The following is a 72,089-nucleotide window of genomic DNA, read 5'->3' as shown; positions in this document are numbered from 1 at the left end:
TTCTCCTTCTTTTTAAAGCTGCAAGAATAATATGTTAGTTGTGCTTCATATTTTTTGAACCAGATTTTTCCTTTGTTAATATCTCTATCTGGAAATTTTGAATCAGTCTCCTTTGGCCAAGGTGTATAGTTAATATTGTAAAGGATGGACGAGGGTGGGTAAAAGAAGGATATTGAGTTCATGGTGCAGAGATAATGAATTACTCAGATAGTAAAATGTGAAATTATATCCTAAATCATACCATTCATAAAAGTAATTATTAAAGGGTAATATTAAAATCTATAGCATAATATATATACAAGGAAACAGTTTAAGCATAAAAGCCTCTCGTATATCTTAAATAACAGACTGACAAACCTATAGGTGATGAATCAGGAACAAAAACCCTATAAACACTAATCATTTTTTTAAAAAGGTAAAAGGGAAGAATGAAAGTAGACAAATGTTTATTTTTATCCTCTTTGAAACATCTCTGTATAACTGGGCTCATTATGAATCATTTCTATTCATTCATTCGCAGTAAGCAATAAGTATATGTATGTTACCCTAAGGTCTGTATCACAGATGGATTTCTCAAGCCAAGTGCAAACTTCTTCCTAGTTTTGACTACATGCTTTGTGGAGTATGGCTGGACATATTGGTGGGTATGGGATCATATACCTACATGAACAAAACATTTCAGGCAATTCCAGCAGTTTCACAGGCCCTGAGCACTTCTGTGGGCCTTCTTACCAAGATTAGGAAACCTTGTATTGAATTTTTTAGATGTTCATACATTTCACTGTTCATGGGTCTTATATAATGTCTATATAATAGGAACTACTACTTTTAAAATTTACTTATAAATTTTAAAAAATTCTCACACTATAGGCAGAAATTACAGTCCTTTGCCAACCACCCTGCAACAGCCTGGTTATCTCTTGATTTTGAGCTTAACAGAGGATCCTTTGACCCTCTATAATAGTTCTTTAGGGTAACTTATTTACAAATTAATTCCCAATCCTAGGTAGATAGCTCCTCTGTACTGTCCCAACCAGGGTTATCTGAATTGTTTTTGCAAGTTTGGGCAAAATGTTACATTTTACAGTTCATTGAACATTCTTGTTTACATACATATATGTGAGATGTATATATCTGATATATATATATCAGATATACATATATGTATGTCATATACATATATACATATACATATATATGTGTCAACATAGCAAAACTCTGCTATACTTTCCAAATTTACCTTTATCTCATATGATGCCAATGGAATTAAGTTACTCCTGATGGCTTTTATAAGACATTTCCCCATTCTCTTCATAGCAATCTCTCTGTCTGTGTCTCCATCTTCAAACTTATAATAATACCAGGCATCTTTAATGGGAAGAGTCTCTTTCTTCCACGTGTGTAGTCTTGACTGTGTCCTACATCCCATTGCATTGGTCTCATCGGAAATGAGACCTCCATACTTCCAGAGCATTTCTCCCCTCTGCAGGAGACATCAGAGGCCAGGCTCAACATGAACTCTGCACACGCAAAATGGGCAATCAGATGACTGCAGTGGCAGAGGCAGTTCATCTCACTTACCATGGTTGTTAGTAAGAGTTGCTGCTTTATTACTAGGGGCAGAATCTGAGGCACATCTTGAGGCTGGGTTTGATGCTAGGTCTGAATATTCACTCTGGGTAAGATGTCAGGGAGGAAGGAACTTTTTGTTCTGCTAAAACCCATGGTTTAGTTAGCACCTCTTGTTCACAGACAGAACCAATATCAGAGATGATTTCTCAGAGTAAACCTTTTTTTTTAAACAATAATTCTGATTGGGTTGCTTGTTAAGGTAATACTTGGTACAAACACGGGAATACAGTGTTAACTGACCACAGAGCTTAGCTGAAATCCATCCAGAAGAGTGTGAAGTGGCCCCTGCCAAGAACGCTGAGTCACAGATTCACAGCTAACACCTAGGGAGACACAAACACAGATGTCACCTCCCCTCTTCCCTTTCCTCCTGCTTCTCGCTCACACCCACAGCTGAGGAGGATGGTGAGATTTCTCACAGATGCTGTGTGGGTAGAAGGGGATTAGGTTGTTTGTTGGAATCTTTTGCTTTGTTTTGTTTTGTATGTGTGTATTTGTTTTCTTCAATGTACCTCAGAATTTCTTCAGAAATGACATTTATCTCCAATCTCCATTTGTTTATTATTCCTTAAAATTATTTGAAAGGAAGGGGTTAGCGTGCCTAAGTTGATACTGGTCACATTGACATAATGATTTTAGATAATGAGGAGAGAGACATAAACATAATAAGATGAAAAATGGGAGAAAAGAGAAGTAAAAAGAAGCAAAAGTTTTTTGTTTTTTTTTTAATTTTAAAGAATTAGCAAAAACAGAAGTCAGCAGAGGATGAGCTGTCCTTTTGCGGCCTAAGTCATGTTAGCATTTTCCTGGCGCCATTGGAGTGAGATTTATTATTATTTTTATTATCAATTAATAAGTAGCATACTGCTTCTTGATTTCTCAGTCTGAATCATGCTTAAAAATCCCAGGATTCTGATTGCTTCATGAGCTCTTCCCATCCCCGTTCCCACCACAGCCAGACAAGGAGAAAGTGTGTTTGCCCCTTCTTGCTGGACATCAGTTATAAGCTTGTGCTTTGAAAATCTGATTAGCCACTATGGTGAGTGGGTGTTACAGGTTGAATTGTGTCCCCTCTCCAGATTAATATATCCAAACTCCAACTCAGAATGTGCCCTCATGTGGACATAGGGTCTCTTCCTATACTGCTGCTGATAACGTCAACTGGTATAAACACCCTAAAAGTATTTGGCGTATCTATTAAACTGAACAAAAGCATATCTTTTGACCCAGCAATTCCACTCCCAGGTGAAAATACACAGAAAAGCATGTATATGTTCAAGAAAAAAATACATAATAATTTTTATGAAAGCACTATTTTAATAGTCAAGCAACTATAAAAAAGACAAATATTCATCAATACAAGAATAAGCAAATAAATTTTAGTATGTCCAAACAACATGCAATGAATCAGCAGTGAGAATGAGTGAACTACACGGATGGGTCTCACAAGCTCACGTTGAATGAAAGAAGCCACTGTATAATTGTATGCAGTGTAATTTCATTTATAAAAAGCTGAAAGCATGTTAGTCATCAGGATGGTGATTCTTTGTGATGGGGGTGTGGAGGACCGGATAATAATGTTCCACCTCTTGCTCTAGACTGATTGCATGGTTATGCCCAATTTATAAAATTCTATTGAGCTATAGATTTTTGTGTTCACTTTTCTGTATGTATACTATTTTTAATACAGAAATTGTAAGATTATACAAATATGAAATAGTAATGCAGGCAAGAAAATATTAATCAAAACCAAAACTGACTATAGCTCTTTCTGCCTCCTAAAAAGAGGAGCAAAATGCATTTTCATACTAGTTCCTTCTCTGCAAGAAGAAAAACACAGAATACAGAGCCTTTGCCGCTGATAGACCCTTGCCTCACAAAGTACATTCATGAGCATTATATGTACAAATGTAGAGCTCAGAGTTTACGAAGGAATAGAAAGATAAATGCTGTGTAAAAAAAAGTGAGCAAATTTAAGTTATGTGAGAGATCCCAAATGTTGGAAACTCTAATGTGTGTAATTATTTATAATTATTTGTTCACAGTCCTGTCCTTGGTTTGCTTCCTTGCCACACTGACTTTGTTCTTGGCGATGTGGATATGAGGAGACATCGCATCTGTCATATCCAGGTAGAAAGTTTCAATGCATTATATGGCTTGGCTGGGGACCTGTGTACTTACCTTCCATCAGGAGTATCACATGTCCCAGGGAGTAGCTGTTTCTTCAACCTGGGTTCCAAAAATGGAAAGATGTGTATAACCTAGCAAGCTGACCAAGCCCTGCCAAGCCCTCAGAGCCCCAGCTGGCCACCATTAGGTAGTGTGAGCAAGAAAGAAGCTTTTTGGAAGCCACTAAGAAAAAATTTTTTGGGGGGGTGGATGTTGTTATGCAGTAAAAGGAAGTCACAGAGCAGTACCAGCAGCAGAGGAATGTCTCTTCTCATTTCTGATCTTAAGTAACACAGATTCTAAAGTAAACCAAGGAAAATAGCTATGAATAAAAGTCTCTCTTCTATAAAGCACACAGGTGAAAATGGGGGCATTGAGGCTTTTGCAGAGAAACATTTGCAGCAGAAATAGTAAGAAATGCACTGTTGGTGGGAATGTAAAGTGATACAGCCACTATGGAGAACAGTATGGAGGTTCCTTGCAAAACGAAAAAAGTTACCATATGACCCAGCAATCCCACTGCTGGGCATATACCCAGAGAACACCATCATTCAAAGAGACACATGCACTCCAGTGTTCATTGCAGCACTGTTTACAATAGCCAGGACATGGACGCAACCTAAATGTCCATCAACAGATGAATGGATAAAAAAGGTGTGGTACATATATACAATGGTATATTACTCACCTGTAAAAAGCAATGAAACTGGGACATTTGTAGAGACATGGATGGACCTAGAGACTGTCATGCAGAGTGAAGTGAGTCAGAAAGAGAAAAACAAATGTTGTATATTAACACATATATGTGGACTATAGAAAAAGGGTACAAATCAACTGGTTTGCAAGGCGGAAATAGAGACACGGGTGTAGAGAACAAACATATGGACACCAAGTGGGGAAAGCGGGGAGGGTTGAGGGAATGAAATGGGAGATTGGGATACCAAATTGTACGCTCTAAATATATGCAGTTTATTGTATGTTAACTGTATCTCAATAAAAGTTCTTTAAAAAAAAAAAAACAGAAATAGCAAGACAAAAAAGGAGAAGTCAGTAAGAATCAATATCTATTTACAGAAGACCTTCTTTTTTTAAAAAATCAATCATAATACCTTTTGGGAAGGAAATGGTTTTCAGTGCCTGTAATGTTTTGACCTCGACCATAACTCCTAGTAAACAGTCTACCACTCTAATTGGGTTTAGTTACCAGGAACTTACTTTAAAATGTTTTTAGTAGTCTGTACTTGGGCATCCAGATTGCTTATTATAAATAAACTTGGAATTTATAGAGTTGTGGGCCATATTTGGATGGAGAATAAAAAGCACTAGTACAGATTTTTCTCTGTGTGTGACTTAGGGAGAATTCATACTGAGAAACCCTAAACTCAGACAGGTTCTCCTAGGAACAATGTTATACTGTTAGTGCTATCTGCTCCTGCAAAACCAACTCTTGACCCAGGGAAAGAGACATCTTGTAAAAGCTATGTCTGGTGGTCTGAGGTCCCTCTAGAGAAGAATGTTGTTCAGGCTGCTTTCTTGCTTTATGCTTTTTATGGTTGGCAGAGTTTGCTGTTGGATAAGGTATTTAAATCACATGAGTCTGTCTTGTCAGTTTCACCCTCATAGTGATGTACCGATTATAATGAGAAATTACTAGGTTTTTATCTTGTGCCACGCACCAGGCTGAGTCTTTGATGGGCTCTTTGAAGAGTAGGGAGACAGGTGTTATGATCTAAAGGTTTGTGTGTCCCCCAGACTCATCTGCTGAAATCCTAACTACCAGTGTGTTAGAATGAGCAAGTGGGGCTTTTGGGAGGTGCTTAGGTCAAGAGGGCAGAGACCTCACAAGTGGGATTAGTGCCTTTGTAAAAGAGATTGCAGAGAGCTCCCTTACTCCTTCTACTGGGTGAGGACACAGTAAAAAATACGCAGTTGGCAGCCTGGAAGAGTGCCCTCACCAGAACTCTGTGACACTGGCACACTGATCTTGGACTTATATTCTCCAGAACTGTGAGATGAATTTCTGTTGTTTATAACCATTTAGTCTATTGTACTTTGTTGTAGCAGCCCACACTCAGACAACACGGCAACAGGTGACTTCAACCTTGTGCTGTGACAGAAATCAGCACAGGGTACCAAGGAAAAAAGGGATTCACTTAATCCTGAATCTTTTTACATTTTTGAAAATCATTAGTTCCTCTTGTGGAGTCTTGTAATTAATGAAAATCTTGATTAATTAACATTTATTTAATTGTATTTCTTTTTTTAGTTTGTATAGTCACACAAGGAGAGAATTGTGGCTATTCTCTTTGAATATTGCTGAATTCTCTAGTATATCCATCCATTTCACTTAGGTACTGAATAAAATATTTTATAAAGAAAAGAAGAATGTGATAAATATAGAAGTTCTTTAAATATTCGGTTTATAAGAATGTGAATAATTTTCTTCAAAATTTAATGCCTTTGGCACAAAGCAGACAGAAATAATATTTATTTTTATACATCTTTTATGTATGCTACAACATCCTGCAATATTTCTTCCACATAATTCTACCTTCTGTCCTTCTGCAAGGCTTGTTTAAAATATGTAATTATTCCAGGCATGAGCACTCTTACTATATGACAGACTATATAACTTCTGAGAAAAAAGGTATTAAATATGAGTAGAGATATTATTTTTCCCGTTAGAGAGTGATTCTCTGCATTTATCTAATATTGTGAATATGCCATTCTCAAAAGTCCAGCAGTACAATTTAATATGTTAAAAGAGCAGAGATAGACACAGACTCATAAACATCCAGCACTGAAAAATTTAGTAATGTGTTTAAATACATTTCTGGTAAGTCCTTTTTGGACTCTGAATGTAACTTTCCTGCAGTGTTGGCAACTGAGGTTCCCATTTAGGGAGGACATGAAGAGCAAGGTCTTCTACTTCTGGAAGAAGTCTAAATGGAATCCTGTTTGTCTGGCACCTGTGTGGTAAAAGTAGAGTCCTTTGAGTGGCTTGCAGTTGTGTACTTGTGTACATATCTAGTAATGTGTACACTTTAAATTCAAATCAACAGTACACAGGTAAACTTGTGAGAAAATACATGGGCACTCTGCAAGTCTCTTAGAATTTACAAGAGAACGCTAAAGTATTTCACAAGTAGCAAATTCAAGTGTTATTGTAAAAACATTTCTTAGAAGTAAGATTTTTTTATCTTATGCCTCAATTTCTCAATCAGTTAAATATAACCATAATAACTCTGTCTTAACACACCCTTCTGGTGCCATTAGAAAGAAAAGTTTCCCGAAAAATAAAGCTTTGTTATCATCATTGAAGTGATAATTATTAAATTATAGACATCTTTATTATCTTTGCTGTCTCAATTTCATCCACACCTCCTCTCCCCCCAAAAAAAAGAAAAAGAAGAGAAAAATGAAAATACCTTCACAGGAATAATATTCATTTTGAATAATGGCAGATCTGCTCCAGACATGGGTGGCTGTTTCTTTGCTTTTAATATTCCTGTTTACAGTTTAAGTTCTCTACTTTTGCTGATTACATGAAACATGTAAATTTATGTTGATTTTTCCTTTCATATTAAATGGAAATTTGCCAGTTATTATCCTAACTCAGGTAAAATTCTTATTTCTATTCTCTTTTTTTTAATTAGCCAAGTCTATATTAGTTACAAATCTGCCCTCCTCTTTTCCCTCTCAATAAACTTCTGCCGGTAGGGTTAATTTGGGGCTTTTAAAAAATCGAATTCAACCAAAAACTGTAGTTTGTTACCTGGACATCATGACTTCTTGAGAAATGTAGTTTCATTGACTTCAATAACCTAGAGAGACAAATCAAAGTTTAGCAAAATATTTCCTGGAAGATACCCTACTGTTTTAACAACCAAAAAAAGAATCTTACTTTTTTCTTTCTTATACCACCTATTTTGAAGTATTACACAACCATTTTCAGAGTACAATTTAAGGCAGAAAAAAAACAAATTTTAGAGCTATTTGGGGGACAAATGTGCTGATATGGTGCCCATAAGCAGATTATTATTTTTCACCTTTTACATGGCTACAGAATTTAAAGAGTAACCATATAAAGCATCAGTATATGTCATTGAAAATATTACATTTCAGGTCTTGAGTATAAATATGACATGATACATAGAGAAAGAAGTATGTTAGAGTAGAAATTTCCTAAGATTTAAAGCCATTTGGATGATTTTTTTCTCTTACTTTGCCAACTTTACTCATAATAGCAAAATAATAGAATTTCACTTTGTGAAAAGGTAGAACCATAATAGAAGTCAAAATTGCTAAGTCAGTTTTCAGCTGCCAGTCTAATTCAGTTAATTTCTCTCTTACAGAGAGAAAAATAGTAACTTTCCATAACCATTTCATTTTACTCTCTTTCAGATGCACAGTTTCAATCAGCATACAAAGCATCACTTAAATTACTGTCATTGCATCTGATTTTTAAATTTTATTTTTTAACAACAGGACCTTAAACTTATATAGAACTTTACAGATTTAAATTCAATTTGGTATCTAGTTATTTCATTTGAACTATGCAACATCCCTGTGATTAACTTGGTTGCAACATTGTTAATCACATTTCGAAAATGAGAGTTCTTTAAATACGGATTTTGTTGGATCCTGTAACACGTGACCCAGAACTGAACTGAATGGAAGTGTCTGAGGTCTGAACTTGAGCTGAACAGAGATCGGACCAATGCTGACACCATATGGCTAGCTGTGTAGGCAGAACAAGGGAATGAGAAAATGAAGTGATGGGTAGCAGGTCATCAGCCATGGGGATCCAGGGTATAACGTCACAGCAAATAATCTAGCACAGATAAGGAAGATACCTGTAGAGAAATAGGCAAGTAACTCCCATCCCATCCAGAGATGTATAAGGACAATGACACAGCCATGGAACCGGGACTTTTCACCCAGATTACTCCATCCCTGGAGATAAAACACACAAGAGGAGCTGTGATGCTATAAAAACAGATAACTCAGTCGTGATGATTGGGTTCCTGCCCTGGGATAGAAGGTCTCTCATTGGATTTGCTACAACAGGTTTTTATATGGCTTACCTGCCTCCAGGCATCTGTCCTTCAATTCCAACCTCCTTGTGGCAGAAAGAGGAATCATCTTAGTTATTGAAGACCTTTAAGAGCTGGATTCTGCCTGAGTTTCTCATTATCTGCCATAGCCCAGTATATTCTAGCACTATTTCATGTTTTCAGGTCTTTTTGTTATTCATTCTATCTACTTGGAAAACCTTTTGCCTCCTTTTCTGCATGACGATATCTCTGTCTTCTAAAATCTTCTTTTTTTTATTTACCCAACAAAGATATATTGAACTCCCACTATATGCACTGTGTTAGAATCTGAGGATACAGAGATAAATAAACAAGGCCTTTGAATTCTAGAAATTCATGGCAAGATGGTAGGTGAGGTGCTTGTAGTAAATAGATCACCACTAGAATTCAATGAAATGATTGGTATTGTTAAAGGATTATTTTTTAAAGAAACTATAATCATAACTCATATAAATATAAAATGAACATGTGCCAACGATTGAATGATTGTATTTAAGTTATTAATTCATGAGGCAACCAGCAAAGATGTTAAGATGTTATTACTGATTCAAAGGAGAATTCAAAAAATATGTGTATATATTGAAATGAATTTGCAAAAAGATGAAAATAGGCCTATCCACAGGGCAATATTCAATTGCATTCCACCAGATGCAATTAATTTGCATTTCTATGGACAAGAATATTTGCATTATTATCAGTTTTCTGCATGTTCTGGAGTTGGAAAATAGCTCAAAGATAATGAAAGGGGGAAATAACCTTGATAGGTGAGCCAGACAGGACACACAATAGTGAAAATGCCCATTTCAAAGTTTTCCACAAAATTTCCTGACAAAGTTGAGGCATATGAGAGGGTGATGGTCACAGAGATTATGTATATAAATTTGCCTAGAGTTAGAAAAATTAAGAGGGAAGCTTCAGAGAATATTTGATGCCTTGATTGTTGTTGTGAATGGAATTTTTCCAGGTTAATGTGAGACCGAGGAATATAAACTCTGGTTGTAAGAATGAGAAAGAGATATAAACAAAGGCTTAAGGTAGTAAAACTAGTGGGTCTCAACCATGTTTCCTTGTGAGCACTAAGGGAATAAAGTTCATGGCCTCCCTCAGTCTTCTCAGGATTCTACACAGAATTTTTTTTTTTTTTTAATTTTTTTTTGGGGGGTACACCAGGTTCAATCATCTGTTTTTATACACATATCCCCGTATTCCCTCCCTTCCTTAACTCCCCCCACCTCGCGTCCCCCCCACCCTCCCCGCCCCAGTCCTCTAAGGCATCTTCCATCCTGGAGTTGGACTCCCTTTGTTATATAACAACTTCCCACTGACTATTTTACAGTTGGTAGTATATATATATCTGTGCTACTCTCTCGCTTCGTCTCAGTTTCCCCTTCACCCCCCCCGCCCCCTCCCATACCTCGAGTTCTCCAGTCCATTCTCTGTATCTGCATCCTTGTTCTTGTCACTGAGTTCATCAGTACCATTTTTAGATTCCGTATATGTGAAGAATATTGATGAAAGAATGCCTCTGGAATGGTTGAGACGAGAGTAGTCAATGTCCCTTGCTTCTTAGATGGGTGGTTCTTAATGTGTGGTCACACAACCACAGAATCAGCATCATCCAGGCATCTATGTCTGTCCCTTTGCTGTTTCCTTTAGTCTCTGAGAACAGATACAGAATCTTCTCCCAGTCCTCAGGTCAAGCCGTGGTAGGTCTAGTGTGACAAGTGTTTACTGAATGTCTAAGCAAATGACCTCCGTGAGGCAGAAACCTGACACCAGAACAGGATCAAGGCTCGTGTTGGGCCAGCAGAAAAGCTGAAATGAATATTGGATTGGAATCCCTCAGGTCCTCCAAGTCAGAAGAACAGTTCACTTCTCAGTAAGAGAAGTTTACACTTAAATGGATGGGAGTTGGGATGCTGGATCCTGCCTCCACCTGGAAAGCAGAGCCTAAAATTAGGATTTGCATGAAGCTAATTTATATGGGAAAGTGATATGAAGGAACAGGATGGGAGACAAAGGAGAATGAAAGAGGGAAGGGAAAACTCTTGAATTGGTCTTGTCTCTTCAGTGTGCAATTCGAGTTCGACTCTGCCAGCACCCCTGAGGAACCCACGGAACACATTCCAAATTGTCCACCATAGGGATGAAGAAGGAAGTACTTACCCATTTGCTCTCATTTGCATTGGTCAAGATTTGCCTCATGGGATGTAAACTCACGCAAAATTCCAAGCTGTGTTTGGAAAAAGTGGGTACCTTCCAACATCTCAGAGAAAACTGTGGACAAAAAGCCAGAAGTACTGGAAGCACCTGAGCCAAGGGGCTGTCAGGTAACACCTTCAGGTAGCTGGTTGCAGCAGTAATGGCTGGAATAAAAGGAGGGGCACACGGGTGCTTAATATATAGGCATTTTATTCCCAACTGAAACCTTCGAAAGTTAAGATCATCCCACTTCCTCTACCTCCAGGAAACATTTGGCCCATCTCAGAAAGATTTTGACGTAACAGGAGACCCCACTTACACCTTCAAGAGTTGGGGGGGACTTCCCTGGTGGTCCAGTGGTTGAGGACTCTGTGCTCCCAATGCAGGAGGCCCAGGTCTGATCCAGGTCTTTATTGCAGCGTGAGGGATCTTTTAGTTGTGGCATATGGGATCTAGATCCCTGGTCAGGGATTAAAAACAATAGCAGTATAAAAATAGTAACAATTAAACTAGCATTATTATTATTTATTGTGTGTCAGTCGCTGTGATAAATATTTCATAATCCTCAAAACTGCACTGTAGGGCTTCCCTGGTGGTGCAGTGGTTAAGAATCCGCCTGCCAATGTAGGGGACATGGGTTTGAGCCCTGGCTAGGGAAGATCCCACATTCTGTGGAGCAGCTAAGCCCATGTGCCACAACTACTGAGCCTGCACTCTAAAGCCCGTGAGCCACAACTACTGAGCCCATGTGCCACTACTTGTGAAGCCCATGTGCCTAGAGCCTGTGCTCCACAGCAAGAGAAGCCACCACAATGAGAAGCCCGTGCACCATGACAAAGAGTAGCCCCCGCTCACCACAACTAGAGAAAGCCCACGCACAGCAATGAAGACCCAACACAGCCAAAAATAAAATAAATAAAATACATAAATGTATAAAAAAAAAACCTGCACTGTAACTAGGTGCTGTCAAACCTGTTTTACAGATGAGGAAACTGACACGATGAGGTTAATAAGTTACACATACATACACATGTGCACACGCGTGCGCGCACACACACACACACACACACAGAGGAAGTGGCCAAGCAGATATTCAAACAAAGCTATCACGCTCTAAAGCAAAGTGGGTTTTTTTTGTTTGTTTTTTTTTACAGCAATTGCTTTTCTTTTCTTCTTTTTTCCTTAACACTCTCCGTTTGGGTGATAAATGATTTACATAAACTAAGGCAGCAGGAGGAGGCAGGATGGCCATGACTCCCTGCTGTAAAGGGATTCACAGCCGGTCTCTCAGCATCGGCTTTTTATAGAAACCAAGCTTGGGATGACAAGGGAAAGGAGGCTGTGGTAAACATGGTTGATGTGTAGGGTCTGTACTTGGAGGGGAAGTGGTAGAGGATATCTGAATCTGCCCGGTTCCACCAGATCACGCGGCACACAGCCAGCACCACTTGAAGCAGGCCCCCCACACGTTGCTCCTTTACAGCTTGCCCATCCTGGCCTCCCTGAGCATCCTCACTTTCCTCTGGTGATCTTATGTCTGACTTTATTTCTTATCTCCCCATTTTTGGCCTCGCCTCACCTTTCACACCATAATTTTTTAATCTTTCTTCTTTTATTTTCTTGTTATGCTTCAGATTCCCCTTCCAGCTGCAGCCCTTAACAGGGGTAAATGCCCCGCCAGTTCTAACACAGCATCTGGGACCATCAGTCTCAGCTTAGCTCCATATTAGGAAAGAAGGATGTCTTACTGGGTTGGATAAGATCCAGATTTGATGGGGAAAATAGATTCTGATATCACTCCTTTCTTCTTGGGATACAGTCTGGTACCTAAGAACATTTTAATTGAAATTATAACACCAGACTGTTGACCAGTCAGTGGATGAAACCCATCCTAATGTTCTTAAATTTTTTACCTGTGCATCGAAGGAAGGCGTTTCTCTTTCTCATTCTCAAGAAGGATCACTCAGGTGTGTAGTTCTGGCCTGGAAATGTGGCTCTACTTGTGGCTCTACAGGTGATGAAGTGGTGGTGAAGATAGTCACGTGGACTGTCAAACGGAGAGTCACAATATTTCACACCACCCATGATCTCTGAGAAGAGGAAACAGGCTGTGAAAGAGATTTAGACACTGGTTTCCTCTAAGCCTTCAACATTTTGCTAGAGTGGCAGCCATGAGCAACAGATGTTAAAGGTCTCATTTTTCTGCCCTTCCTGTTACCTTCTGTGTATTCAGGCTTGAGCAGATGAATAACTGTATTTGGGATGATGAGAGCCAGCTTTCCCGGTGGTAGTGAAGGGAGATGCAGATAAAGAATGAGGACACATTGGAGTAGCTCCCGTGATGGGCTTGATTGGGATTGACATAATCAGCATGAACAAAAGGTTTAGAATTGGCATAGATATTTACTAGCTCTTTTGCTGAGTGGATCTAGAAGTAATGTTACACTATTAGCAAAGGGTATACCCCCAGTCCCAGGGCTCCTTTGGATAAAAGGCTAATTCCAGGGATGGGGCAAGGAGAGTAAAAGATGAGCCTGAAGTAGATTGTTGAGCCAGTGCATGGTTTAAAAAATTCATGGAAACATTAAAAAGGCATAGGGATCTAGAGTGAAGGGCTTCCACTAGCTCAGTCTGGAATAATTTGAATATCAAAATAAATAAAGATAGTAATGGATTATAACCCATTGAATAGGATAATAATCCATGATCTTGGTAGGTAGGTAGATAGATAGATAGATAGATAGATAGATAGATAGATAGATAGATAGATGATAGATGAGAAAGAGCAGTTCTTTTCAGTAGACTGCTAACTAATAAAAACGGTTGAAATAGTGGAGTTAGAAAATCATAAATGCATGGCAAATCTAGTCAGTGAACATTTAATGACAAAGTGTTTACATACTGTCATAGACAAAGTAATTCCCCACGAATTAATGACAAGAGGGAATAGAGTAACTTTGCAGTGGAGAAACTTGGCAAATGTGATTTTAGCTAAAAGCAAAATCACTGTTAATACGACCAATATCGGGATAAACCTACATTATGTGTCTTTTTATATGATACACTGAGAAGTGAGAATATCACTTCTGGGATATTCCTGCCAAAAAGGCATAGCCTGAATGCAGTCATAAGGGAACACCAAACTCATGCTTCGGGGCAGTCAAAGGCATCAAGGTCTAGAAGGACAAAGGAAGGCTGAGGAACTGTTCCATATTAAGGAAGATGAAAGAGACCTGAGTCCTCAATAAAATGTGTGATCCTGAATTGGGTCCTGATCCAGGGGGGAAAAAAAAGGCTGTAAAGGATGTTGGTACACTTGATAAAATTTGATTATAGATTTTGGATTAGATACAAGTATTGCTTCAACAGTAGATTTCCTGATTTTGACCTTTGTACTGTATAAGAAAATATAGTAGATCTAAGTTATGTAAGAGAATGCCCTTAAGATTAGGGAGTATACACTGAAATATTTAGGAGAAAAGAGGGGCCATCTTTACAACTCGATCTCAAATGTTTCAGAAAACTGAGGAGAGAGGGAAAGCTGTGTAAAGGGTGTACACAATTTCCTTATACTACCTTGCAATTTTTCTGTGAGTCTGAAATTGTATTACAAACAAACAAGTAAAATATTTCTACCACTTGAAAGGAAAGAAGAAAAAAATAAATGGTTTTGAAATGGGAAGAACTTGGTAATGTAAAAGCAGACAAAGTAGAAACTAACATTTTTTTTATTACTAAAATAACCCTTTGCAGCGTAGCTATGACCAAAAGGGTTATTTACACTTCTACTAGAGGTAGGGAGCATATCTGGAACTTCAAAACTCAATCTTCGAATTTATATCTTCACAGGAAAACTGGAAGTCCTTTAAAAGCAGCAGTATTTTTCAGGCTTGTGAGAATTCTTAGCGCTCAGTATTTCCACTGAGATAAGCACTAGATGAAACCCAAGTCGTCTGTGGCAGCAATAATTGGGGGAGCCTATTCTTTGTGTTGTGTTAATGGGTGCGCTTATTTAGCATAGCTGCTGGGCAGGAGTCAGTCCTGAAGTAGGTCAGAGAAAGAGGCCGTGTGATGGGAAGAACGGTCAGCAGGCCCCCTCCGCAAATACAGCTTTGCTGCCAGAATTCTTCTCTTCATTTCTTAGTCTTTAACATTTTGTAATAATTTGCTTTCTTTTCTTGTTAGGTGAAAGGGGCTAAGATTATTAAGCCCGCCTCTTTTAGGCGTTGCTTCATTTAATCCCCCCCAAGAATGCTGGGAGCTAATTTTTAGCATCCTCTTTTACAGATAAAGAAAGCGAGGTTCCAAGTGACTTTCCAGTAATCACACGGCAGCCTTCCTACATCAGAAGCCCTGCTCTTTCCACCGCATGGCCCTGCCTCAGCCTCAGGAGCACCTGCTTTGTTAGGAGGAGGTAGTTGTAGGGTGGTGAGAAGGCGTTGGTCATGTGTGCACTGGAAGGGCTAGAAGTGGTAATTGGAGAGAAGCAAAGATAGAAATAAAAGTTCCATTCTGTTTTTGTTTCATCAGCCATCTCACTTTTCTTGCCACCCACTTTAAATTTCTTAATCATTCAGTTGCTTATTCCTTTTGTTTTTATGCTTCGAAGTACCATCATGGATCTGAGAAGTGGAATGAAAATCTTTGTTCCTAGTAAATATACATTTGGAAACTACCCAGCTGGGAAGTAATCCCATGAAAGCAGTTATAAGAGCAGCCCACAACAAATGGGCTGGAGTGGGTGTTGGTTCCGAGCTCTCTGGGTGTGATTTTGAATGTAAGAAACAGGGAAAGTCTCTTTACACACGCCACACCCGTAATACCACCATACATACGCGCGCGCGCACACACACACACAGACACACACACACACACACACGAAAATAACATATAGAAGCCGACGGAACACAAACTGTAGAGTTTGATAGAAATAAATACAACTCTTGGCTTCTTTTCATAATGATTGTGACCCTGGAGAAATGATACCCACTTCAAAAATTTCAGACGATAATCAAGAAGTGAGAAATTGAGATGTTACTATGTCCTCAGAAGTATAGCACCTCAGGCGTCTCTTTTGTCAAATGGAAATGAAATACCATTCTTGCTATGTCAAGAATTGTTGTGATATTCAGATCAAACAATGACTATTAAAGTGCTTGGGATACTATTAAATCCTATTCAAATATCAAGGGTTGTTTTCTAAGCAATGTTTTATCTGGTGTCAATGAGCCACTTGATGCTGAGCAAAGGGTCAGTCTCTATAAGACATAAAATAATTTGTAGTGGCTCTCTAGAATATAATAATTCTCCCATTAGACTAATCCCCACAGGTAAGAACTATGTCTGGCATATCATGTGCATTCAACAAATAGTAAATATGTCTGGACACGTAAGTGAAACTGGAGCCCAAGAGATTTTACCGTACTCTGTTGGTTCCTCAAAGTCATCTTTAAAAATCCAGCCCCGAACACAGTCCTGACACAACATAACTGTGATTCTTGATTTTATGTGTCATTTTGGCTACATTATGGTGCTCAGATATTTGGCCAAACATTATTCTGGATGTTTCTATGAAAAATTTGGGGGGTAAGATTAACGTTAACAATAGCCATTAAGTAAAGTAGATTTCCCTCCGTAATGTGGGTGGGCCTCGTCCAATAGATTGAAGGTCTTCACTTACAAACAGAGCTTGACCTCATGCAAGGAATTCTGCCAGCAGACTGTCTTTGGACCCAAACGGCAACTCTTCCCTGGGCCTCCAGCCTGCTGCTCTACCCTGCAGATTTTGGACTTACCAATCACATAAGCCAATTCCTTAAAATAAATCTCTCTGTAAATACACATCCTATTGATGCTGTTTCTCTGGAGAGCGAGCCTTGACAAACACAACCATCAATATCAATAGATGTCAAGTTTTTTAATCTCAAAATGAATTATTCTTTAACCATCAAAATATTTCACTCTAAAAGAATCTTTGTTTTCCAAATAAAAATGACTTCAGAAATGTTTCTGTATACAGCTATCTATTTCTTCCCAAATATTTATTGACTCTCTATTTAATTGTTTACTAGTGAAAAGAAAGGAAGAAAAACTCTGCAAAGAGCAAATGGGGGCCACACCCAAATTTAGCAATGGTGAGAGTCTAAAATACTGACAGATTACAAGTTCAAAAGTTACAAAAAATCGATAGAACATTGTAGAACTATCCCTATATTGTAAAGACTATTGCTTGTTGAATAGAGTAACCATAAGGAAACATTTTCTCTGTTAAAAATGGACTTAGAAAAATCAGTTGAAGTTGAATTCATTTAATTCTACATCTAATGTAGAAAAATGGTGGTGAAATTCTGAAAGGACCGTGAAATTGCTGTACCTTCTAATTGTCTGTGAATAAAATAGGTGAGGAGAAGGAGAAAAATTCAGTTTAACACCATGAGTAATTTTCACCTTTCCTTCCTTGAAAAACATATGTGAAATGTTGTGTGTTGTCATGGAAACAGTAAAATAAGAAATCTGTTTGTGAATGCTTAAAGTTAGATGCAAGAGTGTCAAACACAGGCTGCTTGTATCGTCTCTTACAGAGGAGAAAAAGACTGATAATGATTGGGTATGTAACCATCTTTCTGTTTATTCTAAATCTTCCCTTAGTTTGTGTTTTGTGTGTGTGATACTTCCCAAAGTTATTTCCTTTTATTTTCCTTCCTAGCACTTACAGGGGAACCTTGCCCAGACTTTATTTGTAATGCCACTGGGTTAAAATCTAAAGTCTAGATTTTAAAGCTAAATGTCATTTAAAAGAATTTAATGCAAAGCAAGGGCCTGTCAAAATTCATGCACCCATTCTCACAACACAACATACTTGAAGTAAAGTTGTGATGTAAAGACCCACCCCTGAGTTTGAATCCTGATTCTTCCATTTCCTTACTGTGTGACCTTGAGCAACATACTAAACTCCTCACTTTTCTATTTTCTGATCTGTAAAATGAAATTGACTCACTTTTTTTTTTTAGAATTATCAACTAGATATTAAATAGCATAAACTCCAAAGCACAAATGTTAGTCATTATTTCCTCCTTCTAGTTATTCATATTATTGGATAGGACCCGAGCTTGGATAACAGAAACTGACCTGTAATCTTCAAGTCAATTCTGTTGCTTTTGAGGTTATGGTTGTGTGCATTCTCACAATTCTTGGCCATGAACAATGATTCCCATCAGTAGCCCAGAATCCTTTCTCTGACCTTCAGGGATCTCTATGTCTTACCCAGATACTGCTACCCAGTCTTGAATTGCATGCTACCAATCAGCGTAGAGCCACTGAGCATGAGTACCCCTGTTCCATGGGTGGAATGTAGAATCGAGGAACAGAGTGTTCGGTTGAAGATCTCACTGTTGGTGAGGAGCAAAGCCCAGTTTCCCAACTTCTTAATTCAGAGCTCCAGACTTTCATCTCAAAATACTGACCCCAGGAGAGCGAGGATGTATTTCCCCTTCCATACACTATGCTAATTTCTGTTCCTCTGTCTTTGCCTTGGAGAGAGCAGTGTTCTTCAAACTTGGACATCAATGTGAATATGTAAAATTATTCTATGGATTATAGGAGCAGGAATAATCTGAAGGAATAAATTTCTGGCTCTTCACCATCCATATCTTCTTTTTCCTAAAACTGATCTTCCTGAGAACCTACCTTTCTTCCACTTTATAAGAGAAATTTTTACCCTTCATTCCTCCCACTATGTACTGTGGTGCCTTATCCCAGAGTGAAAAACATTCTCTAAGCAAAGTGGAAGCCTCCCGTAGTTATTATTAATCAAGTCACCCCAAACCTTTTCCTTGTCTTAAGCATGTTTATGGCAATAGAGAAAAACGGTGTTTAAAAGGCATAGTAGCTAATGCCAGGATGTTCGTCAGGGAGAAGGATGAGACATTCTCTAGCCCATTTCCAGCTCTAACAGCCTTCCTCCTTTCTCTCTTGGGTCTCTGTTGAAAGCTCCCTTGGATCATACTCTCTCCTGCTTCTGTTATAGCATCCCAGCAGTCACTTCCATAATACACACCCCAGGCTTAACTTTTCTTTCACATCTTTTGGCAGCAGATCCTTGGAGTAAATGTCCCAGGGTCAGACTCTCCATCTCCAGCACAAACAATGTGTGGTCTTTTCCACTTTCTCTACCCCACAATCTTGGAATCCTGATCACCTTTGCATTTTGGCTATAGCCAGAACTCAAACTAGGAGTGGCTGGAAGGGAAAAAAACAAATGTGTCTGCAGGAGTCAGTGGGGGAAAGACTTGGCCATTCTGGTCTTTGGGGAGTCAAGATGAACTGTTATTGGACTTTTGAATCTTGAGGAGAAAAACTTAGAGGTCATTGTTCCCACAGGCAGCCATTTAACTCTTGAGGGTTCTTTTTCTTTGAAGACTAACTCACGGTCAACATCTGGAAGACAGCTTCAGTCTCTACACCACCAGCAGTACTATCTGTTGACGTCCAGCTATGTTCTACTTCAGTCTTTACCCCTAACAACTCTGGGGGGGAAAGGCACCATACAGAAAACCTGCAACTTAAGCAAACTTATAAGCAAAAACTGTCCTAACAATAAACTTTCTGAAGTGAAAACAGATGTCCAGGATAGGAAAGGACTCAGAAGTTCCAGGCCAAGAGGTTCTCTGGTTCAAGATGGTGAAGCAGGAGGCTCCTGAACTCACCTCCTCCTGTGACACTGGGTTTACAGCTACATATGGAACAGTTCCTCTGAAAGAAAATATAAAAAGCAGCTGAGTGACCTTTACATGTCAGGTGACTAAGAAGAACCCACACTGAAATGGGTCAGAGAGGCTGAGACACAGTCTCACCATAAACCCTATCCCTGGTGCAGCACCCGGTAATTGGGAGGGAACTCACAACTCAGAGCTTCTCCCTGAGGAGAGAAGGGTTTGAACCCCATATCTGGCACCTTTTAAGACCTGTACCTGAAAGACATGACCCCAAAACATCTCACTTTGAAAGTCAGTGGGGCTTGCATCCACAAGACTTATAAGGCTATAGCAAATTGAGAAACAGTTTTTTTTTTAATTGAAGTATAGTTGATTTTCAATGCTGTGGTAATTTCTTCTATATAGCAAAGTGATTTGAATATATATATATAGTTCATATTTCTTTCCATTATGCTTTGTAACAAGATATTGGATATAGTTCCCTGTGCTATACAGTAGGACCTTGTTGTTTATCCATTCTATATATAATAGCTTACATCTGCTAACCCCAACCTCCCACTGCATCCCTCCTCTAACCCCCTTCCCCTTGACAACCACAAGTCTGTTCTCTGTCTGTGAGTCTGTTTTTGTTTCATAGATAGGTTGATTTGTATTGTATTTTAGATTCCGCAAATAAGTGATATCATATGATAGTTGTCTTTCTCTGTCTGATTTAATTCACTTAGTATGGTAATCTCTAGGTCCATCCATGTTGCTGCACATGGCATTACTTCATTCTTTTTTATGACTGAATAATATTCCATTGTATATGTGTACCACATCATCTTTATCCATTCACCTGTCAATGGACATTTAGATTGCTTCCATGTCTCAGCAATTTTAAATAGTGCTGCAGTGAACATTGGGGTGCATGTATCTTTTCAAATTGTGGTTTTCTCCAGGTATATGCCCAGGAGTGGGATTGTTGGATCATATGGTAGCTCTGTTTTTAGTTTTTCTGAGGAACCTCCATACTGTTTTCCATAGTGATTGCGCCAGTTTACATTCCCAACAGTGTAAGGGGATTCCCTCTTCTCCACATCCTCTCTAGCATTTATTAGTTATAGACTTTTTGATGATGGCCATCATCACACCTGATGGGTGTGAGGTGGTACCTCGTTATAGTTTTGATTTGCATTTCTCTGATAATTAGCGATGTTGAGCATATATTCGTGTACCTATTGGCCATCTATATGTCTTCTTTGGAGAAATATTTGTTTAAGTAATCTGCGCATTTTTTGATTGGGTTGTTTGGTTTTTGTTGTTGTTGAGTTGTATGAGTTGTTTGTATATTTTGGAAATTAAGCCCTTGTCGGTCCCATCATTTGCAAATATTTTCTCCCATTTCATAGGTTGTCTTTTCATTTTGTTTATGGTTCCCTTTGCTGTGCAAAAGCTTGTAAGTTTGATTAGGTCCCATTTGTAATAAATGGTTCTTGAAGGGCTCATGCAGATTTACCTGCCTACACCCAGGGCCCTGCACAGAGGTAACCAATTGAAATGTGCCAGTTTTGTGTAAAAGAGGCTTATTTGTTTAGCTTAGAAGCTTCAGCCTGGGGGCAGGCATCTAATTTAACACACATCAGGAACTGACTGAAACACTCTCCAAAGACCACAGAGGCCATCAGGCGCCATCTGCCTAAAGGGGCTCATGCCCAGGTGGTGCCCCTGTTTTTGCTGGTGCCACTCAGTGTACATCCCTTGACCACCAGCTCCAGTGAGATCTAGTCTAAGTCTTAGACTTAGTCCAAGTTTAGTCGCAGTCTAAGTCTAGGTCTAGGCTAGTCTGAAATCTAGTCTAGGATGAGACAAGCATTAGGCCCTTCATGCAAGCATTTAATAGTTACAGCCTATGCGTGAGTAATGAGTAACAGGTAGTTAACTGAATATAAAATCTTTGTAGTTTATGTATGTGTGCGAAGTAAACTCTATGTTTTCATCACTAAAGGAGGCCCCATCATTCTTAACGTGTCTTATTATTGCCTTCCATAAGTGCTCATGTTGAAATTATTATTGTATTTGGCAATCTTGGCTATAGGGTTCCTAACTAGACACTAACGTCAAGAGACTGGTGCTCAGAGTGAGCAAACAAGGAATGAAATACATCTTTTAAAATTATGTTTTGGTGAATTCCGGATAACATCACTGAAAACTTGAGACTCTTTTTTCCCACTTTACTTGATTATCATTGATCATTCAGGTTATAAAGCTGCATTTCATTTCAGTAGCGTTGCCTCACTGAAGCGCCTGAGCACCAGTGTTGGCTCCAGTGATGCTCTGTATTCACTTCAGACCTGGCAGGAGATTCCCTTTATGATGTCTCCCAGTATTTACTGGCCATTTACCTCTTTTTATTTATTTATTTATTTATTTTTTATTTTTTTGGGGGTACACCAGGTTCAATCATCTGTTTTTATACACATATCCCCGTATTCCCTCCCTTCCTTGACGCCCCCCCCCTCGAGTCCCCCCACCCTCCCTGCCCCAGTCCTCTAAGGCATCTTCCATCCTCGAGTTGGACTCCCTTTGTTATACAACAACTTCCCACTGACTGTTTTACAGTTGGTAGTATATATATGTCTGTGCTACTCTCTCGCTTCTTCTCAGTTTCCCCTTCACCCCCCGCCCCCTCCCATACCTCGAGTTCTCCAGTCCATTCTCTGTATCTGCTTCCTTGTTCTTGTCACTGAGTTCATCAGTACCATTTTTAGATTCCGTATATGTGAGTTAGCATACAATATTTGTCCTTCTCTTTCTGACTTACTTCACTATGTATGACAGATTGTAGTTCTATCCACCTCATTACATATAGCTCCATCTCATCCCTTTTGATCCATTTACCTCTTTACCTTCCTGTCTTTCCTGTGCCCAGATAGCATTCTGTATCATCACGTGATACCTGTTTCCTTTATCTCATGCTTATCCATGTTGAAATTTCACTTTCTGACCTTGGAGCTGATATCACAATTAGCTAGGGTTGTTTTAGCCTTAAAACTTTTTTTTTTTTTAATTTGGAAATAAAAGAATAATTCCCAGGTTGAATATTACTTGATAGATCCTAAATCCGTGAAGTCTGTTTTGATGTTCAGCCTTACTAAGATATATTTCCCCAACCATAAAGCTATTGAGCTATTTTTCAGTATCATTTTAAATGTTGCCAGCATCTTTTACTCTACTCCAGGGAAGAGGAATATTAGAATGCATACGCATGAAGGACAATCAATATAACATCAAGGATAAATCATTGAGATCAGACTTATTCCTGTTCTTTTGAGGATAATAGGTATACGTGAACACACAGCATCTCAAAGACGCTAAAAGATCCTAACAGAAAGAATGTAGTTATGGAAGTTTGGTTTTACTAACATCATGATTTGCTTTCTCTTTAAATTTTCATTAAACTAGCACAGCTAGATGTTCTTTTTTTTTTTTTAGGAGCAAAGAAAAGCTTTATTCTTTGATCAGAGGTTGGAGAGGTGCAAACATGCCTAGTAGAGTCACGCTTTCACCGACAAGCTAAGAGCGGGGCTGCTCTAGAGGGATCTGTCAGTGGGAGGGAGTGGAGGTCTTCTGGGCAGCTAGATGTTCTTAATGGTTTTTGGTACCATAGATCTTGTTTTTAGTTTATTTATGCCTATTGTCCCCTTTCTCAGAATAAATTTTTTAAATACATAAAACGAAATACATAGGGTTACCAAGGAAAGAACTGCTGAAGTAGTAATATATTCAATAGTTGCCATTTATTGATATGTTAAATAAGACCTAATTGAAGATCTAATAACATGCTTACAAATGGTGTTGGAGCATAAATAATACTGTGAATATCTTTCACAACTGCAGTAAGATGTGGAGACATCTGTTGTTTCTATTGGTGACAAGGTCAGAGGTACTGTAATACTACTGTGGTTTGTTGCTTATCTTCATAAACAAAAGAAATGGAAAATTTTAGTCAGAAGTTAGAAAATAAAAATGTAGCTTTTACGCATCTAAATTCAAAGACCTCCTAAATTCTGTTTCATGCATGGAGTTCCTTTGCCCTGTATGTTTTACCAGAAATGTTGCTATACATTGATCTAGAGATTTGGATTTTAGCTGTTCGGTTCAGCATCATTGAGGGCCCCCTGCTCACCTAAAATTAAGTCAGGGGCTCAGACTTGCAAGGTAAACAGTGTGGTACTATCTGAAATAAGCTTATAGTCCAGTATAGTAAGAAAATATCACAAATTACTGCAATGAAACATTAGGGATACTATAAGGAAAAAATATATATCCAGTACAGAGAAAGCACAAAGGTCGAATGGACCAAGTCCCATAAGCAGAGGCCTGTCTCCAGGCAGATTTATGGGTGATGGGTAGGGAAGAACCCTCCAAGCAGAAGGGCATTTTCTGACCCAGTATACTGAGGTATAAAACAGTTCCAAACTAGTTGCTTATTTAATATGGCTTGAGATCTAGCGTAAGGATCTCTTGCCAAAATAATATTGTATTCACTGCCTATGGAGATGCTTAAAACATAACCAGCTCCATTATAGAAACTATTCCAAAAGAATTCTTTAAGTATCTGTCTGTGCCACACAGATACTTCCACATTTTTGTGTATTTGTCAAATGAATAAATGAATGAATGAATACGGTATATTTGAACTCTGTAGTGGCTCGGTTAATACCTAACCGTTCTCACAAGAACCACCAGGTGGCAGATATTTAGTCTAAGAATGGCTGTTAACTATGAGGAAAACTCAGATGATGAAATGCGTAATAGCTTTTGTTTTCTTGATCTACTGTCTGAGTTCATTAAAGTCAAAGGGATTTTTTTGAGTAAAGGAACTGGGGGATATTTTTAGGCCCTTTTGGCCTAGAAAAAATAACTGTTTGTTAAATTGGTTTATAAAATTGAATTGGAAAGAGACAGTAACAAATAATCTTCTCTCAGCAAAGAAGAAGAAGAATAAAAAGAGAATTTTCCAGTTCAAGTCATCCCTCTACGGGGTTTTCTACTCCTCACTCTCCACAATCAGTAAAAGAATGATTACAACCATGAAAGTCATTATATTTTATATATTATTGGAAGAAACAAAGTACATAGGATCACACAGCACAGTAGTGCCTTTCTGCTTTTGCAGAAGGTACGTAGAAGGTAAACCTCATGACATTGCCATAAAACAAGTCGCACAGTCATATGTAGCAGAAAGGAGGTATCTGAAATCACAGTGTCCCAACCGCGTATTAGAATCCACAAGCCCTCAATACACTTGGTTACATTTAATTCTGGGTGTGATGCCTTAAATGGGACATTGACAAAGAGACAGAGAGGTCACCCAAAGGAGATTACCCAGAATAAAAACCAGGTCATACAGGGAGCAGCTTGGGGAAGTGAAGGTGCTCGGCTGAGACACGTGACGTAGGCGCCATTAGGGGCTCGCGTGGGAAGTCAGACAAGCTACTTCTGCTCAGCATTAGGATGGTTGGGTTGCAGAGAGTTGGAATTCGGCTTTTAAAAGGGAAGGAGTTTTTTCATAATTGGGGCAGACCACGTAGGGAATCTCTGAGGTTTCCTCAGTGGACTATTCTAGCAGAGGCTCAAGTGTAATCAAGTGTATGAAAACCCAGAAAATCTACCTCCAGAGACCACACTCTCAGACATAGGAAGACACATGAAAATATACTGCACAGTACCTGGGTCATAGTACATGTTCAACAAATAGTACTTTCCTGTCTGTACCTTTCCTTTTAATTACTACTTTGTGATGTAACCTCATTTTTGCCTGAAAAATAAATCTCAGTCTGTTTATCCATGTAACTGTTTATACCTGCTTATAATAAAGATTATAGTACTTAATATTCACATATTACCTTTCAGTCCATCAGACACACTCCTACGTATATATCACATTTATTTAATATGGTGGAGGGGCGAAGTCACGATGGCGGCATGGGAAGAGGCGGAGATCTCGCCTCCCCACAAATAGATGGGTTGCCAGAGGCCGGCGGGGGACCTGAGGCCCAAGGAAACCGCAGGAACCCCAGAGCAACTGGGTAGGACCTGGGGGAAGTCAGGGGGGCAGGGAAGGGGAAGCCAGAGGGGCCCGGTGCCCCTGGGGGGTGGCTGGCTGAGGGGGAGTCTCCCCCCTGGAGGGACCATTGGAGGCTGGGGAGATCGGGAAACCACAACTGGGTTTCTCCCGCCCAGGAGGCCAGGAGGCCTGCTGAGCTCCCCAGCGGGGTCCTCCACCCTTCAAGGCCCCCTCCGGGCTGCCTGGGTCCTGGGGGTGTGGGTGGGAAGGAGGGAGGAGGTGGAGAGGCGGACAGGTGGGGGTGGGGGCTTTGAGATGGGGGTGGGGGGGACGGGGAGGTGAGAGGGCGATTCGCCTACCCTCTTGGCCAGGGAGGCTGATTGGGCTCCGGGGCCTGGTCCTTCACTCTCTGGGCCCCCCTCCGGCACGAGGGTCCTGGGGGCGTGGAGGGGAGGGAGAGAGGCAGACAGTGGGGGTGGGAAGGGATCTCTCCAGGTCAGAAGAATAGGGGAGATGCCGCCGGGTATTTCTTCCAGGCGGGTCCTCCACCTTCCAAGGTCCCTCCAGGTCGTTGGTCCTAGAAGTACAGGAGGGAAGAAGTCGGGGGAAAAGAAGAGAGGCGGAAGGGGGGAGGGACCCTCTGGGATCAGGGGAGGAGCAGAAGGCATTTCTGCTGCCCACTGGCCCTGGAAGCCTGCTGGGCTCCCAGGCCTGGTCTCCAGCTCTCCAGGGTCCCCTCCCAGACGCGTTGGTCCCGGGGACGTTGGAGCGTGGCAGGGGAAGAGGAAGAGAGGCAGACCGGTGGTGGGACCTTCCAGGAGCAGAGGACCAGGGGAGGTGTGGAGGACCTTTCCCCTGCCCACTTGATCCCAGCGGGCCTGCTGGGATCCCGAGTCCGGTCCCTTGGTCTCTCCGGCTGAGTGGGTCACACAGGCGTGGGAGGGAGGGAAGAGAGGAGAAGAGGAAGAGAGGCAGACAGTGGTGGGGGGACCTTGCAGGACCAGAGGATCAGGGGAGATGCTGCAGGAAATCTCCCTACCCACTTGGCACCATGAGGCCTGTTGCGCCCCAATGCCTGGTTTTCAGTCCTCCAGGGGCCCCTCTAGGACTCACTGATCCTGGGGGTGTAGAAGGAAAGCAGGGGAGAAGAGGAGAGGCAGGCAGGGGAGAGGGCCTTCTGGGATTGGAGGATCAAGGGAGGCAGAGAAGGTATTTCCCCTGCACACTAGCTCTGGGAAGCCTGCTAGGCTCAGGGACCTGGTCTTTCACACTCCGGGGCCCCCTCCAGCCGCTTGGGACCTAGGAGAGTGGGGGGCGGGGGAGAGGAAGAGAGGCAGACAGGGACCCTATGAGACTGGGAGATTTGGGGAAGTGCTGCAGGTGTTACCCTAACCCATTTGGCCCTGGGAAGGCTTTTGGGAGTCAGAGTCTGGTCTCCTGCCTTCCAGTGTCCCCTGCAGCTGTGAGGGTCCTAGGGGAATAGGAGGGAGGGAGTGAGGAAGAAGAGAACCCAAGGGGGAGGGACCTCTGAGATTGGAGGAGTAGGGGAGGTGCCTAGCATTTCTACCACCAACTCAGGCCCAAGGAGTCTGCTGGGTACCTCAACCTGGTCCTTTGTCCCCAGGACCAGAGGCATTCCTGGGCCCCTCTGCCTCATTGGGCCTAAGCCCCATTCCCCACCACCCCCAGGGCCTTTTCTAAGCATAGGCCCTGCCCACTGCCTAACTTCCCCCCACCTCTTGTCTAAGCCCCACCCCCATAGCCAAGGCCTTTTCTGGCTTTTTTTTGTTTTCTCTTTTTCTTTTTCTTTTTTTTTTTCTTCCCACCTCCTCACTTAGGCTATTGCAGTTGTTTTACCTTCCAGTTGTTGCTCCATCTTTTTTTTAAATTTTTTCTAACACATTTGTTAATTTCCTATTCTTATTGTATTTTTTATCTTGCTATTGTTCTGCTGTTCTCCTGCCTTTTTTTTCCTTCGTTTTCCTGCTCCACATGGCTTGTGGGATCTTGATTCACAAGCCGAGGGTCAGGACTGAGCTCCTGCGGTGGGAACTCTGAGTCCAAAACATTGGACTAACAGGGAAACCGAGTTCACAGGGAATATTCATCAGAGCGAGGTCTCTCAGAGGTTCTCAGCTCAACACCAAGACCCAGCTATACTCAACAGCCTACAAACTCCAGTGCTTGAAACCTCAGGCCAAACACCCAGTGGGACAGGAACACAATCCTGCCCGTCCAAAGTGAGGGGAAGATGAGACGACAAAAAAATATGTCACGGATGAAGGAACACGATAAAAATACACAAGACCAAATAAATGAAGAGGAAATAGGAATATTGCCTGAAAAAGAATTCAGAGTAATGATAGTAAAGATGATCCAAAATCTTTTTTTTTTTTTAATTTATTTATTTATTTATTTTATTGGCTGTGTTGGGTCTTCTTTGCTGTGTGCGGGCTTTCTTTTTAGTTGCGGGGAGTGAGGGCTACTCTTCGTTGTGGTGCACGGGCTACTCATTGCCGTGGCTTCTCTTGTTACGGAGCACAGGCTCTAGGCATGTGAGCTTCAGTAGTTGCAGCATATGAGCTCAATAGTTGTGGCTCACGGGCTCTAAAGCACAGGCTCAATAGTTGTGGCACACAGGCTTAGTTGCTCTGTGGCATGTGGGATCTTCCTGGAGCAGGGCTCGAACCCATGTCCCCTGCATTAGCAGGCGGATTCTCAACCACTGCACCACCTAGGAAGCCCCAAGATGATCCAAAATCTTGACAACAAAATAGAGAAAATACAAGAAACAGTTCATAAGGACTGAGACGAGCTAAAGAGCAAACAAACAGTAATAGATAACAAAATAACCACAACTAAAAATACTCTAGATGGTATAAACAGCAGAATAACTGAGGCAGAAGAACGAATAAGTGAGTTGGAAGATAGAATGGGGGAAATAACTGCCACAGAGCAGGACAAAGAAAAAGGAATAAAAAGAATGGAAGACAGTCTCAGAGACCTTGGTGACAACATTAAGCACACCAACATTCGAATCATAGGCATCCCAGAAGAAGAAGAAAAAAAGAAAGGGTCTGAGAAAATATTTCAAGAGGTTATAGTGAAAAACTTCCCCAACATGGAAAAGGAAATATTTAATATGGTCACTAGAGCATAATTCTTGACACATAATAAATACTCGTCATGATTTTGTGAGTCATCAATAATTATCCCCATTTTATACAAACTGAGTCTCAGTGTGTAAGTCCCCACAGTTTATAAGTTGCAGAAACAGGAGTTAAATTTATAATTTATCTTTTTATCCCATATTCCTTTTCACAGTGCTGCATTAACATATGTAAGAAAGTGATAACTATTCACAAATACAAAAAACTCCACCGGCATATATTTGTGTGCCTGTATATGTGTGTATGAGAGAGAGAGAGAGAAAGATCCAGGAAAATCCAAACATATTGGGAAGCAGTCCCAATTTAACATAGATTACATTGATCTGCCAGAGATAATATATATGCATCCCTTGGGTTTGGACCAAGAAAGTTCCTGATGAGTTTTGCTACTCATCAGAGAAGACCAATTTAGTTTAATAGAATAGAGTTCTGTTGCTCCTGCCAAATATATTCACATTACATATAAGTTTACTTAACTGATGATTCACAACATGCCTGTGTGTGTGTGTGTGTGTGTACATACACATTTCCTGTACATACATGTGCACATTCAGATGTTTCCCAATTAGTAAGTGATTGAAAATGGTGACCTGTGTCCACACTGGCTAGGGCTATCGTGATGCATAACAAAAACTCTACAGATAATATACAGGAGCAGCACTAAAGTCACATAGTAGGCTAAGGTTAATTAATGCTGTTCTTGGAATTGTCAGGCATTCAGCAAGAACAGCATTAAATTGGGGTCACTGAGAGGTCCCCCTGCACTCACCACGCTGAGTAGCCCATTACATTGTTCATAATAACCTGTGCCAGCCTGTAATGGCTTGTATATTTATAGGCTATCCAGTGACATTTACAGATCCAAGTTTTAATTCAAGCACAGCCTTTCCTCTGTTTGATGAAGTTACTTGAAGCTTTTGTTATGAGCAAGACATTATGCAGAGGGCTTTACATGTATTATTTCATTTAATACTCAAAATATTTAATTATAAACTCCATTTTATAGGTTTGCAGATTGAGTCCCAGAGAGGATAAAAAACTGGCACTGGACCAGCTTTTGAACCCAGATACTCTGACTCCTGAATCATCTAACCTTGCACACTTGGACTAAGCACCACGGAGACATAATAATAAGTACCGTTAGGGGAGGCCCGTGCCCTGGAGGCCTGGGTCTGGCAGACCAGCCCTACGTGAAGGGAGACGGTTGCACACATAGGATGGCACTGGGGAAGCACTTCAGGGGGAGAGCAGCTCCGTTAAACCCAGAGGAACGTTGGGGGTCGGGGTTCGTTTCTGAACCATTGTGATTACAGGGAGGGGGTTATAGAAAGATGTCAGGAAACACAGACTGGAACAAGATCGGGCCCCCGAGCTGGGGGCAGACTCCCAGAAGAGAACACCTGAGGTACATGACAGCCTGATCCTCCCCTGGTTGTGAGGGCTCTCCTGCCCCTGGCACGCAGCACTTCAGCTACTCAAAGGTAAATAAACAGCAAAGGTTCTAATGTAGCACGTAAAATTTCAGGAAAATCTTCAGTGAAAGCATAAGTTTCCACGACCAATGAAGAAACTGTGTTCACCGTTCCGTCCTCTCTCCCTGCCTCCCCTCTCCTCCCCCTCCCTCCCTCCCTCTCCCCACGCCCCTCCCCCCCCCACACAACACTCCCCAACCCATATATTCATGTGATGCTGTCATATGAGATGGGGTAACCCCTCATCCAGCATACGTGAGATGGATGCTCACGGCAGTGAGGTAGCTTGCGGAGGGCGTGCCACAGTGACACAAGGCCGAAACGAAGATGTTGATTCAGCCAGGGAAGCTCTGAGGTCGCATATAAAAGAAGTTGACTGCCACCTGTGCTTTGTAAAGAATATACTGGAGCATGCTCAGACCTTGGAGGTGACCTTGCAGTCTGTTTTTGTTGCTTGTGTACTTTAACAGGCCTATTGAGAATTCCAGGCATGGTCAATGCCAACCTGCCATCTTCTGAGGAAAGATGCTCCCTAGGGGCCATCGAGCCACGCTCTGTTGGCAAAAAAAAAAAAAAAAAAGGTTAATATACCTCTACTTGTTTCATTTTACTTTTAAGTTAATTGCTTTGTCTGAGGCTTAAAAGGAGTGGTGGCAGCTACATATGAAAGGCACATGAGAGAGGACAGTGATTTTAAAGGTCATTGGGGCAAACTCTTGTAGCAAGACTCCATACCCAGTGGTGCTCAGGAACTCCAATCAGATAAGTACTTTGGGAAAATACCAATTAAGGGTGAGCAAAAATACAGCAGAGCGCTCAGCTCAAGGTAGCACAGTGCCAAGTACAATTTTCTCCACATACACCTAGCTGGGGACCTGGGACCCAGGAGAACTCCATCACTGTTTTTTTCTGACTGACATTCATTCATTGTATATGACCAAGTCACTCCTTTGTGTCAGTTACTTATTCAGAAGCTAAAGATTTCATAGAATAAATCAGACAGGACCCTTGACCTTGTGGCTCTTACATTCTAGTGGAGAGAAAGACAATATACATTGAATAAGAAATACTTTCATTTTAGATGGTGGTAGATTCCATTAGGAAAAATACGAGCAGGTACTACTTGGCCTGGAGGAGGAGCCGCTTTAGATGTTGTGATTGGTGGAAATCTCCTAGAGAAATTACAGCCCAAATTATATGTGGGCTCAGTAAACAATGTGAAATACTTGACCACGTAAAGATCCTGGAAGGTGGGAACATACCTAAGTATGCTAACATGTTCCAGAAACAGCAAGAGGCTCAGTGTGGAGAGAGTGTATCAAGAAGGGAGCATGGCGAAAGACAGAAAATTCATGGAGCCAGATCACGGAGGGCCTTCTAGATCCTGGCAAGGAGTTTTGGGTCAACTTCTGAGCATGCTATAGACCATCTGGAAGAATTCAAGCAGATGAGTGATACCCTGTTTCTCCTGTGGAAACTTTACCCTGGGGCCATGTAGAGGATGGATAGTGAGGGGCAGAAAATCCAGTGGAGAGGTTGTTCTTGGAAAGGCCAGGTGATCACCAGGCAACAGGAAATTGAGGTCACTGGGAGTTTCTGATGTAGTCAGCCTTCTGAATGACCAATTATAATAATAATTTTTTTTCTAAATCCCAGATATGTAAGGACTTATGTGTATCTTCAGAGTATACTAAGGTTTACTGGGGCTAATCCTAAATCAAACATTGTTCTTGTTTTTTCTGTTATTGTTGTTGTTAGGCCTTTGCCCTAATTTTCCTTTTGTTGACAAACAGGTTTTCCAGTGTTAGAAAACCAAAAGATGAGCGTTTAACTCTCAGCTCAACCACCATTCACCAGGGAACCTCGAGCATTATCTCTGAGCCACTTTGGGTCTTAGTCTCTTTATCCAAGAATGAATGGGGTCAGCATAGGTTCTTCTGGCTCTGAAATTATATCATTGTTCAGATCATAGAAGTAATTACAGTGTGGCCTCAATTAGCTTTGTCATTTATTATTCAAAAAGAAAAAGTAATTGACCGTGAGCCCAGTGACCTAAATATTGGTTATGCATTCGTGCTGGCTTCAAATAGTAGTTTCATTTCCTGTATTGCACTTATCACTCTCTGAAAGCATCTAGCGTATTAGTTTTTGACTCCTCCATTTTAATGTGTGTTTCATGAGAGCAAGGATCTTGTCCATTTTTTTAAGCCAGCCTCTACAAGAGTGCTTAGAATACTTGTTGAATGGCCGAATGGATGAATGATTTGCTACCTTGGTGGGAATTTCTGTGTACTAGTAGGTGTAGCAATTCAGCAGACTGATATACAACCAAGTTTTATTTATGAGTTGTAGACAAGTACTTTTCACAATTTTTAAAGTTATAGAATCCTTTGTTTAATTAAAATCTTATGTAAAAACAAAATATGAAAAGCGTATGAAAACCTGGCTCTGGTTAAAGGAGGGACAGAAAGCCCAGAGTTTTGCCCAAATGCCTTCGTCTCTCAATTCCTTCATAAGCAACCACCAAGGTACCTCCATATACAGTTTGAAAATTTCAGAAGGCCTTGACTACCAAGATCTTTCCAATTTCATAGAAGCTGGAGTTTATTAAACTTCTGTTGCTTGTTAGCCCAGGCCTATGCCTACCACCCCCTTCAACAGCTGAGTCTAAGCCCATCATCTCCAGGGAAGGGAACTTGTACCCACTCATATTTGAATACCTCTCCTAGAAAATACTGCTTTTATCTAACCAAAAGCTATCTCCCTGGGCTGCAGTCAACCCTCAGGCATCCAGACAATCAGTTGGTTCTCTTTTCTCCAGGACAGAATTTTAACAGTTGGAAGGAAACTGTCTCTAATTCTGCGCCCCATCCAGGTTGAACAGTCTCCAGTTCTTTTTGTTTTAATATTGATGCACTGTACTCATGGTCTCCCAAACTTGAATAATCAAAACTTTTCATCTATCGTTAGCCACAGTTTTATAGCCACAGTTTTACAATGTGCTTTGAACAAATTGGTGCCCAGACTAAGACACAGATATTCTGGTAGAGTTCTCCATTCAGTAGACAAGACCATCTTCTCCCTTTTTTTCTGTTTACAACAATTTTATTAATACAAAATGGTATCCATTGACTTTGGGGCATGTGTGTCATACTGGGATTTGCCCACAAGCTGTCTTCATGCTGGTTACCACTACCTACTCTGGATTCCTTTCTCTCCAGCTTTAACTACAGTGTCCAGGAAATTCCTCCACATTCTGTTGCCTCCGACACAACACAGAATTTTAAGACATTTACTGTAGTCATTGCTGTGCAGGAAAGGAAATATACATACAACAAACATTAGGGAAGTAACAAAGATTCCAACGATCTCAAAAGGTCCTTGGAGAAGCTGTTGCTGGACTGGGTTGAAGTATGATGCCCCATCCTTCTCAGAGTATCTCCTAATCTCCTTGTGTACCCAGGTGCTCTGACAGTGTGTCTTTCAGAAGAGCATGGGCTTTGGAGGGACATGAACAGGGATGTAAGTAATGGCTCTGTCACAAAATCAGCTAGAGATGCTGGCGAACAGCATCACCACCAGGGTCATCATTTCCTCACTTATAAGACGAAAATACCGTGTCATATGGCGGTTGTGGAGAATGGCCTCTGTAATGATTTAGTATAAATTAAGCAGAGGTGTGTCTTTGTCTTTAAATTTTTTCTGGGTATTACCTATATCACTCTAGTCCAGGGATAAAAAATTCTTTCATGGGACTGTACAGCAAAGAAGCCAAGATGTGGGGAGTGGTAACACGGAAGTTAAATGGACAGAGAGGCTCAGTCTGTGAAGCCTTGATTCATGGCAAAGCCTTCCTTGAATAAACATCTCAGGTAGGTCTTATAACCCAGGTAGACTTTTCCTCCTAAGGTTGCTATGCGAAGAGTCCTTGTTGCTCCAGATCCTGTCAAGACAACACCAAATTGTTATGGAAATTAGACCAAAGACTTGGATGTTTTGAAATGTTTTTTTCCCACATTTACTCAAGTTCTGCATGGAAAAAAAAAAAAAAAGGAGGGCAGTAGCCAGCAGCCAAAACCCATCTTGACTTCTTCTCCCAAGCTGCTAAAATACCCAAACTCTCTGTTCCTTTATGTAAATGACTATAATCCAAGATCCACCCCTTCCAATTCTGTCTCTTCCTAGGAATTGGGGGGGGTTGTCCTAATGTTACATGGCTGATAGATGTTGGAAAAGAGATTCAAGTGTACAATTTGAAAGCAGGAGGAGTTACCGTGAAAAGGTGGTAGCATATGTACCTGGATGGAGATTCATGTAAACATTTGAAAAGGAAAGGAGTTATAGAAGAACTAAGGGAAGTGGAACCTTAAAAACTGTTTTGTTTGATTGAGATCTGTAACTTCCAGAAGAGGTGACATATATTCCTGTTGATGACGGAAAGCTGATTTCATCGTCACTTGTCGTAATCCTCCCTTTTCCTCATGTGCTACGCTCTCTTTTCCCATCTGGCAAACTCTGATTCATAGGCCCACAGTGAGCTCAATTGCCATATTGTCTGTGAATCCATGGGAGGTATTCAGTGTCTTCTCTGAGCTCCTACATAGTGGATCCATACATCAATTATGTTGCTTCTTCCGTAGTATTTAGAATCTATAATGTCTGTCTCTCTGATCACTAGGCTATTAGGTCATCAAAGGCAAGAACCACGTCCCATACATCTTGATTCCTCCAAATTCTGCCACTGCCTTGGCACATAGTAGATGTTCAGTAAGTGTGACTTTTTTTGGTGTGGGAGGCAGATAAAGGATCGAAAAAGTAAATGTGTTCTATCTGAATTCCTTCACATTTCTAATTCTCCAGAGTTGGTTTGTAACTTTTATCTTCCTCAAGGTGTTCAACTAACTTAGGTAGTTTTTTCTGAACCTCAAGAATTTTTTTTTTTCTATTCACTCTAACGCCAGAGCCTTCCATATATCTTTCCAGATGTTATCATTTACCTGCTCGTTGGAATTATATTATTTCTTTACAGGCATCCACATTCCAGGTATACCTAATGTCACTTAAACCCATCTATAATAAATCAGTGGCAAATGTCTGCAGTAAATTTCTGAAGCCTATGTAATGGTTTTCTCTTCCAGGAATTCTCTTATGCATTTTCCTATATATTCCTTTGTGTGGTCTTTTTTGATCACCAAGAGGACACTCCATAAGCATATTTTTCTTGGCCTAGACTTATCAAACCAATTTAGCAGCATTCCCTTGTGCCAGTCTATAAGAAGGTCAAGTTAAGGGGCTCTGTCTACACCCCATTTTCATGTCCACTTTGCTCAGTTTAGAGCACGGTGATTTGCACCTGGTGGACCTTCAAGATACAGAATTTGCATAATTGAACCAGCAAATTCTATTTGTCTCTTGACATAGTTGTCCAGCTTCATGTAAATCTTCTAAAATAGAGTCTCCACTCCTACCCCTGACTCAAATTTTCCAGTGTGATAGTTTGTAATTTTGAAACAGGCCACTTAAAACTCTAACCTGAATTTGTTCTATAAATCCTTTTACACAATTTTGACTCATCTGTAATTAATCATAATAATAGAACTGTTAAATTCCATTTATTTCTAATACCATAAATCTTTCTTCCTAGATAATTTGTGGTGTGTGGTGATAAGCAAAATAGCATAATGAGCACAGTCCAGAGACCTAGAGCATGACCTTGGATTGAATTCTGTTAGTCCTCCTTATCTTGTTATCAGGGACTCCAACAGATTAGAAAGGCTGTTGCTCACACTCAAGTCTTGTCTTTATGGCTCTTTTCCTGAGAGCCTATTGCAGTGGGGAGTGTCTGCTAATATGCCTTCTAGTTTTCCCTGCTTTTTTTGACTGACAGGCTTAAGTGCAATTAAGTAAAATGATAGTTGAGTTAATTTAAATATACACAACATTTCACAAAATGTTTTTATATATATTTAGTACATCTGATAATCCCATGTGAAAGCCCATTACATAATCAGTGCAAGCTGCTGGGTCTTCTAGAGGCTAGACCTAGAAGGAGTACACTGTCACTTTCAGTGCATTCTCTTGGTCAGAGCTAAGGCCAGCTTCATGGACCTATGGCCTGTGCATTGTACAGGGTTCCATGCTTAGAAGAATAATTCTGTGCTTGGGTTAATGTTCTGCTATTGCCATGTTGAAATTTTTAATAATTTTTTAACAAGAGGCCCCACATTTTAATTTTGCACTGTATACTTAAAGAACATGGTATTTTGGATAAGAGAATTTATTGTTGTGAAATATTGCCCAAATACTACAGGATGTAGCATCCCTGGTGCTACAAACTAAATGCCAGTATTCTCCCAAGTTATGATGACAACGAAACTGCTCCCATACTTTTCCAGATGCTCCTGAGAGAGCAGCAACTCCCACTCCTTCCCCCACCACAAACCCACGGATTGAATCAGACCGTCTTCCACGCTGTGCTTATGCTATCCTGTGTATATTTCCATCACAGCTTTTTCAAAGCATTATCTATGCATCGATATGCCTTCCACACTGGAATGTAATTTCTTACATATATTTGACTAGATGGCATCACAATGTTATAAAATCATTTTTATCATTATAGTATTAGTAAACAACCTTACTTATTTAGCACTGTGCTTGTTTTCTCACGTGTAGAATAGAAATGAGTTGCTTTATTCTGAGACTTGAATAGTATAATGTCTTTAAAGCTGTTAACACACTGCCTGATATTATACAATTATTCACTGCATAATGATGGAGGAGGTTGAAATCATGGAAGTCTAATCCAAGAATGGTGTCAGTGTTGGAGTCCCAGGGTAGTCTGAGACTGCACGCAGAAGGAGACACGTCACAGCTGAAGCACATTCAGGTTTATACCTGGATAGTGTTCAGTGCCAGTCAGAGGATATACGATGGAAGGAAAATCAGAGAATTGAGTTTGCAAGCTGGCAGCCTGGAGTGAGGGCAGTTGCTGTGATTGGGAGAGGATTGGCTTTCCCCCTTGTACTGTGTATTCTTTGTACTCCCAGGGAAAATAAGCACTCCTCTTCCCACCCTGAGTGCCTCCTGGGGGGCACTAAGCGTTAAATGAAAAGGGAAGAAGTGTCTTTGAGTCTGTATAGACCTAGAGACTCAAACTATTTTGCTTGACTTAAGTCCCTACTCATGCTTCTTAATGGAAGGGCTAAAAGAGCCAGATGTCACCTTGACATGACAAGGAAAAGAACTCAGGGTAGAATGCTGAGATAAAACCTTGGGCTCTGATTTCTTTTAAGGTCAGTGACACAAAGACAAGGGACAGAATGAGAGGAGCCATCCCATCTTTCTCCCGGCTGCAAGAATACTCACACGCTAACAATAGCGGCAGCCCCCTATTACCGCTCTGTGTTCAAATAGCCATTTAACAATCACAGTAAATGTTGCTTCCTCAGCTTCCTGTGTGTCAGCCAGGGGACCACTTAGTGTCACAGGGAAGTCCAGCTATGGCATTTTCTTCAAAGCGATGGACAGTACTCTCTCTCATGCCTCATCCACCCATGTGGGAATCTGTGTGTGCATGTGTGTGTTTGTGGTTGCAGTAGTCATTAGAGCATAAAAAAAGATACAGATGTTCATTCATACTGTTTAATAGCTGCATCAGTGTTCCATGTATTTAATGGCTGACAACCACTAAGGGGGAGAGTAAGGAATTGAACACAGGTCTGTTGAAGTCAATGTCTGTGTTGATCTGTATGTATGTTAAAAATCTTCAATGTGCTTAATAGTACTTTTTATCACCTTTTGAGGGGATTCTGATTGAGTTTATAAATGGGCCAGTGTCAGAGCTGAGCATTAAAGACTTTTTTACCTACTGAATCCGGTCCAGATTTCTTAGCTTTCTTCCACTAACATCCTGACTGCTCTGTGGCTCCTTTCCCGCCTGTATTTTAAGCACCCTTCATGTTCTCCCAGGTGGGTTAATCTGTTCCCCACGAGCATCCCATATTTTCCATCCTGTGAAATAGTACAGCAGAGCACTTGAGAACACAGACTCTGAAGCTTGCCTGCTCACATTCAAATCCCAGCTCCTTTATATACGAGTTTTGTGACCTCGGGAAAGTACAGTCGCTTAACCTCTCTGTGCCCTAGTTATGTCAGTTATATCCATAAAATTAGGTAATAAAAGTATTTCACTCATAGAGTAATTTTGAGGGTAAAAGTTAATATGTGTAGAAGGTTTAGAACAGTATCTGGCAGTTGAGTGCCATACAAGTGTTTGCTATTATTATTATTTTATCAGCTGCTGTGATGGCTTCTCCATTTTTACCTACCCAAATCTTCTTATCATGCGTATGCAAAGTGCCTCTCCTTTGGTACGCTATCTAGCAGATGGGATATGATCTTTCCTGCCTTCAAACCTCCATAATATTTAGACTTTTAATTAGCATAGGATTATTTTGCAAATTACAAGGAGTAAATGGGCACTTCTGTTGGAATTGTTTGGGAAAGCATTTTCTTTTTAACATACATTTGAAAAGTTTCTATGGCTGTGTATTACATTCTACTTGAGTATAGTAGGAAGCCTTGCTACTCAAAGTGTGGTGCATGAACCAGCAGCAACTATGTCACCTGAGGCTAGTCAGAAATGCAGGAGCACAGGCCCCTCCCCAGACCTACTTCACCAGGACTGCATTTTACAAGGTCCTCACACACTGAAGCACTGGTGTAAAGCTTTAGAACTTGGGCAAGATAAATTAGATTCAGCTATGTGGTTTGGAGACAAGCAAGATCTATGTAATCATGAAAGCTCCATGATATTAAGAAACTTCTTTTAATATGTAACAAAGCTGAAACATGAACCCAGGTCCCTGAATCCAAAATCTTAACCATTATTCTATGTAATCTTGACTAAATCCATTGCTTTGCCTTTTGTAACAGTATGATGTTTACAATGTTGATGTCAATATGGGGGCTCAAGTCCCAGCTTCACCATATACTAGTGTGAATAGAGGAAACTCGTATTTTCAGGAGTTTCCACTGGCTTAAGGATGCATGAAGAGTTCATTTGATTGCTTTGGGTCAGTGACCATTGTATCTCTGGTTTACAAGGAAAAGGCAATAGAGAGGAAGCTGGGAAAGGATGTAGGTCATGTCACCGCGCCCTCCTTTTACTCTGTTCAAAGGTATAAGTGCATTTACCATTAAGGATTGGACAACTATTTATTTTGAAGTACACCAAGGAATGAATTTCTATTAGGGTATTTTACTTGAGGAAAAATATATTTTAATTTACTGTTTACTAAAACTTACTAATTTTAATTTCTTGCATCTTGTTAAAGTCTTAGTTTTTCTTCTGATTTTTAAAAATGCTGTTGAACTCCACAGGCTTAAATAATGTTTGTTCTTTACATCATGTTTCATGCTATTTTTGTTGTGCTTTTGAAGTTGGCTTTGCTAGGAGGAAGAACAAAGAGATTACTCAACGTTTCCTAATTTGAATGCTCAGAATGAACTCTCTAGCACTCCGGTACACAGGAACATGAAAGTAAGCTGGCAGAGAAACATGCTTCACTCCCACTTTGAGGGCAGTGGCTTAGTGAAACTGCTGGTGCTAATGCAGAGTATGGCCTTGGTTTAGGGGACAGCAGAGAGAGGGCTTGGGGAAAAATCTTCAGGGTAGGATCAGAGTAAGATAAAACAAAAAATCACATTTCATTTTAAAGCTGGATGTGACCATGAAAATCAGGTAGACGCACCTTCTCACTTCTCCATTGAGGGAAAGGAGGCCAAGAGAGTTTACCAAGGTGTTGGGGCTAAAGTGACTCAGCAGTTCCTGCACAGCTAGCACAAAAGTGAATTTGAGCAACATCTGATCCCTCTGGGATCATACGAGAATCTGGGAGAGTTACTCAGTTTTCCTGGGTATCTTCCATGTAAAAAAGGAGACTTCTGTTGTATAGAAAAAAATATCTTCAAGCCCTCTATGAAGTCCTCCAAATGGGATAAAGACTGTCTTATCTTTATTCCATCAGTCATTGCTGATATTCAGTTGGTAAAAGGGTCTGGGGTCTCTTGAAACCAATAAACATGCTGCCACAGAGATGAACTCAGACATGGGAATCTCCTTGATGCTGGAGCCTACGGACCCAGGGTCAAGCCTTTGATGTGCACCACACTTTCTTCTGGGTGCAGCCTGGAATGGGGCCCCAGGACTGTACTACGCTCAGGCCCCAAACCCTGTCCTCCCAGACTGGAGGGGGATACCCCATCTTTCATGACTCATGTCTCTTTCCCTTTACATTATCCTATCCCATGCCTAGGACAGACTGCTCTGGGAGTTTAGATTTTCACAGATAGGTGGGAAGGTTAACATTCATCAGTGTCTCTGTTGTACTCTGAAAAAAAAATCCATGATGTAGGAAAATTAAGGATCTGTCAACTTCCCTGTAACAGAAGAGGGAAAATGCAGGGAACACAGCACACAGAGCTCTACATTGGCTCTAATGGCTCTCTACAGCAGAGAAGATAAAACCCAATCAAAATGTCAAGAAATGATTATACCCCATGGGCTAATATTATTTCCCATTTAAACTTCATGTTGAATATCTAAAATGTGATCAATTCTAAGTTTATTCAGGCCAGCTCCACAGGCTTCTCCAGGAGATGTGTGGTGGAAAAGTTTGAGAAGCACTGAAGTAGGCCAATGTCCTCCTTTTGAAGGTGAAGGAAATGAGGCCCAGCCCTACTCTCTGCAGTTAGGAGTATCATCAATGCAGATCCAGGTTGCAGTTGAGTGGATGAAGGCCTCAGAGTTTGCGCTGAGGTTGGGGAAACCACACCACTTTCTTCAGTTTAAGAAGGAGGTCTGGGACTTCCCTGGTGGTCCAGTGGTAAAGAATCTGCCTTCCAGTGCAGGGGACGTGGATTCGATCCCTGGTCAGGGAACTAAGATCCCACATGCCGTGGGGCAACTAAGCCCGTGCACCACAACTACCAAGCTCGCGTGCCTCAACTAGAGAGCCTACGTGCCCTGATGCCTGTGCACCACAACTAGAGAAGATAAAACCCACATGCCACAAGTAGAGAGAAGCCCATGCACTGCAACGAAGAGCCCTTGTGCTGCAACAAAAAGATCCCACATGCCTCAACGAAGATCCCGTGTGCCGCAACTAAGACCCGACACAGCCAAAAAGATAAATAAATAAGTAATAAATAAATCTTTTTAAAAAATTAAAAAAGAAAAATAAAAAGGAGGTGCCTGGAGCCCAATGCACACCTGAACATAAGGCCCTCCCCTACCCCTCCCAGGGCCCTTCTGCTCTAGGCTTAGTCCTTGTAGTCACTTCACCTGTCCCACCAATCACAACAGCCCAAGAGACCAGGCCTGAGAAGGATGCTGTAGTTAGAACTAATTACTTACCTTTCCCTCAGCCACCAGGACAAATCCTTTCATTCTTAAACATCCATCACTATCTCAGCCACCCAGGTCATCCATTAACACTGTGACATTTCCTCACAGGGCTCTGTACATACATAGCCCAACAAATTGCTACTCTTTACCAAGCTCCCAAACCTTTCTATCCTACTTTCTGGAAAACTCCATCTGACAGCTACAAAATTCCTTATTTCCTCAACCCCTTCTTTTATATTTTATATTGTTGTTTTTCAGGTCCTTTATTGCCTCATTGGTGAATATTTTCTCCCATTCTGAGGGTTGTCTTCCTATCTTATTTATGATTTCTTTTGCTGTGCAAAAGCTTTTAAGTTTCATTTAGGTCCCATTTGTTTATTTTTGTTTTTATTTCCATTACTCTAGTAGGTGGGTCAAAAAGGATCTTGCGGGCTTCCTAGGTGGCACAGTGGTTAAGAATCTGCCTGCCAATGCAGAGGTCACAGGTTCGATCCCAGCTCCAGGAAGATCCCACATGCCGCGGAGCAACTAAGCCTGTGTGCCAAAAAAAAAAAAAAAAAAAGGGAAAAAAAAAAAAAAAGGATCTTGCTATGATTTATGTCATAGAGTGTTCTGCCTATGTTTTCCTCTTAAGAGTTTTGTAGTGTCTGGCCTTACATTTAGGTCTTTAAGCCATTTTGAGTTTATTTTTGTGTATGGTGTTAGGAAGTGTTCTAATTTCATTCTTTTATACATAGCTGTCCAGTTTTCCCAGTGCCACTTATTAAAGAGGCTATCTTTTATCCATTGTATATTCTTGCCTCCTTTGTCAAAGATAAGGTGATCATATGTGCCTGGATTTATCTCTGGACTTTCTATCTTGTTCCATTGATCTATATTTCTGTTTTTGTGCCAGTACCATACTATCTTGATTACTGTAGCTTTGTAGTATAGTCTGAAGTCAGGGAGCCTAATTCCTCTAGATCCGTTTTTCTTTCTCGAGATTGCTTTGGTTATTGAGGGTCTTTGTGTTTCCATACAAATTGTAAAATTTCTTGTTCTAGTTCTGTGAAAAATTCAGTTGGTAATTTGGTAGGGATTGCATTGACTCTGTAGATTGCTTTGGGTAGTATAGTCATTTTCACAATGTTGATTCTTCCAATCCAGGAACATGGTATATTGCTGCAGCTGTTTGTATTGTCTTTGATTTCTTTCATTAGCGTCTTATAGTTTTCTGCATACAGGTCTTTTGCCTCCTTAGGCAGGTTTATTCCTAGGTATTTTATTCTTTTTGTTGCAATGGTAAATGGGAGTGTTTCCTTAATTTCTCTTTCTAATTTTTCATTGCTAGTGTATAGGAATGCAAGCGATTTCTGTGCATTAATTTTGTATCCTGCTACTTTACTAAGTTCATTGATTAGCTCTAGTGGTTTCCTGGTGGCATCTTTAGGATTTTCTATGTATAGTATCATGTCACCTGCAAACAGTGATAGTTTTACTTCTTCTTTTCCAATTTGTATTCCTTTTATTTCTTTTTCTTCTCTCATTGCCATGGATAAAACTTCCAAAACTATGTTGAGTAACAGTGGTGAGAGTGGGTACCCTTATCTTGTTCCTGATCTTAGAGGAAATGCTTTCAGTTTTTCACCATTGAAAATGATGTTGGCTGTGGGTTTGTCATATATGGCTTTTGTTATGTTGAGGTAGGTTCCTCCTTTGCCCACTTTCTGGAGAGTTTTTATCATAAATGGGTGTTGAATTTTGTCAAGAGCTTTTTCTGTATCTGTTGAGAATATCATATAGTTTTTATTCTTCAGTTTGTTAATATGATGTCTCATACTCATTGATTTGCGTGTATTGAAGAATTCTTGCATTCCTGGGATAAATCCCACTTGATCATGGTGTATGATCCTTTTAATGTGCTGTTGTATTCTGTATGCTTGTACTTTGTTGAGGATTTTTGCATCTATATTCATCAGTAATATTGGCCTGTAATTTTCTTTTTTTGTGACATCTTTGTCTGTTTTTGGTATCAGGGTGATTATGGCCCTGTAGAGTGAGTTTGAGAGTGTTCCTCCTGCTATATTTTGGGAGAGTTTGAGAAGGATAGGCATTAGCTCATCTCTAAATATTTGATAGAATTCACCTGTGAAGCCATCTGTCCCTGAGCTTTCATTTGTTGGAAGATTTTTGATCACAGTTTCAATTTCAGTGCTTGTGATTGGTCTGTTCATATTTTCTATTTCTTCCTGGTTCAGTCTTAGAAGGTTGTACTTTTCTAAGAATTTGCCCATTTCTTCCAGATTATCCATTTTATTGAAATATAGTTGCTTATAGTAGTCTCTTATGATCCTTTGTATCTCTATAGTGTCAGTCATTACTTCTCCTTTTTCATTTCTGATTCTGTTGATTTGAGTCTTCTCCCTTTTTTTTTTCATGATGAGTCTGGCTAATAGTTTATCAATTTTGTTTATCTTCTCAAAGAACCAGTTTTTAGTTTTATTGATCTTTGATATTGTTTCCTTCATTTCTTTTTCATTTACTTCTGATCTGAACCTTTTTTTTTCAGACATTTATTGGAGTATAATTGCTTTACACTGTTGTGCCAGTTTCTGCTGTACAGCAAAGTGAATCAGCTGTATTTATATGCATATCCCCATATCCCCTCCTTGTTTAGCCTCCCTCTCCCCCTCCCTATCCCACCCCACTAGGTCATCACCAATCATTGAGTTGATCTCCCTGTGTTATACAGCAGCTTCCCACTAGCCATCTATTTTACATTTGGTAGTGTATACATATTAATGGTACTCTCTCTCTTTGTCCCGGCTTCCCATTCCCTGCCCCCCACCCCATGTCCTCAAGTCCATTCTTTACATCTGCATCTTTATTCTTGCCCTGCCACTAGGTTCATCTGATCTGAGCTTTATGGATTCTTTCTGTCTGCTGACTTTGGGGTTTTTTTGTTCTTCTTTCTCTAGGTGCTTTAGGTATAAGGTTAGGTTGTTTATTTGAGATTTTTCTTGTTTCTTGAGGTAGGATTGTATTGCTATAAACTTCGCTCTTAGAACTGCTTTTGCTGCATCCCATAGGTGTTGGGTTGTCATATTTTCATTGTCATTTGTTTCTAGGTATTTTTTTATTTCTTCTTTGATTTCTTCAGTGATCTTTTGGTTGTTTAGTAGCATATTGTTTAGCCTCCGTGTGTGTGTGTGTGTGTGTTTTACAGTTTTTTCCTGTAATTGATATCTAGTCTCATAGTGTTGTGGTTAGAAAAGATGCTTGATACAATTTCAATTTTATTGAAGTTACCAAAGCTCAATTTGTGACCCAAGATAAGATCTATCCTGGAGAGTGTTCCCTGTGCACTTGAGAAGAAAGTGTATTCTGTTGTTTTTGGATGGAATGTCCTATAAATATTGATTAAGTCCATCTGGTCTAATGTGTCATTTAAAACTTGTTTTCTTATTTATTTTCTGTTTGGATAATCTGTCCATTGGTGTAAGTGGGGTGTTAAAAGTCCCCCACTATTATTGTGTTACTGTCAATTTCCCCTTTTATGGCTGTTAGCATTTGCCTTATGTATTGAGGTGCTCCTGTGTTGGGTGCATGAATATTTACAATTGTTATATCTTATTCTTGGATTGATCCCTTCATCATTATGTAGTATCTTTCCTTGTCTCTTATAATAGTCTTTATTTTAAAGTCTGTTTTGTCTGATATGAGTATTGCTACTCCATCTTTCTTTTGATTTCCATTTGCATGGAATATCTTTTTCCATCCCCTCACTTTTGGTCTGTATGTGTCCCTTCGTCTGAAGTGGGTCTTTTATAGACAGCTTATATATGGGTCTTGTTTTTGTATCCATTCAACCAGTCTGTGTCTTTGGTTGGAGCATTTAATCCATTTACATTTAAGGTAATTATTGATATGTGTGTTCCTATTACCATTTTCTTAATTGTTTTGGGTTTGTTTTTGTAGGTCTTTTCTTTCTCTTGTGTTTCCTGCCTAGAGAAGTTCCTCTAGCATGTGTTGTAAATCTGGTTTGGTGGCACTGAATTCCCTAAACATTTGCTTGTCTGTAAAGCTTTTGATTTCTCCATTGAATCTGAATGAGATCCTTGCTGCGTAGAGTAATCTTGGTTGTAGGTTTTTCCCTTTCATCACTTTGAATATATCCTGCCACTCCCTTCTGGCCTGCAGAGTTTCTGCTGAAAGATCAGCTGTAGCCTTATGGGGGTTCCCTTCTATGTTATTTGTTGCTTTTCCCTTGCTACTTTTAATATTTTTTCTTTGTGCTTAAATTTGGTTAGTTTGATTAATATGTCTCAACATGTTTCTCCTTGGGTTTATCCTGTATGGGACTCTGCATGTTTCCTGAACTTGATTGACTATTTCCTTTCCCATGTTGGGGAAGTTTTAGACTGTAATTTCTTCAAATATTTTCTCAGACCCTTTCTTTTTTTCTTCTTCTTCTGGGATGCCTATAATTCGAATATTGGTGTGCTTAATGTTGTCCCCAAGGTCTCTGAGACTGCCCTCCATTCTTTTCATTCCTTTTTCTTTATTCTGCTCTGTGGCAGTTATTTCTGCCAGTCTGTCTTCCAGCTCACTTACCCATTCTTCTGCCTCGGTTATTCTGCTGTTGATTCCTTCTAGAGTATTTTTAATTTCAGTTATTGTGTTGTTCATTATAGTTTGTTTGCTCTTTGGTTCTTCTAGGTCCTTGTTAAACATTTCTTGTATTTTCTCTATTCTGTTCTGGAGATTTTGCATCATCTTTACTATCATTACTCTGAATTCTTTTTCAAGCAGTTTGCCTTTATACTCTTCATTTATTTAGTCTTGTCGGTTTTTATCTTGCTCCTTTGGCTGCAAGATATTTCTCTGTCTTCTCATTTTGTCTGATTTACAGTCTTTGAGGTCTCCTTTCCCTAGGTTGCAGGGTTGTAGTTCCTCTTGCTTCTTTTCTCTGCCCCTGGTGCTATGGTTGGTCCAGTGTCTTGCATAGGCTTCCTGATGGGAGGGACTGGTGCCTGCGTTCTGGTGGGTGAAGCTGAGTCTTTTCCCTCTGATGGGTAGGGTCATGTCAGGTGGTGTATTTTGGGGTATCTGTAAGCTTAGTTCCTGTCTTGTTTGTTGTTTGGTGTGAGGCATTTAGTGCTGGGAGCTGCAGGCAGTTGGGAGGATCTGGGTCTTGGATTCAGATAGAGGCTTCCATGAGAGCTCTCACAGTTAATTTTCCTTGGGGCATGGAATTCTCTAGTGGTCCAGCATCCTGGACTTGGTGCTCCCACCCCAGAGCCTCAGGCCCAACTCTGGTCGTGGAACCAAGACCCCACAGGTCACTCATTCCAGCAATAAAGGGGATTTCTAAAAAGACTAACAAAGCCCCAGACAAATGGTAAAAAGTGAAATCAAAAACATGGAATGCTTCATGAATTTGCGTGTTATCCTTGCACAGAGGTCATGCTAATCTTCTCTGTATTATTCCAATTTTAGTATGTGTGCTGCTGAAGCGAGCATTCAACCTCTTCTCTTAGATTTCTTTTAACTCTTGGACTCACTGGCAGCTTACCTGCTCGAAGGAGATTGCTTCTTTGGGACCCCTTTGAATGGTGCCTTACTTTCCCCTCTCATAACCCAAGTACCACAGGGTCTGGGGGAAGGTTCGGTGCCATCCTCAATGCTTATTGCTGAATTCTCTCTCTTTCCTTTTCCCTATGACCCACAGGAGAATATCTTTCAATGCACATGACATCAGACTATACAATCCACTACCCTTCTGCTTTGGTCTGAATATTTGTGTGTCCCAAAATTTCATGAAATTCCAAAGGCCAAAGGATGGTATTAGGAGGCAGGACCTTTGGGAGGTGCTTAGGTCATGAGGGTGGAGCCCTCCTGAATGGCATTAGTGTCTTTACAAAAAAGACCCCACAGAGCTCCCTAGACACTTTTACCAGGTGAGGATTCAACAAGAAATTGGCAACCAGAAGAGGGCCTTCACCAGAACCTGACCATGCTCACACCCTGATCTTGGGCTTCTGCCTCCAGAACTGGGAGAAATCTCAGTTGTTTATAAGCCACCTGGTCTATGGTACTTTGTTACAGCAGCCTGAACACACTATGACACCTTTGTTTTAGTTTTTCCTGACTCCTGGCCACTCCCTTCAGTGGAAGATTTTTAGGAACTGGCACATCATCAGTATTGCTGTCATCATTTTTGATGATTTTTATATCCCATCAAAGTAATAGAAATACACAAAATAAGGGGAAGGGGAGAAAGACAGAGAGAATGGAAGATAAATAAGAAGTACCTTAACTGAGAGAACAGACAAGGCTAAATACAACTTGAGCTAGTGGTGATGATGGCGTAGGTAGTGGCTGGGGTATGAAAACCAAAAGAAGCAAGCTGCTTCCTGCCACAGCCACATTCTACCCCCAAATGTACACAAATTTGTTGCACCAGGTACTTCTGAAGTCAGAGAAGCTAGATGGAAGTGGAAAGCAGTATACTTAGCTGAAATTTTGATTAAGGAGTAGTGGGAAATGTGAATCTCCCCATCTTTCCTACAAAGCCAAGTGACTTGCCTTTCCTCCTCCCTGGAAAGAAGCCTGGATATTTACTCTCAAGATCTTAAGTTTAAAAAGGCTGAGCCTTCAGAGCGTAAGGCACAAAGAAGGTTAGGAGTGATATTCTAGTACTGAAAACAAGAGATCAAGTAACAATTTGTCTGCTAAAAAGTGAGCCCCCAGCTCCCTATCCCTGTTCAACTCCCAGACCTGGAAGTCAGTTTTATATAATGTACTGGTATTCCTCTTTAGGGAAACTAGCCTGCTCAAGATAAAAAAATCTCTAAGACCTCTCGCCATTGACCTCTGGTGGTCCCACAGATCAGTGGCCCAGTCTCTGCCTGATCAATTTGTAATGAAGTTCATCCATTGACAAGTGCTACTGTTCCACCATCACCATCATCCCCCAGAAAACACACGGTGAGTTTCCAAATAGTTTAATATATGCTGCTAAGAACCAAGGGTGACCCGCTATATGGGAAGACATTTAATATGGATGGAGATAAAATTCAAAAAACAGAGAAAAGAACGTAGAAGAAAAATAGACAATGCTGTGAGCAGGAAAAAACAAAGACTTATTGCTTCTGTTATTTTCCAAGTAGATGTAATAAAAGAAAGACTATGGAGAGAAAGAAAAAATATCAGAGATAAAAAAGATCATAGTGTAAACTTAAAATGCAGTCAGCACATTTAAAGATAGGTTAAGGAAGCAGAACATAAGGAAGAGATGAACATGAGGAGAAGAAAAGTACAGATGCGTCTCATGTCTGTTCAGGGTACATGCATGGCAATAACCACACACACAGGAGGCACACAGGGAGCTAAAGACCGAACTCTAGATAATAATTACATTATGAAAATTATTGTCATTCATTAGTTATGCTGCTGATCACATTTAAATATTAAAAGTCAATTTTAAAGGAATTTTTCTTTCTTTTTCTCCAGTGGCCTCTAGCCCAAGTATGCTAGTTTAACAGTATACCTAACACTTTGTACGTTGTGTTCTTCCTATTTCTGTGTTGATGGTAGAATGGTTACAGTAATGGATTTGCAATCCAAAGAAACTTTGCAGTTTTCCTTTATGAACATGTCTAATTGAGGCAAAAATCTTTAACCAATTAAATAATAACAATTCTATATCTCTGTACTGTGTACATTGGAGTAAATATATATGTTAAATATTTATGTTAGGATTCAATATCATGTGTCTGCTTGTCTTATTTTAGAGACAGGTTGTCAACTCAGAAGCAGTGGAAACAGTGAAATATAGTTATTTATTGACATTTAGAAATGTGTTTTATTTTATCTTACTCTTCTCTATTTAGAGGTTAGTTGCATTTTAAAAGAAATTGTGGGTATTGCCATTTATTTAATAATAGAATTAGCAGAACTAAGGAGGGACTTGCAGAAAAGATAAATGAGGTATTGGTGAAGTAATTGCTCCCTTGTGGCTTAATCATTAAAGACCCTAAGCCAATGAGCTGTGTGAAGGTTTACTGTGGATGCTTTTCTAGGCACTAAATTTGCATGTGATATAAACATCCTATTTATAGCATATGATTGCTGGAGACTCAATGAGCCATTTGAATGGCAAACAGTTAATAGATTACTTTCTGTCCTTCTGTTTTACTCATGTGGTATTTGTAGGAAAAGTTTAATTGCTCCAGTGTTCTTCTAAATAATTAAATTGCTTGTTTGCTGTACTTTCTCCCGATATAAAGAATGGCTGAAAATAATTCATCTTGAAGTTGAATAATAGCCAGGGCTTTGTGTTAAAGGAACATAACTATCTTGGAAATTTTTTAACATGCTGTTTCAATTAAATTCAGATGGTAAAGAGAGTATTTTTATGTGTTTGAGGCAAACATGTTCTACTACTACAATTCTTCACACTGTGTTCTTAGTACCATCAGTTATTTCAAAGCTGAGATTCTTAAAAGTTCAGGTATCATTCCTGAACCAAAGTTTCTTCTGAGAAATAAGCTCTCTTTGACAAACATGACAGATCATGAGTAAAGTCTTGGAGGACAGGAAAGCCACCTGAGTCACTGCCACATCGTCTCGTGGTTGGGGCCCATAGCAGAGATTTTATGAGTTCCGACGAGATTAGTAAGGTGACTGTTCTTGAAACACAGGATGTGACAGCCCGCTGGGGATCAGGACACTCATCAGAGGTGTCCACAGGTCATCAGAGCAGATAACAGCATTTACTTATGTCTAATCTCCTAAAAGATTTTTCTTCTCAAGTCATCCTCTATCCATTGTTGTGTCAAGGACGTAGCATTACCACTTTCTTCTTATCTAGATCTTCCCAGGGATGTTGTGAGGACTAAACTCATTCATTCACCTACACATTCATTATTACAGAATTATTATTGACTGCCCTCTCTGTGCCACTCATTGTTCTTGGTGCTCAGAATATAAACAAATATAAACAAAGTCCCCCCAACCTCACCCAGTGCTTACATTGAAGGGCTCAGAATAAGAGCATACAAATGAGTTCTGTTCACCATATGTCTAGGTATTAAATGGTTAGACATCAAGTTAAATGCCCAAATACATGCACTTTATCTTCCTACCCTAAAAATACACCTTTATGATATTCAGGTTCAAATTTAGAATCCTCAAACTCCTTGAAACTCCCCACTAGAACATGGCAGTGTAGGGAGAGGAGCCAGCCCCCAGCCCTGGCTCCCAACTGGAGCCTGCCTTCCTCTCCTGTCACCCCTCCTCCCTTTGCCCTGCAGAGTTCTTCCGCACACTGTGTGGAATCTTCTAGGAATCTTCTGAGCCCGTCCACGTTCAATCTAGGAATCTTCTGAGCCTGTCCAAGAGTTGACAACAACTCTTGAGCATAGGGGTGCAATCAGAAAGAGACCCATGTAGGCCTTGGAAGCAAGTTCAGGGTCACCTGAGAGGGGAATTCCAGTATGGAGATGGTCAGGAAAGGGAGGCTTGGTTCTCTGGGTAAGCAGATCCTCCCTTTGGCCCACCGGGGATCAGCATTTCAGGCCTCTCCTGCAGCTCCAGTGAGGCAGGTCCTCACTGAGGAACCATGGGTAGGGGGACCAATTAATAACGGGGGTCTCATACCCTAGGGGACCCTCCTTACAGTCTTGCAGACTTTGCCCTTTCTTTTCTGCCAGTGAAGCCATCTGAGCCTGCAGTTTTTCTTTTAGGGAATTTTTTTTTTTTTTTTTTTTACTGTGAATTCTGTTTCTCCAGTAGATACAGTTCTATTCAGGTTGTCTATTCTTGGTGAGTTTGGGTAGTTCATGACTGTCAAGGAATTATTCCATTTCATTTAAATTGTCAAATTTATGTGCTTAGAATTATTTGTAATATTTTCTTACTATCCTCTTAATGTATGTGAGGTCTGTAGTGATATCCCTTCTCATTCCTGCTAATGGTAATTTGCATATTCTCTTCTTTTGCTTTGTGAGTCTGGCTAGAGGTATATCAATTTTACTGATCTTTTCAAAAACAAGATTTTGGTTTTATTGTTTTTCTCTGTTGTTATCCTGTTTTTAAATTAATTGCCTTTTGCTCTTATCTGTGTGATTGTCTTCCTTCCCCTTTTGTTTTCCTTTTTGTAGTTTCTTAAGGTAGAAATTTAGGTTGTTAAATTTGAAATCTTCTTTTTTAATACAAGCTGTCATGAGTTGTTGAGTTCCCCCAAAATTCATATATTAAAGTTCTAACCCCCAGTACTTCAGAATGTGACCTTATTGACAAGTAAAGTCTTTGCAGATGTAATTAGTTGAGGTAGGATGAGCTCTTTCTGGAGTAGGATGGGTCCCTAATCCAATATGATGGTGTCCTTATGAGAAGGGGAAATTTGGATACACACATGCATACAAGAAGAACATCATATGAACACAGAGACAACCATCTACTAGACAAGGAGAGAAGCCTGCATCAGATCTCTGCCTCCAGCCCTCAGAAGGAACCAACCTTGGCAACACCTTGATTTCATATGTCTAGAATGAAAGCCCTCAACACTGTGAGACAATGAATTGTTCTTGTTTAAGCCACTCAATTTGTGCTACTTTGTTATGGTAGCCCTGGCAAACTAAACATTAACTTTTAATGCTGTAGATTTTCTGCTAAAACACTGTTTTAGCTGCCTTTCACAAATTTTGCTATTTTTAATTTTCATTTTTGTTCTGTCAAAATATTTTCTGGTTTTCCTTGAGACTTCCTCTTTGGTCCCTGGATTGTTTAGAAGTGTGCTGTTTACTTTTCAAAAACTCAGTTGTTGTTTTTTTTTTTCAGTTAACTTTCTGTTATTTATTTCTTCATTAGTTCCAGTAAAGCTAGAGAACAAAATTTATAAGATTTAAATTCTTCAAAAATGTTTAAGGTTTGTTTTGTGATACAGGATAACTCTTGGTAAGTGTTCTGTTTGAACTGAGAAGGATGGTGTAGTCTGCTCCTGTTGGGTAGAGTCTTCCATACATTTCAATTAAATGCCTTTTACCTCTTGCCGATTGTTTTCTCTACTTGCTCTATTGATTGTTTAGAAAATAGGATGGAAGGCTCCAACTCAGATTATGGGTGTAATTGGTACATTTTGCCTTTGAGTTCTGTCAGCTTTTGCTTCATGTATTTTGAAGCACTCTTATAAAGGGCACACATATTTGGAAACATTATGTCTTTCTGGTGAATTGACTCTTGTTGTTATGTAATATACCTCTTTATTTCTGTTAATTTTCTAAGTTCTAAAGTTAACATTGATATTAATATAGCTATTCCAGTTTATTTGTAATCAGTGTATGCATGGTATCTCTTTTTCAATCCTTTTACCTTCAATCTACATAAACCATTATGTTTAAAGTGGGTTTCTTATAGACAGCATAGATTTTGGGAGGGATTCTAATGCCAGTGTAATTGTTAAGTTTCTAGTATGGGTGCTTTCTCAATGCTTCAGATATAGCATGGAGACCACACTTTTTTTATTAAGTCCAAAGAGAAAATTTACTTTTTACATAAAATGTGTATCCCGAAGTCAACTTTAACTCCGTAAAGTTACCATATATTCATTTGATCTCATATTTATCTGCCCTGGAATGTGAGACTGGTGATCTGAACAGCGTACTTTTTCTTCAGGGTTTGACTGCTAAGAAGACCGGGGGACAGATACTAGCATTCAAAAACCAAGTTAAACATTGATAACGAGCTTTTTTCTGGCTGGACCTGGCAGCCGTGCAATTTTCTGCAGGAACCAAATCCTGTCTAAAGAGCTTTTCTTCCACCAGACTCTTCTTTGTTGTCATTCCATTCTGACCAGCAGTTTCCTGATCGTAGTTGTGAACATATGACAACTTTCCATGTATCAGTTTCCAAAATTATAGCTTGTTTTGTGATGATTACAGCTTAGAGGGTTGTTTCCTGTTTCCTTAACACTGTCAGTCTGAAAGTCACCATGTAATAAAGGCTATTTCTGTGAAGGCTCCTGCAGATGGCTAATTTCTTAGGGAGACTTGTCTTTATTTTCAGGTTGTACCATTTCCCCAGCCTCATCCTAGATAGCAGAATCCATATGGCCTGTGAGAAGAAAGGAATTGGGCAGAGAAAGAACTTGGGCTGTGATGCAGTATCAACAAAGGTTCCAACTCATGTTGAAGGCAATCTGAGTTTGGGATGATCCTTCATAAATGTCCCATAATGGGGTGAAGTGTCCAAGCTGTTATGTCTTTGCCTCAGCCAGTAATGGTATATAAGCTGTGCTGGGAAGGGGATGTGACTTTGGAGAAGGCTGTTCTATGTAACTGAGGTACTGTCTGCTGGCAGTGCTCCTAGGAGCTGGGAGAATAAGTCCTTTAATCCTGCAGGGAGATCTGGAAGGTTTGTCATAGTATCCACTACACTGAGGTATATGGTGAGAACTCGGTCACAAATGTTAGGTTGAGGCCCCTAATGCCTTAGCTAAAACTCAGCTTCAGAACTGGCCAGGGCAAGGAAGACACCATCTGATGCTCTGGTACTCTGTGACTCTTTAACCTTTCTCCTTCAGTTTTCTGGAAGCATGATTGGTATGAGATTAGGAGGGGCAAAGCCTGTGAATGATGAGATGTGGTCTGTGGTCCTGTTGGTGGGGGTTTCAGGGCTGTGGGCACAGAGTCAGAAAGGTCATTAGAGAGACTTCTCAAGACCCTGATGTGGACAGCTCTCACCCTAATGGTAAGCATGGAAAATGCTCTGTTTAGGAATACATGTCCTTTCCCTAGATGCATTGTTAGCTAATTGTTGACTCACTAATTCATTCATTCATCATTCATTTATTCAAGACACATTTACAGAACACTGTCTGCCAAGTACTATGATATATGATGGAAATAGAGAAACAAAATCAGACATAGGCCCTGCCTTAAGGTGCCTTACATCGTACTAAGTGGAGACTGACATAATTATATATAGGGTTACATGAGCACCCAAAAGAGAAAACAGTAAATGACACCAGGAAGATCAGAAAAGCTATCATAGATGAGATACCACTTGGCTTCTGATACATGTGTCAAAGAACAGTAAGCAAAGAATCAGAGAAAGGGGATCTTTATGCTTCTAATACTCATGCATTACGTACCTGCCTTAGATGCTGGGAAAATACAAAATGCTGTAAAGATGCAGTAGTAAAAGAAGTCAATAAAATTTTATAATAATTTAGGCCAAGGACTGTGCAAATGTTATATTAACACCTAAATTAATCCTCACAGTATCCAAATCTGGGAAGTGTTATTAATCCCATTAATTAATAAAGAAGCTGAGGCTAACTAAATAGGTTAGTTAGCCTCAGCTAACCGTCTATCAACATAAGAACCAGGATGTAGGGGCACAGGTTATTGGGAAGGAGATTGCATTCAGGATACATTGGCACCTCAAGTTCTCATTTTCCTAGTCTCTTGATGCTGTTCTTGGTGTTAACAGCAGCCATAACTTCATTTGCATCCCACAAAATGAACTGTAGGACTTGGTCACGGGAGGCTGAGGGGATCATTGCCTGTCACACCTGCAGGCTTGGCTGATTTGGAATCTCATCAACTCTCCTCAGTGTGTACATAGTGTCTTGGCAAGAGTCTGAATGTTTCACATGAATGGTATTGCAAAGGAATATTTTTTCTTTGCTTCCCCAAGGACATATTTCTACAGTCAGATACCTTTGGCTTTTCCCCAAACAAAACACATCTAGTCTTCCCATTGTGTCATCATTCAAGGTCATAGCCTGCTTCTTTAGGCTTTCGCTAAATAGTAGTAAGAAAAGCTACCAGAAACAGAGTTTTCTGTGTACGGTTGATTGTAAGGTCGAGCAGAGAGAGGAGAGAGGAAATATTTTTTAGGTTTTACTTTCAAAGTTGAGGGAAGAGCATTCAGAAATGCCTAGAGACAAAATATCATGCAGTATTTGGTAAGATGTTAGGAGGTAAGGTAAGTGTGGCTAGAAAAATAAAATGTAAGTGGCTTTTATGGCAAGGGGTAAAGAAAGAGAAGTACATTGAATTGATGTCATTAAAAACCATGTGGGCAATATTAAGGAGTTCAGACTTTCCCCTAAAGACTGTAGGAAGATTTTGAAGTATTTCGAGTGGAAAGTCAGACTGTTGGATAAAGGTGGGGCAGTCCTCCTATTGGATGGAGGTGGAGCAGGACTTCTGATAGGAAGGCCAGTTAAAAGATGTTGCAGCAATTCACATAAAGGAGAATTTGTACTAAAAAGGCATTATGACACCTTCTAACTCTACTTCAAACCAAACGCAGCCTCTGGATGGAGAATGCAGCAAAGGAAACACAGCTTTTGATATCAAACTAAGAACTTTCAAACACTTGGGACTTCCCTGGTGGTCCAGTGGCTAAGACTTCGTGCTCCCAATGCAGGGGGCCTGGGTTTGATCCCTGGTCAGGGAACTAGATCCCACGTGCCACAATAAAGATCCTGCATGCCGCAACTAAAGATCCTGCATGCCACAACTAGAGCTGCACCTAAGAACTGGTGCAGCCAAATTAATTAATTATTTTAAAACCACTTATTTAGGATGCTCCATAGGACTCTCTAAATGAAAAATCATCGCTAATTTTGAGGGGCTTAGGAATAATTGCCTTTAAAACACCAAACTGAATTTTCAAATACCAAATTAAAAATGTAAATGAAGTTGAGATATTTGAGTAAATGATTACATTATTAGGCAGTTGAGAATAATTCAGCCTCAGTTCTCATAAGACTTTGATTTCTGAAGTATGAGGTTATGATTTTTTAAATTACCTGAAACTGTGTATATTTAAAATTGAAAGACATAGGAGACACCACCAGGCAGTCCCTGATGCAGACAAAACACTACCCTCTGGAGCTCCTGCGATGGCTCACACCTAGCCTCTGGTTCTAGACTCCAGCCCTCCCTGCAGCCAGAGAAGACATCCTGAGATGCCAGCCTACTCATGCCAGACCCCTGCTTAAAGATCTCTGATGCCCACACGTTGTCCCCAGGACACAGTCTTAACATGTTAGTGAGGTGTTCAGGGTCTTCCCCAACTTGACCCCGGTAACATTCGCAGCTTCAGCCTTGCCTTCCCAATACTCTGAAGTACCAAGCCGCTGGTATTCCCTCTCACCTGTGCATGCAGCCTTCCACTGGCTTAGCATATTCCTCATGTCTCTATCAGTCTCTATTCTTCCCATCCTATCAGCCTTTTAGCACTAACCTCCTGTTTCCCTACATGGGAAAGCATCCAGGAACCTCCTCTCAGACCTCCCCATCACGGAGCGGATAGAGGACAGGGCAGTATTGAGAATCACTCAGAAGGAGAATGGCACCGATCAGCCCTAACCCAGGTGGGGGTGCCAGTGGAGACTCCAGGTGGTGTCACTCAGAGGCAGACTGCCCTCGCGTGCTCCCCAGCTAAAGTTTCACAGGGAGAGTCCATAAACAGCTAAAATTGCTTTCTGTTGAATCCACTAATCAGCCTGCTCAAGGACGGAGTGTTCAGACTGCCCCTTCTGCCGGCTGCCAGCTAATCCGTTTATCCAAAAAAGAAAAACCAAAACAAAAAATGATAAACAAGATTCATCATGCCCTGACTGCCTGAATTTTGCCTTTTCTCATCTCTCTGTGCTCTCTCTCATCAATCCTGCTTTTGACTTTGTTTCTCAAACTACAACTGACCTCCTCAAATGTGAATGAATGCAGTAGATCCCCTTATCTATGGGGGCTATGTTTCAAGACCCCCAGTGGATGCCTACCAAACCCTGCATATGCTATGTTTTTTCCTATACATACCTACCTATGACAAAGTTTAATTTAAAATTTAGGCACAGTAAGAGATTTACAGTAATAACTAACAATAAAATAGAACAAGGGTAACAATATGTGTCATGAAAGTTAAATGAATGTGGTCTTTCTCTTTCAAAATATCTTATTATACTATGCTCACCCTTCTTCTTGTGACGATGTGAGGTGATAAAGTGCCCACGTGATGAGATGAAGTGAGGTGAATGACAGTGTTGGGCTACTCTAGACCTCCTGACGGTGAGCCGGAAGGATCATCTATCTGCTCTGGGTGATCCTGGCTCCTGGAGCCACGATGATGTCGATGGTTGGGTGTCAGAAGCAGACACTGTAGATGGCTGGCGAATCCCTGGTGGGAGGGAGGGAGGTGGCGCAGGATTTAATCATGCTGCTTAGAATGGTGGGCAACTTAAAGCTTACGAATTATTTATTTATGGAATTTTTCATTTAATATTTTCAGACCACAATTGACCACAGGTAACTGAAATGTGGAAAGCAAAGCAAAACAGCAGTTCAGAGGGGACAAGTGTAATCTCCATGCAAATAGCTAAGCAGCATGCAAAATAATTTTCTAAAAGTGTCTGAATAGTTCTCTGAGAGTGCCAAACATGCAGTAGAGTGACACTGTCAGGATATTTTTAATAAATTGATTAAAGCTGCTGACTCCAAGTAGACACATCTTAGTTAGTTAGCAGGATACTTTTTTCTCCACAGCCCTGAAGGAGCTCCAAATAGGAAATTTGCTTTAGGAAAATAATAACTGACTTCAGTAACCCTCCAATTTGTAATTTCTTTAACTTAAGATTTTGCTTGCTAATATATTTTATGTTTATTGCTAGGAGAGGTATTACAGTCAAACAGAACAAAATGTGAATTTAGAGTTTAAATCTTGGTTCTTCCTATTATTCAGCCCTGGGCAAGATACCTAGTCTCTCATCATAAGTTTCCGTTTTCTCATCAGTAAAATTAGCATAATAATTTGTAACTTTATAAAGTTATTTTGAGCATAAATTAAAATAAGCAATGTAAACTCTTTGAGAATATGGTTGAGACTTTTGTTCTCTGTCTTTGGCAAGATATTCTCATCTGTTGAAGCCACCACCTTGCTTACATATAATCTATGTGTGTTTCTAAGAAAGATGGAACCTTTGTGAGCTATGATGTAGAACCTCCATTATTTAATGCCCCGGGCTGAAAAGGAGCTAATTTGTATAATACAGAGGATGACCACAAGCTAACATGGTCACACAGGAAAGGATGGAAGAGGTCATATATGCCACGTTACTATGATACCAGCTGTTCTAATATTCTGATTAATAGACCAAGAGAGCAAGCCGTGAACATATCTTTTAACATTTAAATACTGAAGTGTTGGCAAGAAGACTAGGGCACTGTCTTTCACCTCATTGCTTAAAATTAGATCTTCAAGCACCCTATCAATAAGACTCTGGTGGCAGTTTAGTACTGACAGTGCTGTTGCAAGTCTGTAAGTATCTTTAATTATTTGAATGGTCCTTTAAAAACCAGTTAAGAGATTGGTATTCTCCAAAGCAATTCTTTCAAGCCTAGTAGATAATACTAGATGGTAACAACATAGTTAGCAAGATTGCTTTATAGATTAAAAAGTCAAAGAAAATAAAGAGAACTCAAATTTTAAAACTTGAAGGCTCTTAAAGATGTTCTTAGTCTAGTACCATTATTTTATCAGTGAAGAACTTAAATCCCAGGGCACTTAAGTGATTTACATGAAATTGCAAGAAGTAAAAGCTGGAGCAGAGGTAAACTAATGGCTATTAGAATGGTTGGCAGAAAAAAGCAAAGCAAATAAACTAGGCTTAGAAATTAGCCATCTGATAGCAGAAATTAGTTTAGATCCTACTTTCAGGATGATGAGACTCTAAGGAAATGATTCTCATGAATCAAATTCACAATAAGTGGATTTTCAGGACAAAAATGCTGGCAATGCCTTAATAATCAGAGCTCTCTAGAAGATATTAGTTTAGGAAAAGTAATTCCTTTGGGTCCAGGATGTCTGAGAGTTAAAAACATCTATTTTGAAATATTGTCATACATCTATAATAGTACTGAAATTAGAAAGACATTAACATTTTGCCATATTGGGTTCAGATTTCTCTATCTTTTAATTTTTAAAAAATTCTTAAACAAATATCTAGATAGTTAAGGAGCTACCTTAAGCCACACTTCTCTCTTATCCCTTCCCCATCTTTCCCTCCTCAGACCTGACCATCACCCTAAAGTTAATATAATACATGCTCAGGCATGTTTTTTTTATTTTATTTATTTTATTTTTTTGTTTGTTTTGTGATTTTATAATATTTATTTATTTATTTGTAGGCTGCATTGGGTCTTCATTGCTGCGTGCGGGCTTTTCTCCAGTTGCAGCAAGTGGGGGCTGTTCTTCATTGAGGTGCATGGGCTTCTTAATGAGGTGGCTTCTCTTGCTGTAGAGCATGGGCTTCTTGGCATGAGGGCTTCAGTAGTTGTGACACACAGGCTCAATAGTTGAGGCTCGCAGACTTCAGAGCACAGGGTCAGTAGCGATCAAGGCTAAGCCTTGCAGTGCAGGGGCTTAGTTGCTCTGTGGCACGTGGGATCCTCCCAGACCAGGGCTTGAACTCGTGTCCCCTGCACTGACAGGTGGATTCCTAACCACTGCGCCACCAGGGAAGTCCCCAGGCATGTTTTTATATCTCTACTATGTGTGTGTAAATCCACAGAGTTAACAATTTACGTAAATCGTATTCTAACACGTTCATCCTATTATAGCTTCCTTTGTCCCCCTCAGCTTTAAGTTGGGAGATTTATACATGTTGATACAAAAACATCTAGGTCATTTATAATCTCGGTTTGAATTAACCTTACAACTGAGACAACTGGAGTTGTTTCTCACTTTTGTACTATAATAATCCCCGCTACAATGCATGTTCTTGTGTTTGTCTCCTGGGGCACGTTTCTTTGTGTGCTCACGTATGAGAGTTCTTTAGACATCACCACTAAGAAAGTTTATTGATAAGTTGAAAGGTGTTCTTTTACATCACTAAATAGGCCCAGTTGCCTGACGTAGTAGTGGTGCCAGTTTACATTTCCAAAGCAAAAGTGTTATTTCCCCAGTTTCCTCATTACGTGATATAGTTGGTAGGCTGAATAATGGGCTTCCAAAGATGTCCACATCCAAGCCCCTGGAACATTACCTTTGCAGATGTAGGTCTGAGACAGGGAGATTATCCACTTCTGCATTATCCACGTGGGCCCAATGTCATACCAGGACTCATTAAAATAACGAGTCAGGAGAGTGAGATAAAGAGATGTGAGGTTGGAGGAGGTCAGAGGGTCAGAGATTCGAAGACCGTACACTGCTGACTTGAAGGTGGAGGAAGGGGCCACTAGCCAAGGAATGCAGGCCACATCTAGAAGTTGGAAAAGGCAAGGAAGTAGATTCTCCTCTGGAGACTTCAGGAGGAACCAGCCATGCCAGTACCCTTACTTTCACCCAGTGAGATGGATCTTGGGCAACTGACCTCCCAAACTATCAAATAATACACTTGTATTGTTAGAGACCACTAAATTTTTGATAATTTGTTACAACAGCAGTAGGCAGCTAATACACATAATATTATGAGACTCAGTGTTTAGTTTGTTTGTTTTTGCCAACATGAGGGTTGTAGTCATTTGTATTTACCTACCTACTAGTTTGTTTGAGCCTCTTTTTATATTAGGTTGGCCAAAAAGTTTGTTCAGTTTTTTCCTGTACGCTGGCTCTAGTAGTGCTTGGTTGTCTTTAACTTCATTTGAAACACTTTTGTTAGATCGTATTGTGACAGCTGTCATATCAGCATGCATCTTTTAAAAAACTTGTCAAAATTGGTGAATTTTTGTGTAGCCATTTTAATATTGAAGGTGGAAGAAAAAAAGCAACATTTTTAGCATATTGTGTTATATTATTTCAAGAAAGGGAAAAACGCAACTGAAACACAAAAAAAGATTTGTGCAGTGTCTGGAGAAGGTGCTGTGACTGATTGAACGTGTCAGAAGTGGTTTACCAAGTTTCATGCTGGAGATTTCTCACTGGACGATGCTCCGCGGTTGGGTAGACCAGTTGAAGTTGGTAGTGATCAAATCAGGACGTTGAGAACAGTCAACATCACACCACGTGGGAGATAGCCGACACTCAAAATATCCAGATCAAGCGTTAAGAATCATTTGCATCAGCTTGGTTATGTGAATCGCTGTGCTGTTAGGGTTCCACATAAGTTCAGTGAAGAAAACCTTCTTGACCCTATTTCTGAGTGCAATTCTCTACTTAAATATAACGAAAGTTTTAAAATTTCCTTTTAAAAAACAAATTGGGATGGACGATGAAAAGTGGATACTGTACAATGATGTGGAAGGGAAGAGATCATGGGGCAAGTGAAATGAACCACCACCAACCACACCAGTGGCTGGTCTTCATCCAAAGAAGGTGATATTATGTATATAGTCGATTGGGAGTCCTCTATTACGAGCTCCTTCCGGAAAATCAAATGATTAATCCCAACAAGTACTGCTCCCAATTAGACCAACTGAAAGCAGCACTCGACGAAAAATATCTGGAATTAGTCAACAGAAAATGCATAATCTTCCATCAGGATAACACAAGACCACATATTTCTTTGATGATCAGGCAAAAACTGTTACAGCTTGGCTGGAAAGTTCTGAGTCACCTGCCATATTCACCAGATATTGCACCTTCAGATTTCCTTTTTTTTTTTTGGTCTTTACAGAATTCTCTCAATGGAAAAAAATTTCAATTCCCTGAAAGACTGTAAAAGGCACCTGGAACAGTTCTTTGCTTAGAAAGTTAAAAGGTTTTGGGAAGATGGAATTATGAAGTTGCTTGAAAAATGGCAGAAAGTAGTGCAACAAAACGGTGAATACATTGTTCAATAAAGTTCTTGGTGAAAATGAAAAAGGTGTCTTTTATTTTTACTTAAAAACTGAAGGAGGCTTTTGGCCAACCCAATACATATATTAGTCATTTTTGGTTTTTCTTTTGTGAATTGCCCAAACTGTGTGCCAGTTATCATCTTCTTAATGATTTTAAAGAAATTCTCTATAGTACCAGAGTTTCTCAAACTCAGTGCTGTTTGCATTTTGAGCCAGATAATTCTTTGTTGTGTGGGGCTATCTGTGCATTATAGGAGGTTTAGCAGCATCCCTGTCCTCTATCGACCGACTGCCCCCCTGCATTATAATTATTAATTTGGATGACCTAATGTCGTCAGACATTTACAAAATTCCGCAGAGGACAAAATCACCCCTAGTTGAAAACCACTAGTCTATATTGAATATTTTATATGTTCCTCTGTGGTCAGTTATTGTTTTCAAAGACAATGATTTGTGAAATATTTCATGTTTTACATATTAGTACAGACATTTTATTAACCTTTCATTTTCTAGCTTGTCTTCCCTATCTTGTTTACAAAGTGTTACCCTCTCCCAGTGGTCCTCACACTTTACACAAATAACACCCACTTGGAGGGCTTTTAAAACAAGGATAGGTGGATGTTACCTCTGGAGTTTCTCTGGATGGGGCCCCAAAATTTGCACTTATAACAAATTCCATGAGAATGTTGATCCCACTGCTCCAGGGACCACAATTTCATAAGATCATTTGTCATAAGGATTCCTTTCTTTTATTTTTCAAAAAGTTTTGAAAGCTTCAGCTTTTTCACATTTAGGTCTCTGATTCATCAGATTTTCCTTTAGTGTGTGGGGTTAGGTGGGTTTCGTGTTTCATCTGCTCTTTTTCCATTACAGATAGGCAGTTACACAGCACCATTTCCTGAGTTATCAAGTCCTTTGATTTTATTACATTATGGCGGATTTTTAATTACTGGCTTATATTTTTAAAATAAAATTTCTACGTTAATTTATATTTACAGAAAACTTGTGAAAATAGTGTGGGTAGTTCCTGTATAACCCACTTACTTTCCCCTATTGTTAACATTTTAAATTGGGAGGGAGCATTTTTCACAATTAAGGAACCATTATTGATACAGTATCTTTAAAGTCCATACTGTATCCACATTTATTTTCTAGTGTCCTTTTCCTGTTCCAGAATCCCATCATATCACATTTATTTGTCATGTCCTTTTAGACTCCTCTTGGCTGGCACAGTTTCTCAGACTTTTCTTGTTGTGATGACCTTGACAGTTTTGAGGACTATTGGACAGGCATTTTGTAGAATGGCCTTCATCTGGGATTTATCTGATGTGTTTCTCATAACTGGACTGGGGCTGTGGAGTGTGGGGAGGAAGATCACTGAGGCAAAGTGTCGTGCTCATCCCACCTATTGAGGGTACATACGTATCGCTGTTGATATTAACCTGGATCGCCCGCACGTAGGAGGGTGGGGAAGTGTGCTCCCTCCGGAGGGCAGAGCATCTACGTGTACGTGGAATCGTACGGCACAGGCGATGTGTCTCCTCTTTCCCACTTATTTACGTATTCAATCATTTACTTATGCAAATATAGATCGCGGATATTTATTTTATATCTTGGGTTATATTCCAGTACTACTTTATTTTGTTTTGCCCAAAGTGTTCCAGCTTTGGTCATTGTAAGCTCTTTTAGTAGGCTCCTGTGACCTTTGACGTGTCAGTCAGCAGTCCGTCAGTCCATCCCTCTTTATTCTCTTGCCATGTTACCTGATGTTTACAGAGCGCTTACAATAAATCAATAAGTACAGTCACAACTACTCCATATTCTGCTTTATTCATCATTGGAATGGAAGTATTCTCTAGGGTCCCAGAGGAAGTAGAATCTATCTAGCAGTCGTTGTTATTACCAATTCCACTTCTCAGTGGAAAATGATCAGAGTGAATGACTTATCTAAATGTGCACAGAGGGCCATATGAGGGTTAGGGAGGTGTGTTTCCTTGGCAGCTGTCAGGAAGGTGCGTTGTTGAGTGAACTAAGAAAGCAAGAACCTTACTAAGAGGATGTCCATCTACTCTACTATAGTGAATTCATGCATTTCATTGCATTTCAAGTTATGAAAAAAACATTCTGTAATTTGTATAATAAATTAGGGTTCTATTTGTACACTACAAGGTAAGAAACAAATATGCTGATTAACAGTTGCTCTGCCAAGGGCAAGTACATCAGGCAAAGAGGACTGGATACATGAAAACAGGTGGGCTGTGTGACAGGTGGGTATGGGGATGCTTCAGTGGAGAACCAGCTTCTGGATCCTCATCCAAATGGGACAGATGTATGACAGTCATTGCCAAAGACCAATCAAAGATAGGTGAGCCCAGAAATCAAAGCTCCTGGGACAGCAAGGCGGAGTTTGAAATAAATAAGAACCGTGGGAACAAATTGTTCTACTTATGAGGGGATCTGGCTGTTTACTGCCTCTCACCAGTCCAAAATATGACTTCGTCATCATGAATCATGTTCCTTGTGGACATGTACAGCCCTTTCTTACCTGCCAGAGCTCTGTGTTTGTCACCTGAGATGGAGAACAGACTCAGCCACCCTTCACAAAATGGTATTTTTGTCTGAATTGCAATCCACGGAAGCTAAAAATTCTGCTTGATGCTTTTCCCTCTTCTCGTTTGAGGAAATGACATTTTTCATGAAGAATACATGCTTATCGTCTCTTTTTTAGAGGTCTGAGATTACTTTTCCCTGAACATCTGCTATCTAATAATCACTTTGGAAAGCAGATTGTTTTGTCCCCATTATACAGGTGAAAAATAGCTCAGAGAGCTTAATTCCTGGCTCGAGACCCACAGGTGGTAGCTGGCAGAGCTACCGTCTGAGTTGGGGCAGGTGTGTATAGTTCCCTTGACTAAGCTTGCCCCTGTTACAGTGACGCCTCTCTCCACTCCTTGGTGAGCTCTGATGAGCCCTGCTTCCTGGAGGTGAAATACTCACTGATGAGTCTTTTTCAGGGAGGGGTGTCAGATTTAGCAAATAAAAGTCAAAACAACTAATGATTCACTTTTTAGTATAAGTATGCCCCAAGAAATATTTGTGTCCGGTATTTTGTCTGGCAATGCCATTTTAAGGAGGACTTTCATTAAAGTGCTTTATGCATTGTATTCCCGGGAGACACGCTGGTCCTCCTTTTTAGACAGCTCTACAAGGGTAGGCATGCACGTGCAGTCCTTGAAGGCAATGACCATATAGGAATAATTTCTGAATCTCCAACAGGAAAATTTTTATGTGTAGAAATATTCAGTAAATATGTGTTGAATGAATTTCCTAAAGTTAAGATAGACTTACCATTATTTATATATTGTGGTAAAATCACTTATAAGGGTATTTAGAACAGCAAAATAGCATATTGGAAATAAATATGAAATAAAAATTTTAAAAAAAGGAAAAGGTGATAGTGAAAATGAACTTGCAACAATGAATACAAAAATCTAAACCATGAAGACCTTTGTTGCATGTAGGAATGGGTTAACATCTAGTTCTACCACAGACTCTTCTGAGAATCTTGCCTTTTTTCCTAACCTAGGCATGTTACTAGCTTTAAGTAGCAAATATCCCATCCACCCCTCCCTTCCCTGCTACCAGGACTGCAGGCTCAGCTGTGACCAGGTTCAGGGACATGCCTGACCTGGGAAGAAATCGCAGAACCCCAGCTCCATCTTATGGTGACTCATCCTCACCTCAGGGGGCTGCTAGCCTGGATCTGGACATTGTATCCTGGCTTTACATCCTGGCAGGCACTCATGGTGCCCTAAGTGAGACACTTCAACCTATTCTCAGCAGTCTTATTAAGGACTGGATCCTGTCTGGCATCCAGTGGGTAGCACCAGCTCCCTGCTCCAGAATGGCCATAGCCAACCTGAACGTCATCAGGTTGCCTTCTTCTGTAACCCCTCTTTCCTTATGCTGCTTATTAATCAAGATGTTCTGTCACCTTTTGGGGGTAGCACTCTTTCAGTACACAGTCAGCTTGCTCTGTTTGGATCCTTTTTACCATTCTGGTACATACATATCCCTTCGATGCCCTTTGGTTTCCAGGACTAATGCCTATTTAAAGGAGGACTGTCCTCAGGCTTTTGTAGCCTCACTTGCCCACACCAAGAAAACCCAGAGTGTCTAGGAATTTAAATTCCCCTTATCCTAGACACCCTACCAGGTAAACCTGATCTCCCATTCCTTGGGATTTCCTTGTGGCATAAGTCCCATGTGGTGTAGCATACACTCCAGAATTCCCCTGTGGGATCAGGTGAAGAACTACCCTCTGTAAGACTTTGCTTGGTTTTCTTCCTAACTTGCTTCCCGCTACCTTACTGGTTTCCTCTGGAAGCACTTCCTTAATGAATCACTTGCACTTGAATCCTTCCTTGGGTTCTGCTTCCAGGGAATCCAACCTAAGGCACCCCACTTCCTCCCTACCGGGGCTATCGCCTGCTACCTTCTTGGCATTCAGTAGGACAGGTCTAGAATCCTCTGGCATGGACCTTCCCAAGTAGAAGGTTTAGTTACGAATCAAGGTGGTTTCCACCTGCTGTAGGGGTTTCGTGAGCCAGACGATACAAAAGCAGCTTGTAATACAAAACAGCCTGGGCTCTTCTCCTTTAAGAGGAGATGCAACAGGCCTTGTGAGGCCACACTCATCTCCATGCAGGCAGCAAGCTCTTCCCCATTTGGGATGCTGAGCTTTTCACCAAACATTATTAGTATTGGAGGTGTGCTATTGACTCTGTGATTTGAAATTTGTTCTTAGAACATTGATTTACTACGTGTCATTGTACTGCTATATATTTATAAGATACCTGAATTTTATTTTTCGTCCCTTTTAAATTCCCAAGACATTCAGGGAGGAAAAAAAAGAGTTCATCATCCTGCCAGTGGACTTGATTCTCAAAGAATTATAACATTTTATTTTTTCACAAACGTTGTGCTCTATGGCAGTGAAATCATGAGATGGAGGACTTAGAGAAGAGATGTTTCTCTCCCAGTAGAAGCTAGAAAAAGGGATGCAAAAAGCAAGACTTGATCGAGGCCATCCAGGGAGTCTGACTAGGCAAAGAGAAAAAGCATCTCAAAGCTATGTGACATTCAGCTAAGCAGAATCTCCCTCTGGATTGAATATCTGTTTATCCAAGTGTCACCTCTCTCTAAATCTTGCCTAAACAAAAGCTAGAGTAATCCTTTCCTCTCCTTTGTCTCCACACCCCACTGCTCCAGCAGTGGGAGCAATTGACTGCAAGAGATAGAGTTTCCAGTGCTCACCTGAGCCCCTTGGGGGCTGGCACTGCCCTGACTGTCTCTATTGCTAGTGTCGGGCAGTAAACCATTCGCATAGTGACGGCCTAAAAAATGTAAAGTAAAACCTAACAGGGTGCCGCCATGCACGTATTATAGACTAAGGAAGGAATGAGAAGATGGAAGAGATTAAATGAGTCTCAGTGTGTATGCGCCCCCCCAATCCATGTGTTTAAATGCTAATGCCATCCTATCGGGGATTAGGATTTCAACATGCGGATTTTGGGGGGACAGAAATGTTCAGACCATAGCCAATGGCTTAGCCACTCACTGTTTTTAAAAATTTCTAAATTACTTTGGGACTCTAATCAAGGTGATCAAAAATCAGAGAGAGAGGAAAAACCAAACCTGTGCCTAGCATCCTCGACTCTGAGTGCGGGAGCTAATGCTGGCGCTTCAGGCAGCTAAAACCGTGCCTTACGGAGGACACAGGTTAGGATGTTTGTATCTGGTCTGCCTCCTGCTCAATGGCTTCAAGTTTGTACACTTGGTCCAAAATGATTTATGTGCCATCTCTACAGAAAAGGAATTTCCGTCCTTAAATCCCCCAAAATCAAAGCAAAGTAGGGTAAAAGGCAGAAGCAGAAGAAAATTAAATGTGTTCCACTAAGAATTCATAAATACAAAAGAGAAAACATAGCCATTTTCCAAGAAACTTAACAACTGTCCTCGCTGTGCTATTGAGCTAGGCAGTCGAGGGGGTTATAAACGTGGATGAGGCTGGATCCTGCCTCTGAAGAGTCTGTACTCTAATCTAGGAGCTGCTAATTAATTAAATGCTAATCTTGTGAGGAGAGGCAGCAAAGATGAAACTGCAAGAGAGTTATACAAAATATGTCACCCTGTATATTTGTCCATTTCAGCCTAACCCTTGAATGCCACGGATGTCTTTGAGATTCTAGTGAAAGTGCTTGATCCTTCTTCCCAGAACATATACATATGTACAATAACACACATGCGTTTAAGGTTAGGACCTCACTGGAGCCCAGATTCAGAACCTCTGCTTCAGTATGAAGAGATATATGTTTGCGCTCAGAAATTGCAGTTACTTTTCATTTGAATATGCTTGGTCAAAATCAGCTGGCAAGAATGGCACGTAAATAGAGAGCAGTGTCAGGGACCTATAGACATACAATCTGTATCAGGGAGTAGAAGCAAATTAAGAGTTAGCAAATTAAGACAAAGGAGAATAAAAGTGGTAAAGTAAATTGGAATACATTTATAAACAGTTATAAAATATGAAAAATATTTTATGAAAATTTTGAAGGTACAAGCAATGTGCAGAAGAAAGTTTCTGACCCCATTGTATGGAAGGAAAAAATAAGTATATTTTATAAATATGAAAATACATTTACACAAGAATATTAAATTTGCATAAGAAACTTGTTCACGGATACATGGAAAAAAGTACAGCGGTTACTATGGAAGAGAAGGAGGGGACAGATCACATATTTTTCACCTGATTTTTTCATATGATTGAATTTTTATCAGGAGTGTGTTGTGTCTGAGACAAGAAGAGACACAGTGGACATTGTAATTATTCCTGATGCACACAGAATCCACCTGTGCTCTGGCTTGAGCCATTGCAACACCCACAACTGTGTGTTAGGAACACCCTACAATTTTAGCACTTCGAGTTTTCCCAGAAGCAGACCTGAGCCAATGATTTAAGAGCAAATGCTTTATTAAGAAAGTGTCTCCAGGGGAACTCAGGAAGGCAGTAGGAGAATTTAGATAGGGAAAGAAATAAGCCAAGCAAGGGATGATTTCAGGCAAACTCCAAGTCTCAGCCTGATCCAGCAGGGAGTTCTGGAGTGTAAATCACACCTCAGAGTGTTTTGCATGGAGGCAAAAGAACTTGGCATTTGTCCTTCCACACCAGTCATTGGTAGGCTGTGGGTCTCCTGTTGCCTGGGAGTTGTACCAGTGAGGGGATTCCAGTGTTGTAGGGCAGTCCTCTGCAGGATGGACGTATAGCTGTTGAAGCAAAGCACCGAGAAGCAGGGGATGTGTGCACAGAGAGGATAAAAGGGATCTGAGAGGCACTAAATGCAGCACCATCTGCACATCCACACTCAGCAGATTGTAGCTTCCATCAGTCAACAGATACTTATTGACAGTCTACAGTTGTCCCGTGCAACATGGTAGCCACCAGCCAGGGTGGCTGTTGATCATTTGAAAAGCATCTAGTCCAAAAAAGAGATATGCTGTAAGTGTAAAATAAATACTGATTCTGAAGACTAAGAAAATAAAAAAGGAATGCACACCTCATTAATAGTCATTTTCTACTGAGTACTTGTTGAAATGATAATATTAAATATATGTTATGGAATAAATAAAATACATTATTAAAATAAATTTACCTATTCCCCTGTACATTTCTTAGTGTGGCTCCTAGAAAATTTTAAATTACATATGTGGCTCATATTAAATTTCTATTAAACAGCACTTGTCTAGAATATGTCTGATACTGTGCTGTCGGGATACTGAGGGCAGTGACCAAGAGAGACTTGGCCTCTGCCCTCATAATGTCTGCAGGGCAGTGGTTGTAACAGACAGTAACAAGATGGTACCATTTATTTGAAAAATGATGGTGGAAATAACAGAGTAGACAACTGGGAGGAACTTATATCAGAGAGACTCATCAGGAAAGATGTCTCCAAAGAAACGTCTTTTAAACTCAAAGACTGGGGCAGGGAGTTCCCTGGAAATTCCTTGAAGGGGGATGCGGTGGGGGGAGTTGAAGTGTTTTAAGGGTATTCCAGGCAGAGGACATCAGGTGGCAAGAAAAAGCATCTATGAATTGCTTAGCTGTTTGGTTATATCAGTATGAGTGGTCTTAAGACCACTGAAGTGGTGAAAATAACATAAATTCTAACTCAGGTAAGATGGTTCTTAGGGACACTAGTCCGCCATCTTCTCAGTCTACTGGCTTTCCGAATTAAGTTGCTATTTCTTGCCCCAACAACTCGTCTCTCAATTTATTGGCCTGTCGTGTGGCGAGTGGTATGATCTTGGACTCAGTAACATATAGTCTGTACTCAATAAACATTTACTGAGTGAGAACCCCTTGTGAGTTACTGTACCTATGAATGGATTCCTTCCCTGTGATTCATGACTTCATAGGAAGCTGGGGGAGAATGCAGCACGTATGACCTACTATGGCAAATACACTGATGGAATGCTAGAGAAGAAAGTTCTGAACAGTGATTTTCTCTGAAAGAGGAGAATCCAAGAAGGCTTCAAAGAGAAGGTGTTATTTGGTGTGGACCAAGAAGGAAGAGTAAGGCATTTATAAAAAAGAGGCAAAGAAAAGCATTCCTGGAAGAGAGAATATTACAGGAAAAGCCACGGAAAGGTGAAATTGTCCAGGAGTCACTTAGAGTATGAAACTTAACATGTGGTAAGGAGGTGTGTGTGTCTAGAGCCTTAAAATAAATAAGGTAACTTTGGACCAAAATGCTGTGGGGAAGAGTTTGGAATTTATTCTTTATTTCTTTTTCCTTTTTCTTCTCAAAGTGTGCATGCAAGTTTTAGTGCATGTTCTCCAACTCTGTTAGAATAACAGAAACAAATAAAATAACTTTTATTTGGAGCAAATAAATAGCTTTTCTGATCACTGCTTCATCCTCCACAGTTTACAAACTTTGTGTTATGTTTGTTCTCTCTGAGTTTCATTAGGGTGATTATTGATTTATGAGCAGTTTTAATGTGGCTCTTTCAGGCATCCTGAATCACTCTGACAGCAGCTCTGTAAAGAGATCAATTTTTGCCTGTAAAATCTGATGTTTCCTTTCCTAACAAACCATTATTTTGATTAAAGTCAGATTGAGGAATTCTTCATACCTGGCAAAGTATCACTAAATTAGTCTCTGAAGGACTGAGGTAATATTATTCTTCTTATGTCAAGTGGAAGTCATCAGAATGCTGGACTTCATTAAAGGTACTTGTTTACCAAGGTAGCTCTGCTGCCCGGTAAACAATGGGATGGGATTATTCAGTAACCTTGGGTAACTGTGTTGACTATCACCTGCATTTAAGAGGAAAAGAGC

The 72,089-nt window shown here is 40.3% G+C and overlaps 1 non-coding gene across 1 annotated transcript; it reads right to left on the bottom strand.

Annotated features, from left to right (window-relative positions):
• Window positions 1-47,312: 47,312 nt before the first annotated feature.
• Window positions 47,313-47,419, bottom strand: LOC130835432 (U6 spliceosomal RNA). The gene has a single exon (XR_009048916.1). It is a non-coding gene; the product is annotated as a U6 spliceosomal RNA (small nuclear RNA).
• Between the last annotated feature and the right edge of the window lie 24,670 nt (window positions 47,420-72,089).

Source organism: Hippopotamus amphibius, chromosome 13, assembly GCF_030028045.1.
Source record: "Hippopotamus amphibius kiboko isolate mHipAmp2 chromosome 13, mHipAmp2.hap2, whole genome shotgun sequence".
Taxonomy (NCBI): Eukaryota; Metazoa; Chordata; class Mammalia; order Artiodactyla; family Hippopotamidae; genus Hippopotamus; species Hippopotamus amphibius.
The sequence above is the reverse complement of the archived record's forward strand: the minus strand, read 5'-3'. Positions and strand labels throughout refer to the sequence as shown.